Source organism: Dermacentor silvarum, chromosome 9, assembly GCF_013339745.2.
Source record: "Dermacentor silvarum isolate Dsil-2018 chromosome 9, BIME_Dsil_1.4, whole genome shotgun sequence".
Taxonomy (NCBI): Eukaryota; Metazoa; Arthropoda; class Arachnida; order Ixodida; family Ixodidae; genus Dermacentor; species Dermacentor silvarum.
In genome coordinates, this window is record NC_051162.1 from 103,329,509 (window position 1) to 103,401,597 (window position 72,089).

The 72,089-nt window shown below is 44.9% G+C and overlaps 2 protein-coding genes across 3 annotated transcripts; both read right to left on the reverse strand.

Annotated features, from left to right (window-relative positions):
• Positions 1–6,319: 6,319 nt before the first annotated feature.
• Positions 6,320–10,079, reverse strand: LOC119463785 (zinc finger protein 394). Its single transcript, XM_049655380.1, has 3 exons — positions 10,049–10,079; positions 9,625–9,790; positions 6,320–6,999 (listed from the first exon to the last, which is right to left on the reverse strand). Exons 1-3 carry the CDS (start codon positions 10,077–10,079, stop codon positions 6,594–6,596), a joined length of 603 nt encoding a protein of 200 aa, XP_049511337.1. The 3' UTR covers positions 6,320–6,593.
• A 6,523-nt stretch (positions 10,080–16,602) lies between these two features.
• On the reverse strand, positions 16,603–51,158 carry LOC125940149 (venom metalloproteinase antarease-like TpachMP_B). 2 transcript variants are annotated; one of them, XM_049655872.1, is made up of 14 exons: positions 51,057–51,158; positions 48,991–49,071; positions 43,361–43,456; positions 43,143–43,275; positions 38,524–38,556; positions 38,324–38,439; positions 31,484–31,555; positions 31,301–31,431; positions 30,958–31,007; positions 28,528–28,636; positions 23,135–23,275; positions 22,098–22,251; positions 19,970–20,098; positions 16,603–17,038 (listed from the first exon to the last, which is right to left on the reverse strand). In XM_049655872.1, the coding sequence occupies exons 1-14, from the start codon at positions 51,087–51,089 to the stop codon at positions 17,000–17,002; spliced, it is 1,317 nt and encodes a 438-aa protein (XP_049511829.1). In that variant the 5' UTR covers positions 51,090–51,158; the 3' UTR covers positions 16,603–16,999. The 2 variants fall into 2 exon arrangements, with proteins under 2 accessions (XP_049511829.1, XP_049511830.1); XM_049655873.1 differs by lacking the exon at positions 43,361–43,456.
• Positions 51,159–72,089: the final 20,931 nt, after the last annotated feature.

Genomic DNA, 72,089 nt, shown 5'->3' on the forward strand with positions numbered 1-72,089 from the left:
TGCATCTCCTGAATCTTGCTAGCTGCTGCCAAGTATGACCATACTGACCTTCGCGCAGCCGCGCTTACTCCAGCCGAAGACCGCACTTATGCGGAGGCTGGACGCTGACGCCAACGATTAGTCGAGCCCGCGATAGATGGTGTCACTGAGATACATATCTACTACACCGCGCCAACAACCGACGTCAAGTTGGAATAGGCGCAGTGTGGTCGGTGTCCGTGGTGACAGCGCCGACAAAAGAAATATGCCCCTAGAGGTAATATTGAGTCAGGAGAGGTGAGTCACTGAGCGAAAACATCGCAGAAAACACGAACCCTGCCCGCGGATGTCAGCACTGGTATCTGTTTTGTATGAGCTACATAAATCAAAAGAACATTATGATCCTCCCATCTACGCGCAAACAGTACTTTTCAGCCGCTTATAGACGCTGATTTCAGCCGATGTCGTGTACGTATATATATATATATATATATATATATAGATAGATAGATATATATATATTCATCACTCGTAGTTCATAGGGGTAAGTGCCACTGCACACGGACCCTTTCTGCACTATATCCAGGATCGGCCCCCATATAGCTGGGCGACGATCCGCCAGATCCTTGCTATGCACGCTGGTGGCTGTCGACGTCATGACTAGCGACGTGATGGATGGCGACGGGGTGGCTTTTACTGCGAAAAAAGCAGGACGTGTCGATTCAATTTCGCTGCTGTTTTGGAAAGAGCTTCACTTCAAGTGTCCGGTTAAAGCAATACCAGAGAAGGCAACTGTACTTTGAATTTAGCGTTGACCATGACAATTTGCAAGAAAATATTCTTGAATTGAACGAGGGTGGTTGCTTGGGCTAGTTGGTAATTCATGGTAAAATACGACGTACAGCGCAAAAGGAGAAGGACTGAGAGAGACGACAAACGCGGCGATGTCGCAAGAGGCACACGTAAACAGCAGGATCAGCCGCGTGATCAACTGCAGTGAACAGTGGTCGGTCACAGCTGGCTGCCTTCACCGGTGCTTCTCCAGGTGATATGACGTAACAATTGAATAGCTACGCAGGAATAGCTAAGCTTGAACGTTGTTTCAAGCGAAGCCCTGTTTTTATTTGTCATCAAGCGATCATACAACTGGTCACCATGTAGCTGTTGGTAAACAAGCGGCATGGCTGACGGCGCATTGTTAGGAAGGCTGACTTGGTGATGTAACGATCCCTTCTAGTTTATTTCTTTATTTCATTCCTCAATGGCCAAAATGTGACGATGTCCGTTTGTCATATGACTGCGTTAAGCGTCATGACGTCATGACACAATCAAATTCTGGGAAAAATGGGTAGTCGAACAGCTTGTATACTAATTTATTAAGCACCCTGAAAGCACTCTGAAGCTTGCCAATATTTTTTTTTCGTTTCAGGGTTGCGGACGATCATATAACGGAAAAACGATAGAAAATCTACAAAACTGTCATGTCAGTACTTCCAGAAGACATTCGCTGGCACATGTGCCATTATGGTTTTCGGGCTCTTTCCTATTTGTTGTAGGGAACGCCTATTGCGCTGATTCAACACGGCATCACAAGAGAGGTCAGTTTATTAGACAACATTGACAAAAGCGCTTGTCGCCATCTTTGTCACCCGAAGCGTGGGACCGCCTCCTGCAATCACCTGACAGCCGCATTCAGGCGGCAACTATCCTAAACGCCCAGGATGCCGCAGGCCAGTTCCGCCAGCCTGCCAATTAATGGATCACATGGCCAGTTCTACCTTTGGTGAATAAAGTTGTTCTCTTTCTCACTCTCCGTCCTGCCTTTCCTTTGTCTGTTGTCAACACATCTTTTGAATAGGAAGACATTAGGTTCCTGTTCGCAAAAAATAAGAGAATAAAGAAGGGCAGGCTATACAAGAGGATATGTCAGAGAGCTTGCCATAATTGCAACAACTGTAATAGAAAGAAGGTAAAGATTGGGGGCTACATACCCGAAGCTGGGTACCATGTCTTGTTGTTGCTTCTGCTGCTGCTGCCGCACAGCAATAATGCAGCTCATGTCATGGCTTGCTCAGTAACATTAGTGCGCGCTCACATTGAATAACAAATAATTGCTGTGAAAGGTGCGCCGCCCATGTTTCAATAAGAAACCACCCCCTTTTGAAGCTTAAGGAGTTCGAGAATAGATGGCGCTACAAGTCCACACAGTCTCACGGCTTGTTGTTGATACAGCCACCTCATCAGCGGCGACCCCGGGAGTTGACGAGGAAAAATTTCGGACTTACATTAAGAAACAGTGCAGGTTTGCTTTGCGAAGAGCATCTACGTATTCAGCTTGTTTAAAGTGCTATCGCCTCTGAAATTAGCAGCCCTGTAGTGATTACAAGAACCAAAAAAATGTGGTTGATCCCTCTTATATAGGAATCGGTATAGAACACGAAAGTGAAACGTGTCTTCACAGAAGTAGTGTAATGTTTATTGCACATTGATATATAATGTCTATTGGTGTTTTGTGGCTAAAGCGCCCTTAGGCGTTGATGCACCCACGCTGACGCCTGGTGGCACGTGTCCTCCATCACGACTACCAACGTCGATGACCATGAGCAACCGTCGTGCATATGGAAGCTGCACTACGCTGCACACGCTAGCACAACGCGAAAGACGAAGCACGTAACTGACACACTAATACAACGCGCAAGACAAAGCACGTAACTGAATCGTCACCGAGTCAAATCAGCGCGTACAGCGCGTCGTAATTGCAGCCTCCGCGATCAACTTCAGAAACATTTTCAGAGCTAATTGCGGAGGCCACGCTCCGCTGTGCTGAGTACGGTGAACGCCACCTAAGTGGCGTTGGTAGTGCTTCTTGATGCCAGCGTCCCTTCGAATGCTGGCATCGAGGCGTCGTAGTGCTGAGACCACCGAAGCGTTCACTGTCGGTGCGCGTTAGTGTCATAATGCAGTACTTCTCTTTTCTGCTCGTAGGCGGCGGCACCACCCCGAGCAAGAGCGCGGGTACACGGAGGAGTGTTAGATATATAAGGCGCGTCTGTGTAGCTCTCTGCAAATGCGTTTGTGGCGCAATGGGTTAAACGCTCGGCGATCTATCGTCGCGGACCGAGAGGTCGTGGGTTCGATTTCCAAATTTTGCATGTTTTTGGAACTTTTTCTTCTGGTTTCTTTCTTTGTATTATGTTCTGTGACGTATTTCCGTGACGGAAATACGTCAGTGAAGTCTTGGTGGACCCCGGCATAAAACACTTTCGTGTTAAAAAAGCCGGGTCGCGTAATCGGGATAAATATACGCCAACGCAGAGCTTACTAAATATGGCACAATCAATCGTACATACCAACTCTCCCGAAGTTTTCGTAAAGTTTAGGAATTTGGGATCGTTTTACGATTTCACGAATGTTGCGCCACGCTTTGCGAAAAATGTTGTTGGCGAAAGAGTATCGCTCCTGCTCTGCGAAGCTCCCGTTGGAAGCTTTCCGATAGCGAAAGTGGCACTTTTACCCACGCAGTAAGCTGCTGCTGTTCCGAGAATTATCCAATTTTACTCGCTCCCTATTGCTCCTGACAAGGCACTATGGGAACTGAACGGAAGTAAACATTTGGGAAACCATTCAAACCTGCCCCGCCTTCGCTATTGCGCTTAAACGGAGAAAATTGAAAGGGGTTGGCTCTTCCACCGCTGAAGTACAGAGCAAGTTTAAGGAAAGTTAAGTATGCTGTCTAAGTTAGCGAATTATTGACACTTGGTGAAGGAATATGCATGACCTTTCATTTTGGTGCACCGCCCACGACGTGTAGGAACATTCTTGTACAGCAGGAATACAAAAAAAAATGTCCGTTATTCAGATACTATAACCATGTAACATTGATACAGGAGGACAGCAATGTTTGCTGCCATTGTAGGGGCACTGTTTTCCCTGCGTAGCGGTAAATATGACGTAACAGCTACTACTGTACTTTGCATTGCACTTTGCTTAAAGGAAAAGGAGCACGTGGAAAATGTTCCGGGACGACTAATCTCGCTTAGCGATTCGCCGCAGCAGTAATGTTTCAATTGTACGTATTTCGTAGGGGTTGCTCATTTGTTGCGCATTTACAAGTTCATCAATGCGCACGAAGCTCTAATGATAAAAAGAATTAAAAAACAATAACAGCGTGCACTGGTGAACCAATAATAGGCGGGTCGACTTAAAATTTTTCAGGCGCCGAGGACCCCGTACCAAAGTTTGCAATCGAGCTTGATAGACGCTCCACTTAGAGACACGAAAATTGTATTATGTATGAGCCATGGTGTACAAGTGGTAGTCTCATTTAAAGAGGACAGAATTGAATTGGGTAGGTGATGTAATGAAATTGGATCGGAACCTATAACCGTAATGAGTGGCATAGGCAACCAAACGGAGTCCTGACACACATAATTAGGTTATGCGGCAATATTCAGTAACTTGCAACCACTGAACCAAATAGTGGTGAAGTGAAAAAGGGAAATTATACCTCGCTGAGAGGCGCCTGCTGTGAACTGAAGATAATAATATTTTTTTCCATTCATCGATGCAATGTCACAACATTGTTGACAACTTATAACAAAAAGGTAGCAGTTTCTCCCTACACGCCAATCATTCATTGCAATAGCAAATTATTAGACAGCTATACGAAGAAGCGATAGTGCTTTTATTGGTCAAATAAATTTGGAAACATTTGCTTACTAACTAAATTGCCAAGCATGGTGTCACGCGCACACCAGGAAACATGTACACATACATCTCACTCGTTGACCACCGACACTCCCTGTCAAAACGCTGGCGTGAGGAAGCGCCGCTGAAGCAGCGAGCGAATTTAACTTTGCGCTCTCGCTCGCTTCAACGCGAACAAAGCGGCGAGGACACAGCGCTCACGAAGCAGTCAGCCCTCGGCTCACCTAGACTCTGTCCCCGTAACAGATCGCTTTCAACATGCGCCAGCGCGGCCGCGCTCAGCCGTGCCATATGCAGCCATCGGCGAAGTAGAACGCCCACCTCCACCTATTCCTTCCTCCCCCCTTGTGCTATGATCACGATGGAAGACGGCCCGCTTCCTGCTCATGGTGGTGCGAGACCGAGCAGATCGCGCCACCATCCCCGGCTCACCCTCGCACGCTTTCACTCGCGCACACAGGAAATGGCGCATCGAATTGAATTCTGGAGTTTTACATGCCAAACCACAATTTGATCCTTCAGAAACCCTCAGCACCAGCACAAGCAGCAAAAGGACCACGGTATATGACCCGGACAGAGCTCTGAGAGTAGCAGCCAACCGACGCAAGAGGAAACTCCGTGCGAGTGTCGCGCCAGACCCAAACCCACTTCCCGCGGGTCTTCCTAGGTAGGGGAAGGTGCTACTGCACAGGCTCCGGTCCCGCTTCGTCCTCACACCGGACGTGCTGGAGCGGTGGCGGCAGTACCGGCCACGCCGGGAGAGACGCCCTCCTTTCCCTTCTACTGACTCCCTTCCGTCGCAGAAACCTAGCCCCTCGATAGCCTCTGAGGACTAAGAAGCACCGCAAGAGCCACACAAGTGCCCTGACTGCGACGAGGCCACGCGACCATCCGCAGCCCATCTGTTTGGGAGTGCGAGCGCTACGCTAAGGAGCGGGACCATCACCTGAGGGCGGTGCGAATGTCGTCCTACGAGGAGTGGATTAGGCCGGCAACTGGATCAGCGGAATCCGACAGGACCATTCTGGACTCGCTCTTGGGTTTCGCCAAGGGCTCGCAGCTTCTAGGGCGGCTCTGAATACTCCTCCCCCCTACCCTCTCCCCTTCGTATTCCACATAATAGGCCTTCGAGCCATCCCTCAATAAATACATTTTATCATCATCATCATAATGAGGCACGCCGCAGTGGGGGGCTCCGGATTAATTTGGACGACCAAGGTACCTTTAACATGACGCGGATGGCATGGCCGGAATTTGATTTCGCTACCTGTTACTCAGCAGCGCAACAGCCGCTAAGCCACCGCGGTGGGTTGTATACGGTGCAGCCACACAAGCCACATGACTTATGCAAACTGAATGTGTGTACGATGTACACTTTAATGTTGAACAAAATCTATTCCTATCACACTTGCACTTTATACGGAACATCACGGCGATGGCGCAAATGCGCATGGAGGGTCCATCGCTATCGCAATTATGCGTTGAACACGACTACGATCTTTTACAAACAGACAGACAGACAGAGAACTTCATTAAATAGGTCCTGAGAAGCCCTGCCCTTTTATTATTATCTGCAGAAATCAAGCTATTTGACGAGGCAAAAATAATACATAATGTGACGGGCGCTTTCAAGAAGCAGTCCAGGTTCAAACAAAGCAACGAATGTCTGTCCAAAGTCTTCCGGCGGACACCGAGGTCGTCATGTTTAAATTGGAGGATTCGCGATCATTAACGTACGGCCTTTACTGTGACATCCTCGAGGCCATGGTTACCGAATCGTCCACGTACTTCACACAGCTGAGCTATTAGAACGCCGCGTCCGGTGTGGCAGAACAATGTCGAGTAGCACCACCCAAGCACGTACGCAAACTGGCCCTATATGACGGCGCACGCTCGATGCCAGCTTCTTACTCTTTGGCAGGTACCGGCGCCTGCTTGCTGTGCGCCGAGCGCCTGTGCCTGTTCGCGCTGCCACTCTGAGTAAACCGTTGTCCGCACACGTCGCAGACGTGCGGCTTGAGTCCCGAGTGCGTCCCCAGGTGTCGCAGCAGAACGCACCGCTGATTGAATCCCTTGAGGCACTCGGGACACACGTAGGGCTTCGCGTCTCGAGTGTGCAGTCTCCGGTGGGCGGCCAGGGAGGAGGAGCTGCGGTAGCGCTTGTCGCAGAGTCCGCACGCGTGCGGCCTCTGGTCGTTGTGGGTGTCCATGTGGGCGGCCAGGGTGCACAGCTGCGCGAAGCCTTTCTTACAGATCTTGCACACGAACGGTCTCTCGCCCGTGTGCGTCCGCTCGTGAGAAGTTACTCGATGCCTGCGTGCGTGTGGACGCAGAGAAAATAATGGCAGAATTTTTGAAGTTTTTTTTCTTAAGTGCTGCTTGCCATTCGCCGGCTGTTTTTATTCATACCATGTCCAATTATACCAATGCCTTACCCCTAATGTTGCGAACACTTCTAGCGTAGGAACCTTTTCGTGAATACCGTGAAATGGTTTATTCGAAAGTGCCACTGAGGCAGAGATGATGAATGCTGCAGTGTGGCGAGTGGTTTTTGAATTGCAGCAAAGTACCTCGCTCTGATATCTTTAGCAGCAATGGCTTGAGCAATTTATTTTTGTACGAAAATTCCAAGTTTATCGAGCTCGTATGCCGCATTTGCCTACTGTGATTTAATTATAAATTATAAGCTAAAATATTCATACTACATGTCTGTCTGTCTGTGTGTTTGTCTGTATGTCTGTCTGTCTTTTTTCTTTTTTTCCTTTTAAGTGCGAATGCACTTCTTAAGCGACCCCGAAAACTCCGCCGGCATCCGCGCTCCTCCTCCTCTCCCCTAGCAACGGCGCGAGGAGCGGAGAGGAGCGTCTGTAGCAACGGCGCAGCGACGTCACGCCCCACGTGACTGCGCGCGCTCCGCCCTCCGCTCCGTGGCTGCGCGCGCCCCGCGCCGGCTCCGCACCGCTCTCCGCGCCGTGACGTCACGGCGCGTTGTGCAGCTGGCGCCTCCGCGCCGTTACCGCGCCGTGGCTGCGCGCGCCGCGCCGGCTCCTCGCACCCTCTCCGCGCCGTGACGTCACGGCGCCATGCAGCTGGTGTGCCTCTCCCCCCGTTAGGTTTGCACTCACCCTCGGCCGCCGCCTCTCCCCTCGCGCTCACAGCTCCCTCCTCGCCCGGTAACAGCCCCTCGTGTGCGTACTCTCCCCACCGCTCACCCCCTCTCCAACCACCTGGCGTGTTTCGCTCCGCCGTCAAGTGTTGTGTGTGTGGCGCCGGCGCGTCAGTCGTGCTCTCTCGCTGCCGTCTCCTTCGCTCGGCTCTGCAGTTTAGTCGCGCGCGCCCCCTCATAGCATCACCCCGTGCTTCGCACTTCCTCATACTCCCCTTCGGGGAAATGCGGGTTTTCTTTTCTTCCTAAGACTGCGTCCCTGAATGTGGCTGCGCCGGCACACGCATTTCGGAGGCCACAATTGGCAGTACTATAACGAAAGACGAACGCGTTGGCCTGCGTCGTAAAGATGTCTTATTGGGATAGCAATTATATGGACACTCCAAACAGATTTCTGCCATCGCCGTGAGGTTTCGTATAACGTCCACCGGCGATAAAATCGTTGCCGCGCGCCGTACGCTGTGTGTGCGAGCGAAATCGTAGGGTGAGCCGGCAATCGCGGCTCAGTGTACCGCACGGGAGGGAGGAAGGCCGGCCGGAAACACACGGTCTTCGTTCGCGTGCGACGCATGGGGGTGACGCGATGGCGAGGGAGAGAGAAGGGGGAGGGGGTGCGTTCTGCTCTGTTGGCTGCTGCTCACAGCGGGGCCGCGCGGGCGCCGTATCTTGAAAACAATCTGCGATGTGGGCAAAGGGCGCGACCGCGCGGGCCTTATCTTCAAAGCGATCTGCGATGGGGACAAAGTGCATGCGCCGAGTGCCGGTAGCTGCGGATGCGCTGTGCTTTCGACGTTCGCGCTGAAGCGAGACGAGAGACCGCGTGAAGGTCAGTTTGCCCGCTGCTGCTGGCGCGCTTTCTTACCCCGGAGTTTCTACAGCGAGTTTCCCCGGTCATCGAGCGACATGTGTATGTGTTCAGGTTTACCAGTGCGTGCGTGACATCGTGCTTGTCTATTTAGTTAGTAAGCGAATGTTTACAACTTTATACGGCCAATTAAACTACTATCCTTGCTTTGTATAGCTCTCTACTAATTTGCTAACGGGCGAAACTGGTACTTTTTTTTAAATAGCAGGTCCTCGTTACGGGAACCTTCTGCTGTCACAACGAATAAGTTGACAGCTGAAATAATCGCTCAAGGCTAGTGAAAGCACAAGTCAGAATCAGCGGATACTGGCTTATATTCGCCCACCACTATTTGTACAGTCTATGACTCACACTCATCGACAACTAACGTTGGTACACGCTCCCACTCATAATTACCTAAATTCACTCGTCACATATAGGTATTTTCACTCACGATTAAAGGGCCACCCAGGCTCATACACGCGTCAAATTTCTGCTCAGTGGCATTCTTCACTCCCATACGAGCTCATTTTCACTCGCACTCACCGACAGTCACCTACCATCCTTCTCACTTACTCACAAAATCTCCGTCACTGACTTTCGTTTCTACTCACGCTACGTGCACTCACACCCGTTCATCCTCACATCCATTCACACACTTCGTCACTTACTAAAGCTCCAACTCACTCCCTTGAAACGACTGAGAAGCGATTACGAGTCAGTGCACTCGTGAGTGAGCATGCAACTTATGGCTAAAGAGCATGACAGCACTATGAAGCTACCATGCTCGCAGCTTTGTTTTTCACACCCATTCATTCTGCAATTTCAGAGCACAAATAAACTGTTTGTCTATTTACAAGCTTGTTTGTACTTTTTCTTGAAGTGAGTTTATTTGCCCCTAAGAACATTTGGCAGCGAAGCCACTCACCTATCATTGCTGGAGTACGAGCAGTAGGCACACTGATGCTTGCCCGGAATTCTTTCCCTGTGCCTATTGCGTTGGTGCCTTCCGAGGTAATCGGGCGACGCGAAGCATTCCCCGCACTCATCGCAGCATAGAATAAGACGCGGCTCAATGGTAAAATCTTTGGTTTCTGCAATGAAAAAAACAAACAACGCACACATAAAAAAATCGTTGCCTGCTGAAGACAAGCACTTTCTAAAATAAAGTAAGCCAATGCGAAAAAAATGAGCTTGAAGTGTGAGAACGCACACAAACACAAGATCAAGCAGCGATCAACACATCTGCAATCACCGCACCAATCGTATTGACAAACTCTGTCTACACACTGCTGGTGAAATGAAAAAAATGCACAAGAAAGGAAAACAATTAAACGTTGTTTTGTACTTACGGGGGTCAGCTGATGATGAGTCATGCTCCATGCGTTCTCAACGAGCTCGTATAGAAAATATCCAAGAAAAAGGGAACACACTTCTCTAAAAAAAGCGCATTTCATATAAAACAGCCGACACTGGTAGAGGACAGCACCTGCACGGTAGTACGGTCAGAAGCATATATATTATTTAGAAATGTTGAAGCGCTATGGAGCTTACAAACGAAAAGTTTTTGCGAATTCACCCGTCCAGACATTGTTTCACACATACTTTTTCTTTTTCATTTTTTTTTGTTTTGCTTACGGACGTTCGAGTGTTTCTTCCCGGACGCTTAACCACATCATTGAACTACTCACTCATATCAAAGAGTCAACTTTCTGAATGTAACAAGCTTTACTGCCAGATGCGCTTCAGTGTGTGGTTCTCTTTTTCTATGCGTGTTTCATGAAACACGCTGTTTAGTGGCCATGAATTTGTCAAAACTCAAACGTTGAGTTTCTTTTATCTTCTAGCCGTTATCGGCATTTAGTGGCCATGAATTTGTCAAAAATCAAACCTGAAATTCTTCTTATATTCTAGTCACCCTCTATAGAACGCCCATCGCAAAGATGAAAACCTTACGAGTCTTATAGGGCTACACATCGACAAAGACGGGTCCAGGGCGGCTACCCTTCCGCGAATACAGCGATTTATATCACAGCTCACGCAATTCGTCAGGAGAGTTGCAAGCTATAGAATTTTATATTGGATTCATGGGCGCTAGCATCTTGGGCTGCTAGAAAAACAATTTCCTAGTTTTATGAGAAGTTAAGTCACGTAACATGGTCATGAAATGCTCAACGCATTTATACAACTGCTTTCATGCTTGCGAATCGACTGTAGTACCGTAAACTTCGTTGTTAAAGACCGAAAACAGAAGCGTTATTAGCCCAATATGGCGGCACCTAAACGTTTCCGTAAAATGGCCCATACAAGTAGCCTTAAAGAACAATACACGCTACGCGAGATGCAAGCACTCATCACCAGACTAATGACGTACGGCACGCCCTACCTTGCGTTGTGGAATACAGGGGTAGAAAAACTCAACATTTTAATACGCAAAGCCACCAAAATCACCCTGGAGCTCCCATCCACGTCTTCGACTACGAGACTTCTCAAGATGGGCGTATACACACAACACTTGGAAAGAACTGGCTGAAGCTCGCAAAGCCAGTCAATTAGAAGGATTGAAGCTCACGTCCACTGGAAGATCAGTGCTCGAACGGCTAAGCTACAGTGAAACCTTTATAGCCGCCTCGCACCGAAAAGAAGGAATTCCCACGAATATCCGTGAATCCTTGTGCGTAGGACCAATCCCACGCAACATGCACCCCACGTACCACAAGGAAAGAATACAAGCCCGAGTGGATACCCTACAGTGAAAACGCAGGCAAGATCCGGACGCCAGATACACCGACGCAGCCAAATACCCGCAAAGAAACACTTACTTCCGGAGCGTCGTAGATTCCCTGAGATCCAGCGTCTTCCACAGTCCGCGCACAAAACCCGAGAGTGCAGAAGAGGATGCGATCGACCTAGCAACTACCACGTGCATGGACGCAGCTGTCATCTTTTGGGAATCTCAAGCAGCTCGGTCAGAAACTACGCTAAGGGTCGCGTGTGCACAGAAGCACTCAAGATATTGAAGCGCCGAAGCACTCTGATCCCGTACACCTGCGTGACATGGGTTCCTGGGCAGAGCGGCTGGAGGGTAACGAAGCGGCACACGCCACGGCCCGCGATCACGCCTGCCGGGCCAACCTTTCCTACTCTCGAGATGTCCGGCCGGCGTCAGCGGGGGCCGGGACCGTACCCATCACCTATTCAGCGATCCTTCAACATCGCAGGCTGGAACGCAGGGTGAACTCACCACCTCGCCCAAAGCTCCACAAAGAAGAACGCACCACACTCAGAAGACTACAGAGTAATACTTAAACCCACGGAATACTCATGCATAGAGTCTACCCAACGCTACAAGGATATCTCTGCCCAATATGCGGCGTACCGGACACCTTGGCGCACCTGATCCTTGAGTGCCCATGGCACCTAGACACAGACGTTACCCTCACCGAAAGACTGTAACGGCAGAGAAGAAAACGAATACTTCATCAAGACGTGCGAGTCCAAGTTCGTCTCCGAAGACCTGAAGCAATAAGGACGCCTCGATCGAGGGCCAAGGAGACAGTGAATTAAGGCCAGAAGGTTCCTGGATTGAGGAGACCTCCCACCTAGAGTAGAACCGGGGCTTGCGCTGGAATACTGTTTTCAAAATATACGTTTATTCATCCTTCTCTGGGCCTATACAACCGTCGAATAAACAAATCCTGAACTAGGTACAGTAATATAATAAGTTTTGAAGTCATTCGTACGTTAAAACGCGTTTCTTGACCACGAACACACGGCTGAAAGTATCGTGTCTGATAGCTCTATCATGGAAAAAAATATCTTTATAAGTGACGCAATCAGTGAAAGGAGTACGGTCATAAGCTAGAATGCTGGTTACGAAGGGTTTGGTATAGGCGCTTGTCGTACTAATTTGTACTATGAGTGCTGTTCTTAAACACCTCCGATGTTGAACCTTGGAGCAATAAAAGTAATGAGGTACCCGACAAACACAGAAAAAATGGTTTCTATAATACATCACCCACTGCTCCCCCAGACCCAAAAATTGGTTATGGTGGACTTACGAAATTAGAGCACTGCACGGGCCGATTTTTTCAGCCCGGGCCCGGCCCGTACCCGTTTATACGTTGGGCTGCCCGCCCGAGCCCGACCAAAAGTTCTATGGCGAGACCCGTACCCGGCCCGGGCCCGGAAATCATTTACGTTACCCGCCCGGCCCGGCCCGCCACCCCTTTACCTTAGGCCCGAGCCCGGACCGAGCCCGGCTCAAATCCGGCCCGAACCCGGCCCGAGACCGAGAAAGATCACCGAGCGGCGTTAAACAATATAATAAAGAAGAGAATGAAAGGAATTTATTCTTCAGGCATAAATACATGTCACATGCAATTATGAACACCATTTCAGCGTTCTGAACGCAAATACCAGCGCGCGAAGTAGTACGAATGACCCTGCCGAGCAGTAGCGCCAGCAGTTTCCAACAGCGCGGTCTTGGTGCAGCCCAATCTACTTCTGTAGCAGTGCCGCCACAGTATTTTTCCACGTCGGGCCCCTCACTGCAAAGCATGCGTCGCCCCAACCGTTCGTCCCACTCAACCGTATTCTTTCTAGTACACTATAGCCGAAGCGGAGCCACGACCGGTCGTGAGCGCCGCACATGGATGGAGTTAAGCGGAGAAAGAAAGCTTCTCGTTCCTGCATGGTGTAGCGTGATGCGCTGGTGCTAGGCGGCCGGTTGAGAACACTGCGTCCATCCATATGGCACTGCGTCCATATGGATGGACGCAGTGCCATATTTCAGCCGCGTGACGAATTATCTTACCAGTCATCGTTTTACCAATTCGCCTTTGAAGAATTAGCAAGTCGCGAACGCGCTTACACCGCGCTGAAAACATTAATTACATTGATTTAGGTAAGAAATACAATGACATCCTTTGATTTGAGGTGACTTCGGCGTTTCTGGACATTCTATTCAAACAGCGCAAAATACGACGGAAGTACACAGGAGTAGCACTGGTAGCTTCCAGCTGCGCCGGGACAACAGGTTTTTCAGGGTTGAGACGCGCGAGGATAACTCGCTGCAGGTTACATGCACACCTCCAGAAAGCCTGAGCCCGGCCCGGACCCGCGTCAAAATACCCGAGCCCGGCCCGGGCCTGGGTCAAAAAGCACATGCCATGCCCAAGCCCGGCCTGAGCCCGTGAAAAATCTGCCCTACCCGGCCCGGCCTGGCCCGCGGGCCTGGCCGGGCCCGGGCTTTCAGGTAAGCCCGAGCCCGTGCAGTGCTCTACTTCCGATCACTGACCGCTAGTGGAATAAATCGCAGTAGTACAGGCAATATATTAGAAGCACAACTTTGTGATCATTGTTCATGTAGCCGCAAGTACACCCAATACAGCTGTCCGATGTTTCTTTTAACGTACGAGTGTCGGATGACATCAAAGCCTGTGTTAACGTACTCACGAAAACTTATACAGAAAAAAACAAACAAAAAGACCCGTTACCTTGAAATTCGTGCACGGGGGCGCTTTTGGTCAAAAATGATATCAGTACTACGCTGTGCTGAGATGGCCAGCTGTGAATATGGATACGAAATCACCATAACAGCCAATTCCTATTGCCTGTTCCGATAGGCGTGCACAAGAGAGTCCGAACAGAAATACGAAGTGCAAGCGCACATATCGCGTACATAGCATTTCTTTCTTTCTTTTTTTGCCTTAGTTCTTATGCACTGCTCGCAGCTACATTGCTTCAGCATAAAAGTACAGCCTCCGACACGGCTATAGCGTAACCAGGTAAAGAAAAGGCTTATTCTCACATTATTATACCTGGTATTCCAAATTAAACTTTACGGAATTTTTAAAAATCGCCTGTGGCAGGTAGCATAACTGTTATCGTTGAGCTGGGTTATTCTAAGAGGCGCACATTTGTAGCAAGAGAAATCAAAACACATATTCAACTAATGAACAAAAATTGACTAAAGAACTGCTTAGTTAATTACTTTACGACACATAATGTAATTTACGAATTGTAGCCGGTGAGTTCGAGAGGCGCATTCACTTGAAATTAACTTCCAGGATGACACCAGCTTCGAGATATTATTTTCCAAAGTGTCGGACGAACTACATGGGCGTTCGAATCAATTTTGATCCTTAATGTATAAAACAGCAATTTGGTAAAGAAGAAAGTGCAACAACAGTGCAATTTTACGGCGAGTTTGATGGCTCATATCTCCAAACTAGTGTTATTCTGGAAATTCATTCCAAGTGGATACGCCTGACAAGCTCATCGGCTACAATTCGTACATTGCAATTTGTGTCGTAAAGTAATTAACTAAGAAGTTAATTAGTGAAATTTTGTTCATAAGTTAAATATGTGTTTTCATTTCTCGTGCTACGTACTATTGTCGGCCTCATCGAATAGCCCAGCTCAATGATAAGAATTATGCTACCTGCCACAGGCGATTTCAAAAAATTTCCGGAAAACTTTAAAATGAACACCCTGTATATGTTCTTAATGCTGTAGTTCAGGATGTGGTTTGCAGGTTCGTGTGGCTTTCCTTGAATATTAGCACTATCTCTCAGTCCCTAAATCTGCCATCGAGAAGATGAGCATTCGTTCCGAAGCAGAGCGTTCCATCACTCTATAGGCAGAAGTGACGGTTGCATATTGCAGTTTTGCTTACGTTCGTCAGCTGAGCAGATGTCGCCACCTTCAGCACGAGGATTGTCCTCCTGCTTTCAGTGAGCGTCGATGCTGGCTTCTGCCGCGATGTTGTTGTTAAAATTGCGCTAAGCAGCAACTGGAGGCCGTTGGCGTTCTTCTTAGCCAAGAAACATGTGGGTCGTGCCCACTATGGGACAATGGCCAGTAATACTCAGGTAGACAATCCGAAAGGACAAGAGTGAAGAAAATGTTATCATTTATTATTATTTAGTGCTTTGAAAAAGGCGAACCTGCATAATAAGGTGGGAACAACGACCAAACTATGAATTAGAGATTAATATTTGAAAATTAATTAGGAGTTCATTTTCCTCTTCTCTCCCTCATGGTGACTACAGTGCTATTTTCCATGTGAGAGCAAGCTTCTTTTCTACTCACCCACTGCGATGAATTGACCAAGACGTAGGCATGCATTCGTTTTTAGCGGTTCAAAATCGTTTTGGATATCCTTTATAACTACTTTTGTGTCTGCAGATAACCCATCAGGAAAGTCAGGGCTTGATGTGAAATTCTGTCTGCCTTTCAAGCGCTGCTGTCCAACTACGCATCGTCACCTTTTATGCTTATGCTACAGATTTATGTGGAACACAATTACCTGGCGCTATTCCCTTACTGCTATGACGACGAAGCGAACCCCTGGAGATGAATATATATCGGCAATACCTCAAGGAATGTCATGGGTGAACGAAAAGGCTTTCTGGACAGAGGTATCAGACTCGACGAATTGACGAACTCACATCGGTGCGCTCACGACACGACGTGCTTCAAGTACAGACATGTAGACCTCGACGTAATGATGACACCTTATCACTCCGTGTGGGCCACGATGGAATATCGCCGGCAATCTAATCTAAACATGGTGACCGGATTTAGCTGCACACACCTGCGATAGTTGACGGCCGTAATATAAATGCCTTAGCGGACTTTTCGTACTTTTCTATTCTGAGCCAGAAACTGGATTATTTCGCTCTTTTCTTCGTACCAATATAGTCTCCCTCACCAGTAATATTGGTGCATATATTTGTTTTATTTTCCTTCACGTGTAATGGTGTTTGGGCTTTGTAGGGTTAAAACAATACTGAATTCAATGCGCCCATGCCGAGACTTGGAATGAAGACATCTTACAATTTCTTGACTCGGTAACGTTGGCCGTTGTCCCTTTCGGGACTTGCCGAAGAAGTCGCTTCGCCAAGTCTTCTTTGTTCTTAAGCAATCCCGGTTAGCTAGCAATTTTCGTTTTGGGCGATGGTGATGTTGTGTGTTTTCATCTTTTAACCATATAGACTTGTAATCAATTAGCATGAGGCGTTTCATGTTCGATACCCCATTATTATAATTTGTAGACGTTTTTTATCACGTTTAATAATCCATTGGGAACTGGCTAGGCAAAACTACTTTAACAGTGTAAAAACAATCCTCAATAAATCTTATGCGTTAATAAACTGGGTACAGTGCTATCTTCTTATGTAATCAGGCGATTTAATCAAACCACTAATAAACTACAGGAAGCAAGCCACCGTTGCATGATTTCTGCGAGAATAAATTGGTGTCACTTGTTCTCGAGTGAGTCGACTCAATGTTCAGGTTTAATTTTTTACGTGCTTGCATCGCCCCCTCTTGCAGACCTGGAAAATAAAGAAGGTGGTAAGCAGACATGAGTAGGCTAGTAGAAGAGTAGCATCACTCGAAAAAAAGAAAATTTCAGGCTCGTCATGTTACCCACAGTGAAGTGTAGGCGGCGCCATTCTACTGCAACTGTATGGCTATGTGTACTACGCAATGTCATGACCATGATAATTTCGGGACATTCCGATGGCTAATGCTCAGCAGTAGTTCGTAGTACACGAAGTTTAAAATGTAGATGTAAAGAGAATATGCGATTCGTCAGAGCAATCAGCAGCTTTAGGTGCTCACTCTCCAGTTCGTTTTCGTGTCCGCCGCTGGCGCCGGTGTGTCTTGCAGGAATCCCAAAGATCTCTGCGACACGTTAACAGCAAAATAAGCAGAAAATGTCCAGGGCCTTGAGTATAGCTGTCTACTAATTTTCTCTCGCAATGGATGCTTTGCCTATCGGACGAAACTGCGACTTCTTCACTTGTGTGAATATACTCGTCTGTGTTGAATTATTTGTTATTTGTGTGACCAATTTATTTTACCCTCATATTTATTTATTTTTTATTTATTACATACTGCAGAGCCTTGGGTCCAAGGAGGTGGGTAGTTTAAAAAAAACAGTCATATTACAAAAAGCGCCAAGACAATGCGAATTTCGGCAGCCATACCAAAATGTCCAAACCTAGGCCCAGAGCTCTCGAATCGACAACCAATACCGAAAGCAGCGGCGCTTTCTCATTCAACGTTTGTCTTCTGTGCGATGAAAGGAAGCGATAGCCTAAATTAGAATTTCTTAGTTTCAATTCGTGACAGTTATAAATAAGTTCAGGCTTGGTCCTAGGCGGATATGTTGCTTAGATAGATGTCATGTTTGCTTAAGGTATTGTTCAGGGGCCCAGTGGTGAATATTTATTTTTAGTACTTCGATCAACGCCATCAATAAACCGAAATGTTGGGTAGGGTTCTCGGCGTGCACAGAGTTGTCCCGCCATCTTATTTGGCCCTCAAGACGTTTTATCGCTCTTAGCTATCTAATACTTTTTTTATCGCTGATTAAACCGGCAGTGTTACGCTTGTCTCATTTCGTGCACGATTGAGACGTCGCGCCTGCAGCGGCGCTGATGGCGCTTATATATATATATATATATATATATATATATATATATATATATATATAACGCCACCATTGTACGACACTTGGTAGTTAATACTTCTTGATGCCTATTGAATGCTTTGGGAAATGTATCAAATGCTGCACTATCTTATGCGTAGTAGCACCAGCCTGCCACTGCTTTGGTGGATGCCTGGAGCCTTGTTAAGCCAACCCAAAACGCCTTTTTTTCTGGTCACCCTTTTTCATCATGAATCGACACCCGTGGATGTAAAAATAATTTGGATGATTCATTCATTCATATGGCTGCACCAAAGAAAGATCGGGTGCAACCAACATGCTCCTATAAGTTATGTTAAAAAACCAAATATGAGCCCGTTGCACATTTTCTGGTAATATATCAGTAACTACAGGTAGCTCCTCTCAAGAGTGCAATACTGTGAAAGTGGGAACCCACGTGCTACCTACCTGTCCGTATCACAACATCGCCTTCTAGGTTTTGAGTAGAAGGCGATGTTGTGATATGGAGAGATAGGTAGCGCGTGGGTTCCTGCTTTCGAAGTATTGCGACATCATAATCAGAACTGGTTTTGGCACGTAAAACCCCAGAAAGAAGAAGAAAGAAGTAGATTTTGAGTACAGGCTCTAGTGCAATCTTAGGAGAAGTTCCAGGACTTTCTTTCCTTATTTAGTTGTTTCTTTCTGCACAGGAACATAGACTGGAGTACCTGAAAAATGCTATTTAGCTTGTCAAATACCACCCTTCCCAATACAGAGCGGCACGTATCTCATACGTATCTCGGCACGTATCTCGGCACGTATACCAGTATCTCATCCACTAGCACATTTATACGAAAGAAAAATAGCCTGAGTATAACATCAAAAAAGAATACTAAATAGTTAAGTGCGTAAGTATTTACAAAACATTATGGTTATATATCTCGTCAGGGTTGAGAATCGTAATTACAAAAAAACAAATGTCTACAGCACTAATTTATACTACGGAATATTTAGTTGTACAGCTAAGTTAGTCATCACACATCGTTCTAAAGAAATACAAAATATATAACAGGCGTACAAAATAAAACTACTATATATATATATATATATATATATATATATATATGTTTCTCGTACTGATTTAGTGCCAATTATTGTAAGACAAGGTATAGGTGCGTTAAAGAATTTAACAAAATTTGCACTCCTGTATCAAATGCATATTCCTTTCTTTCACCTTTAAGGACTCAACTATGGGCATTATTAAGGGGGAGCAGTAACAGACATAGGAAGCGAATATTTTTTTATAATATTAGCTAAAGTTTGAAATCTGGCACAATAAGCAAACAAATACCAACACAGCAGTGTTTACACAGTCATTTTTATGTAGTCGAATGAATATTAGAGTAAGCAAAAAAGGTATCATACATAAAGAAATTTACACCAAAATTAGACATAGCTAGGTCACAGCAAGATGTGCACAAAACTTTTTTACCACCAGAAATCTTACTTTTATGCGTAATTAATATATTTGCTGACTAAGCCAAACTGTTTATTTCTTCAATAACTGAATATGTAACGTCTATATGCTTCATTAAACAGTAAGACATAGAACGAATAACCAGAGGACGGATGCTGGGAGCTCCTTTCTTAATATTTTCCGCTTGCAGTTCGTTTATTGTTTGAGTCAGCTGTCGTTAACAAGCGACTAAAAGTGTGATTGCTTTGTCTAGTGCTAATAGGCCTTGTTTCTTGAGAAGCTGTAAAAGCTCCTGCTCTCTCATTGAAACAACACATGACAAGAAATGAAGATGGCCCGAAGGGCTACTGTTACCTTGGAAAGGTCTGACTTGTTGCACGGTATCCCATCAGGTGCAACCACAGCAAAAACCCTCTCCCTAGATGATGATCTTGAGACAGCAGTGCAGATGACATTACATTTGGGGTAGTTCTTGTCCTTTTGCTGCGTTTTATACAGGAGAAGTGCTTGTTTCACATGGCAAAATCATCTGGTCAGATATTATCTGCGCATAATAGGTACTGTACTCCAATGTCAGCTTTCAGCAGAGCATTTATACACACGAAGAAACATTAGGCAGCACATAGAGAGAACGCTGGCACTCGTTCTATGTGGTACTCGTTCTTTTTTCATGGGTGTGTAGGCTACGCTGAAAGATAACCTTGAGTCGCAATACAAGCTCGCACAGATCAAAATATTTTTAAGGTACTGACGATACATTTTCATACTTTGGACAAGCTGCAACTGCATTATTCTAATTTCTAGCAGTGGTATCCCAAATTTGCTGCACGATGATTTTCTTTTGCCATAAACATTCGTAATCGTTGCACCCCATAACTAGTATTAAATTTGACCTGTAAATATTGCCACTTGGTCAAGGAAATTCCGATCAGTATAAAACACCCGAACAGTTTTTTTTTTCATAATATAATAATGTACACTGACTATTTTACAGCGTAAGCTCTTATGGGCCGTTTCGGTTCGCGATGGTGTCCGCCGTCGCGTAACCGCTATCTCCGGAAACGCGAAAAAAGTAAGCAGTTCCCGCCGGGATCAAACCCGCGCCGGCTTCGTGGGAGCCAGATACTCTACCACTGAGCCACGCAAACGCTTGCTATCGCGCAGCGGAAAAAATGCCCTATAAACGCTCCCTAGGCAGGCGCGCAGGCGCAGATGACCCGAGCCTCCGCCAGTATGACGGCGCCATCTAGGTAATGCGCCTGCAAACGCAGCTGTGCGCAGGCACAGACGACGAGATGCGATTCAGACGAGGCGCGCAATCGACGCGATCCCGAGCTGCCTGAGCGTCCGTCAGTATGGTGGCGCCATCTAGTTAAGATGCCTGCAAACGCAGCGTGCCCGACCTGCAAGTTGCAGTTGCAAGGCTTGATCGGGCTCAGCAAGACTGCTGTGCAGTGGGCATTACAAGCCGCAGCTCGCCGTCGACGCCGGGTGGACAGTTCAGATCGTTCTCGTCAAAACGAGGCGAACAGACTGCCGCGAAGACCCTGTGTTGCGTGGTGTCCAAATTTGAGCTGCTCTTGAGCCGCTCCACCAGCTTACGCTGTGACTGTGCTGAATGCGCCGCGCAGGCCTGTGACTTTCGATGACGGCGGGGTTTATGAGTACTCTTTCTTGGATCTGACATGTAACATTCCAATGGTTCTTTAGAAAGTTTAGGTTTTTCGTCAAGAATCATCAATTATACGGTTTTTCTATAAAATTCGCCAAGAACAGCATGCTCCGACCATTTGCTTCGTATATTCTGCACTCCTGCTACTAAAATGCACCAGGATGGTAATTCAGAGATGTCTGTTTTGGATCACGCTAGCGTGCAATTCTATTTGCGCATTGTTTTATGTATTTAGAGTATATTACGGTAAGTGCTATCTGTATGGTTCATTCAATTGCCTTATTGTTTTTGAACAGGAGGTCAGAAATTCGAGTGCAATGGCAGTAAGGAGAAGAATATTACGCAGAGAAAATTAGATTAAAGTCAAATACTTTAGTCCAAGTCATCTCAGTGAAAACATGGTTGTTCCATTCTTGTGGAGTTGACCTGCCTTACAAGTCTAAAGTACAGGAAATGTGTTGCATCATTTATTCTTCCCTGCGGAATCACTCGAAATCATCTCTGATATCACGCCAAACTTTGTTTGTTTGTGCTTGGTTCAGTGCCCGTAATTTGGTGCAAAACTAAATGTATTCATATATTGCTTACAACTCAAAATATACAAATTTCCAGAATAGAACACGTGCAGCGTGCGTGGTCGAGCGAGTACCAATCTATGTTGTTTAGCGTTCATTGGTGTATGCAAGGATAATCTAGAACATTATTGATCCACGGTCCCCGTGTTTCCATTCCTCTGCAGATTCAGTATCAGTGTTAGTGTTGGACTAAGATAAGCATCGTAGAAAATATAGATCAGCACAATTAACTTACCTCTGCACGCAAGAGATATTCGCCTTGCTGCAGGTACACACTGCACTTCCTTTTGCTTTCTTTTTGATGTTTTGTGTCCACCTTACTTATGGCAGCATCTGCATCAGTCGCGTTAGGCATATTATTTTGTACGAATAAGCACGTAGCATGGTTCCTGCGTGAGGGTGGAAAAAAATTACATTTTATGCTTATTGGTACGAAGGGTATACAAGTAACAAGCCGCAAGAATTTATGTTACAGCAACATTTCCACAAATTTTGTAATTTCGCTACAGTTCTGGAGGTCAGATTACGAAAATCGAAGCCTAGATAATTGTGCTCAGAAAAAACTCTGAGGCATTCCGCCTCAGAAAACCTTGAACATGGTCGGGCATTTGCTGCCACGTGATATTCTTCCCATATAAACGACCATTCAGGGACGTTGTGCTTGGAACGCAGTTAATACTGCTTTTATTTTATTTTTAAAATCCAGAAACGCGAAACTAACATATGTAGCAATTTCAGCATAAAATTGTTTGTTTCTTAAATTATTCTTTATTTTCTCTGTTATGGCTCGGTCCGTGTAGCCATAATGAATACTGCAGAGTATTTTAATGTGGCAGCGTTGCCCTCAGATGCCCAAAGAATTCTGTAGCTTTGAAAAGGCTAACTTCCAAGCTAACTAAAACAAGGAAATCTGTGTGATGTCTGGTGTAATGAAACTTGCTTATTGAACTAATTTTATTGTACTTTGCTACCTTGTTTATTGCAGAACACCGGGATTTCTTTTCAAATTTGCTATAAATGTTACCTTTGCAGTTCCATATGCTAGCGACACTGCACTAAGAGACAGACAGAAAGGAGGCATTGAAAGGCAGGGACGGTTGACCAAAGATTCTTTTGGTTGGTTAGTAAAGAAATATAAATTTCTCATTGTGGTTAAAGCGCGATCGCGGTGCGGGGACGTTTTCCTATCACTCCAAGTTCTTCGCTGTACGTGGAAATTAGGGGGCTACAACCCTCTGCTGAACTTACGATCATTGAAGAGGGATTGCTCACGTCACAAAGGATCTGATGGCTCTCTTGCTGCAGTCAGAGAATTCAAGCCGGATATCGCCTTCGGCTGATGGACTCATTATGTATCCGACACTAGGCGCACACTCTGAAGACCATGGGCCCCCGTCATGAGGAGAACCTAATCTGCGCAAGGGACACATGTTAATTCCGCGACAGTAACAGGCGACTGGCGCAGAGCAAGGTGTCGTCTAAAGAAGTAATAAAACGGCTGGACATCATCTTTAAAGCATGTTGTGGGCCTGGTGATTTCAGCAGACGAGATAAATCACAACATCAAAGCACGTACACAACAGCAAAATATGGCACACATGACACACATACGTACATGGCACAGAAAAGCATGGCGCACATGGTGCAATGTTGCCTGCTAGGGGGAATTAGTTGAAACTGAGCACATTACTTGAAAATGCTATGGAAACGTTAATGTCGTAATAAAATATTCGTTAATTACCTCTCTAATAGTATCTTATGATTCAATTTAGAAGACATTTCAAAATTATCAAATTTGTGTAGTGAAGTATCTCATTGTTTAGAAAAATCCTAGCTCCAACCACTTTTCAAATATCCGCTCTCAAAGTCGGCAAAAATGTGTTGGCATTCCAGTTAATCCAGTTGGTGATTTTCAAGCTCAGGTATGCGGACGAATGACTGGAGACGAGACCGCAAGTACAAGCGCTGATTTAAACAAACTTATTATGTGAGCTGAAATAAACTAAACGGCTTATCTTGCCCGTCACACAAGCTGAGTGCCGATGCCAGAACACAACATAACAAACAAAAAACCCGGAAAATTGATAGAAGGTCGTCGCCAATTGAAACAAGACAGGGCCGCAATAGTGTGAACATGTGAAGCATGGGCCAAATTAACAAAACAGACAAAAAAAACTGTTGCTTATGACATTTTATACTGCTTAAGTGTGTGCATCTAGCGATGTGTGTGCCCCTAGCGATGAGTGCTTAAGTGTGTGCACCAAGAGCTGGTTCACTCACATATATTCATACCGACGCAAACAGGTGTGCTGCGGTTGGGGAATGTGAAAGCGATGGTGACGATGCTCCAATATTTTAGGATAAACGAAAAATTTGGCGTAGCTCGAATAAATGTGGCAAGATCATCGCGCAGTCAAATGATTTTGAAGCTCCTATGTTAAGCTTTATGCTTATCGCGTTCGTTGAATGACGGTGAAATGAACACGTTTTTGTCCGTAGCGAAGAAGGTCACGTATATTCATTCAAAGTACCTAATTGGTAGCAGGAACAGCAGGCCTACAAGAAATCTTCAAGGCAAGCCTTGAACGCTTGCATGAGTAACTGAAACCTTTACAATATTTTATGCGTACAAACATTGGCAGAATGATTTTCAAGCCCTTATGCGGTGTTTTGTGAAAGCACCTTGATTGGATGATCGGCTAGGTGTTCGTATTTCTCGACAGAATAAGAGCCACAGTCTAAGACACATTTTTATGTGGCAGTCTCTACAGCGTTTTGAGATACTCTGAAATCATCGGGCGCTGTAAATTACCTTAAGACAATGATGGTCACCTTTGTTCAATGTGCACATTTCTGCAAATCTTTTGATTCATCAAGTTTCACTCATCGTGCTATGTGAATTGGGGGTTTAACAAAAGAATCAATTGCATTGTGTTTCAATGACTTGCGTTTATTATTATCATTGCTCTGCCTTCGAGCACTGCAGCCCAAATGTGCAAAAACTTGGCCACGATGCACGCATACTCCTCTTGTACCAAATTACACTAATATAGATGTTTGGCGCTTGACTCATGTGCTAGTTTCCATGTTGTGTCTTGGTGACAACTTGTACATTGAGATGCTGTGTTAGGTTGCACCCACAGTAACCTGGATCGGCCCACCTTCACCAGTACTTTTCTCGTAGCAACTAAGACTATATAGAAATTGTGAGAAGTTTTGCCACCTTCATGGTTGTGGCAGGTCGAACAGATGCTAACATTCCAGAACCGATGTGTAGATGCCATCATCGTTTTCACACAGAGAAAGAAAACAGCCATATGTACGTAATGTTCAAGTTTAAAAAGCACTTAAGTGAACCGTCTCAACGCCGTATTAGTCAATCATGGTCAAATTAAACACTTAAAATTTTGTACAATACCCGTTTATTATGGGGTTCATATTGCGTAATAAGAAAACAGTACATGATAGCTCTTTCAGATTTGTTACATTACCAAATTGGATTTCTCGATCATACAATTAACATTTGTCCACTCTTGTTTGCATTCACGTTCAACACGTTTGGCGCCAGCACTCATCGCTGACCCTTATTTATTTAAGTCTAGTATTCTGTTGGCAGCTTGTTGGAACGTGCAATGTAGTGAGGAATGCCGCACGTGTTAGCAGAGAGTTCAAAACAGACTAACACATTTGGAATACATTGACTGCAAACACATCACTTTAATAGGTCTATTGGGCATGCTTCTGCTTTGAAGTGTGAACGACGAGCTAAAATCACTTTTCCGTGATATCATTCTGGCTGCAGTGTTCCATTCTTGAGCGTGATGCCTGGAATTATTTTTTCGGTTGATCTGGCAATATTGAAATGTCAGTGATAGGGGAGTTTAGGTGTAAGAGATTTCGGTCCTGACTATATAACTCCATGCTGTTAACTTATACCAATTTTCAGCATAACGGCGTGTCTTGCGTAACTTGTGTTCATTGTGATGCGAAGACAGGTCGGTATTATACCAGTACGGCGCTCTTATGTAAAGTATTCTACTTCATTTCTTTTTAACATTTACGTGGCCTTGTGCAGCCGACAAACCAACCTCTATAAAAATTTTTCATGCCGCTATCTACCGTAGGTACTTCCGTAAATGACAAGAAGGGAATTGACAGCTACCATATAGATTAATAAACTTGTATAATTGCAAAAGAAAACTTGTAATGAACGGTAGAGACATTGGGCTTGTTGGTAGTTCATGTTTAAAATAATAACAGCGCGAGAGACGTGTGACTTTCTTCGTTTGTTCCTGTCTCTCGCGCCTGTTCGTATTTTAAACACAAACTTGTAAGAAGAAATCCGCGAAAAATAACAAGAACTTCCACAATTACGCTCTACGTATGTTCACAAGCTATTCTCTACATTCGTTCAAATCATAGAGCAGAATAGCAGGCTTTGCTGAAACGTGAAGAGCGTTTGGGTGATCCATTGGTACAGCATAAATGAAGTAAAGAGCAATAATTGTAACATTCAGTGTCGATTACTTGTCCAATAAGTTTCATAATTCTATTTGATTCCGAGCACGGCAGTAATTTATTCAATGCAGGAACCAATGTTCTTGAAATCTTGTTATACAGAGGCCATAAAAAATTGACTTGCCATCCCAGTTCTTCGACAGTGGATATTCAGCGAAGCTGTCGAAAACCACCACTACGACTGCTGAGGGGGGTATGCAATGCTTTCTTGCTCAATTCCTCCTATGGTGCATTATTCAGCCATGTGGAGCATGCGGACTGCCCATGTGCGGCGACGTGCTGCCCACTGGTCGTATTTCCGCTCCTTTTTTTCCTTTTCGTATTCACGGTGCTCCTCGGGAGTCCTAACTATGCGTCGCCTTCCCATAGCTGTGTTGCAACAACAGTAAAATCAGTTGCTAGGCTGTTTCCTTTATATATGAAAGGCTGGTGACGCCATTCCCTACCTCGCCAGCTGCCATCGCCGCGGCAGCTTGCGCTACAGTAATCTTTACCCGGAAACGTATGCGGGGAGAGCTACGTGGTTGGCTTTGTTAGGAGCAGCTTATCATCAATCATGTGGTTTGGATGCTTGTTTTGTGGTTGTTCTTTATTGAAACGAATGCTGCGCTGTACGTTGTATGTGTAATACCTAAGAATGTATGCACTTCTCTTCAATCGCTGAAGACTTCTTTTTCGTGAGGACGACGCCGCAAGAAATTCCGACCAACTAGATCCTAACAGCTTCGCTGTAAATAACAAACAGCGATTGCATTTGGCGCACTTCAGTGCATCGATGGATTCACTGTTCAATGCATTTTCCCTTCCTCTGCTTCCTTACTGACCCTGAACAAAGCCGGCGTTGTCAGCGCTGTGGCAGACGCCTGGAAGAGGAAGGCGCGAAGCTACAACGAAATTTGAGTCGCGGTGTCGCACATTCTATACAACAGGTGCGCAAAAGGGAGCGTAATGCCATGTGACCAAACCATTCTTTTTTTCATATCGCTCTTTCGTACGTGCCTTTACTCCCTCGATCATAAACGCTAATCAATTACCCACCATTGCTATCGCACTGTCTCCTTGGTTCCATACACTCGCAGCTAAAAGCTGCCTGCAAAAAAAAAAAGATACTTCGGCCTCTATTACGCAAAACTATTCCAATCTGCTAACGTCAAATTTACGTACCACCTGACGCAAGCATTAGGTGGTGACCAGCAGCGTTGTTTGTACAGATTAATCAAACGCTCTCCTCTTTTACAGGACGTCGCTTTTGGTTGCCTTAATGCGAATAGCGTTGCCTACCTTGATCAGTTATTTCTTATCTATTTGGTTGACAAGAGGCGAGGAGCACTCCATAGTGGAGAGGCTTTTCGCGACTGCCGAGCTGATCACCGAATGACAAGGGGGGTGCCAGCGCGTGCAATTGGTCCGCTTCCCCTTGCTTAGCTTCCGGCCGCCGATCGAAAATTGCAGTGGCATGCAACGGAAGCTTTACCTTATAGCGCCCTTTGTAAATACGGCCCCAGATTAATATGCACAAAGGGGTATCTAGCGCATTACTCGAGTAGATCACGCTATCGTTTAAATCACAATTAGTAAGTCAGGATGAATCGCTGTAACGACTCACTTCCAGTAGAAGGGTTCTTCGACTCACTTGTAGTACAGCTTTGTATTGTTTCATGGGGGACAACCTTAAGCACATTGTGAAAATAAATATTTGGGAATCGGTTGCAATTATCGGATTTCCAGTCAGCAGAAGTCACTATACCACTGCTCGAATTCAATAGCGTAGTGCGTCATGCGCACCAGGTTGTATATACACACACATATATATATATATGTGTGTGTGTGTGTGTGTGTGTGTACGTGTGTATGTATGTATGTATGTATGTATATTTGGTGATTTTTATTTCCAGACATGCATGAGCTAGTTTCCATCTCTGCCTCAAATGTGCGAAACATAAGTAGCAGTGATATATCTTCTGTAAAATTTCTTAGAACTACAACACATAATATACACATGGTATGTGGTGGCAGAAAAAAAATTAAGATGTAACACCCAGTTGCGCGAACAAGCGCATAAAATTAGTGCGAGAGCTGACCTGCATTTAAAATTAGGTGAACTAAGGAACATATAACTCATGACGTGCTTTTGGAAAGGTACCCACAAGTGGCCTATTTCGTGAACGGCACTCATAACCCCCGCAAACTTCTTGCCATTGTCTGCAACAACCATCACGTTTCGTGGAGTGCACACTGTTCCAGTAAACGCTGCACCTGTGTTTGACAACAGAAAATACACAATCACTCACGTTTGCTAGAAAAAGGCGATTCCGTGCACTTAAAATATAGGACAATTTTCAGCATTCGCAGGCACCGGCGCGCCACGCTTCTCGTGACGAATGTCACGCGCAGCCTTCTTGGCAGTTAGACTAGTTGGCGCGCGCATCGCGACAGGAGCGCGAGGGAGTTGCCGGGTTGCCGCACGACGCGTTTCTCAGAGTTCGCATGCATCGGCGTGCCGTGCGTTTCGGAGGCCACGCGCTTGCTTCGCGGTGAGTGCGCTAGATGGCGCCGAGTGCTCTCAGGGAAGCGCGAAAGAGGAATCCTGCTGCACTACATGCTTCATACATAACTCGTTTAACGGTTGCGATACGTTGTGTCGATATATTCATTCAATGCTAAACCCATTACCGTCGACAATCGTCGGGAGAACGGGTTCCGGAAAATTTTTTTTTACCAGGTAGAATTTGGTTCTACCCGCCTGAATGGCTTGTGGCTATGGACGTTGGACTGGCTTAGGAAGTGTTTGCAAGATCCACTCACGACAGCGGCAGACACAAGTGGAGAGGGGCAAAATGTAGGAACGCTTGTGTAGAGCGCATTCGTTTCACATTAAAGAAGTAGTGGTGTTAAGGATTATTGCGGAGTCCGCGATTATGGTCTGCCTCATAATCATACCGGTTGGTGTGGCACTTAAAACACCGAAATTACTTTTCTCTATACTTTGTTGTGTAAATAAAAAAGGAAATTGGTATTAGGCATTGCCACCGTTTTATAAAACCTTTTCAAAACTATTGGACTTGAAGACTACCGTAGCAATGTTTTATATATTGCCGCAGGTGAAGATATGTCAAGTAAATCTTTGTGCTGCATTTTCCGAGTTACCGTATTTAGATGATTGAGGGAGAAGCGTGCCTTTAGGGTATGCTATGCAACGATAACCTCCATAGTAGGGCACACATGCATGCATGAGATAATAAAAACTTTACTAGTTCATCCATTAAGCAAGCTGTTGTCTATCACAATCTTAGCGCTTGCGTGTTGTCGCATACCAACTATTTACTTATCAAAATAAGAGCGCGCAAGTTTCCCTATCTTTCCTTGAGATAGCTACGGTTGGACACGCTATGTGACGTCACATTGTCTTCCCCATTGGGCGATGTTGTCCAGTGAGCTACCTTCTGGATTTGCCCATGCTGGCGACGGAAGGATGCACCCGGATTGGCCGCTTGTATAACATAATACTCAAAGTGGCAAAAGCCAACCGCTTGTTCGCAACGAAGTTTGCTCAAAGCCACGCATCTCGCTATCACGCCTGAGCTTAAATGGGGCGTGAATTCACTCAAAGCCACGCGTATCGCTGCCATGCCTGTGCGAGAACGCGGTGTCCATCCAAACAAGAGTCACACAATACAACGAGGCTTAATCTAGTCATGAAAACGAAAGAACAAGGACACAAGCGGTGTATATTGCAAATCTGCATGATTTGCTTAATTTGACAACCATGTTCTATGGATTGTGCACTGCCGTTTTTTATATGCATACTGACCATCACTACTATTTATGTCTCAGTCTACACAAGCTTGGACAAAACACATGTCGCAATGAGGTTTCTTTTGCATCCACGAGACAGACAAATAATTAATGATTTACGTACTCGCAGCACTTTGATGATGGACACATTAGTAGATTTTAAGCAGAAACGTTTGGTAAGTGTAAGTGTGAAAGCTACTATGGGATCGCATAATAAAAAAGAAAGCTGTGCCCATCTCACGGCACTATCATGTAAAAATAATAGGTGGTTTCCTAAAACACCATACTCCTCGGGAAATGTTAACCGAGATGCCTAGAAATTGAGGCTTGTGCGGCGCCATTCACTCTCCCCTTTTTTTTCTATCCTATTTTTTTTTACTTTGCGTTTCTCACTAAAAGTTGGCAGTTCTGCCTGCTTCTGTAGTTTTATTGACATGGAAACATGAGCCCTAACGGTAAATCAAGAAAATGGGGCCACTAGCTAATACCTATCGTGTAATAGCATGTCTGAGAAGTCGTGTGAACGCTTAATTCCAAGTCCTTCAACATCTTTTATGATTATTTGGTTATACGCGTATGTTGAGTTGCAAGTTGATTTTCTCACTACTATCATGTACAACGGCTTGTTTTTATAAACAGTGAGCATTCTCACAAGCTTTAATGCATCGATATCATTTATCGTGACTAGTTTTTTTTTTATTTGCGAAGCGTTTGAGATATTTTCCTCTGTATGTAAATTAATATTATACCGCAAACACACCAGGTTTGAAAATGTACCATACCATAAGACACCAAGTTATGGCCATTGGGACCGACTTGTACCATCTCTCGCCTGAAATTTCAAAAACAAATCAATTAATCTGTGATCGTCGTTTGACACGAAATTTGTCCTGTAGCCGTGTGGCGAAGTTACAATATTCGATACACATACATGCTTTTACAAGAAACCCGCTTTTATTACATTGTCATGCAGCGTAGTAGACAAAATACAAGATTAAACTAAGTGAGTGCTAAGGCATTTCTGCGTCGTAATTAGCTGCCCAGCAGATGTGGAGGAATAAAGCTTACGCTGGCCGCGATTTGGACCCTTCGCCATGTAACAACAGAAAGGTATTTGTTTCTCACCCTATCAACATGATGATCATATCCACGTGCTGCCATTTGCTGTTTGATGTTGCTTGTATTACCAACTTCGCGAGCGTCTTCTGGCTGTCGACATAGTTTCCATTTGTAAAGACGAGATGTTCCTCCGCCCCCTGAAAATTTGCCTTTGTGAAAAGGATCAGAATCCTAGATGCTTCCACTTACAGCATTATTGATTTGAATAGTTGTCACAACAATGCTTCCAGGAGGTTCAAGCGTTTGCAGGACACGGCTCACCTGCGTAGCAAAATATATAAAAATGTATTATAGGTATTAAATGTATTACTGCCACCTGAATACAATTTCTTATATGGCCGACTTTGTAGACGCGATCTTTGGAGTCCCATTTTGGCATTTTGTGACATTAGGCACTGATTCAAACACGACCAACATGAACGACAGATACTATTATCGATGACCACAATCATCGCCACACTATATTATTGATACTGAAACGTATAATAAAGGAAAAAGTTAAATCTAGCTAGATGGAAACATTCGGCTTCCGTGAAAAAGTCGCAGTTTCGCCTGAAAGGGGAAGCATCGATTGCGATATCAAATTAGTAGACATCAATACGAAGTAAAGATGAGTTTTATCGGCCGTATAAACTTGTAAATATTCGCACACTAACTAAATTAACAAGCACGGTGTAACGTACGCACGGGTAAACATGAGCATATTTCGCTCGATGACCACGGAAGCTAGCTGTCAGAACATAGAATGGGAAGAACATGGAATGAGGAAGCGCGTCAGCAGCAGCGAGCGAATTCACCTACGTGCTGTCTCTCGCTTCAACGCGAACTAAGCGTCGAAAGCACAGCGTATACGAAGCTACCGGCCTTCGGCGTACTTTGTCTCCATAGCTGATCGCTTTGAATATGAAGCTCGCGCGTGTGCGCACTTTGCCCATGTCGGAGCTCGCTTTCAATGAAATTTGGAGGACGCTTAAGCTTTGGCTTTAAGCGTGGAACGCGCTAGCAGTCAAAGATCCCCGAATGCTTGTCAGGCTTCCTTGCAACTGCAGCTTTGTTTTTTCTCTAATTTCACTTCGCCTCCGCATGCGGCTGCCGTAGGGAGCCTACATGCAAACAGCGCTTGCATGTAGGCTCCCTAGGCTTCCTAGCAGGCGAGCGCCATCTGGATGGTATTTTTGCAAGGAGACAAACCGCTGCGCGCCGCTGTATGAGCGGTATAAATGCTGGGAAAGGGACTTGTGTTTGAGTTTCCGCGTAACAACATTATGTTTTCTCGTATATTCAACTTACAATCTAACGCTATCATGACTGTAGGTTGTTGTTAATTCGTACTTTACGATTTTGTAGCGTTACCTACACTGGCCTAGCCAAGCCCGCTTCACGCGGCACATCAAGAGCCGTGCTGCGCATGCGCAAGGATCAGTGATGTCACACGGCTCTATATATGTGATGTCTCTATAGTGATGTGATATATGTGATGTGATGTCCTAGTATATATATATATATATAATATATATCATATATATATATACATATATATATATCATTCCTTGATAGTTCAATCACTATTACCTTCCCTCTATATCAAATTGAAATACAGTATAATGCCTGCGATGTGAGAAGGTGGTAAAGACTTAAGTCTGATAGTCACAATAACCAACTCCGCGAAATCGACACCAGTTCTGCGCGTTGCTGGATGCTGCATGTCCATGCCCACCATATAGCTCTCTACTAATTTGCTTCGCTAGTCAGCGACATTTTTTTACAGCGAAGATCATCTCCGCGTCCGGCAACAGAAAAAAAAAAACTCCAACTGTTCGTATGCCCAGTGAAAGCGCGCGAGGGCGAGGGACGCGCGCTTTCACGGCGAACGCAGGAGGCCAGCAACGCGACTGAGTGAAACAGCGAGGGCGAGAGATGCGCGCTCACGGGGAGCGAACGCACGGCGAAGAGCAAACGCGACTTTTTCGTGAACTGCGCGTGTACTGCTAGCACCGCCTGTGCCGCTGAGGGCTCTAAGCGTCAACGTTTAGCCGCCGTCACGGCAGCATCAAGCAGCCGTGCTGCGCACGTGCATGCCAAGCCGATCAGGTGATAAGTCACTACGGACTTGCGCACCGGAGCCACCGGAGCCGGCACCTCTCGCGCACTCCGCCGCCGCCGCGCGCGACTCACCGCCGCCGGTCTGCGCATTCCAGAGTAGTGACGTTGTAGCCGTGGTAGACGCACTGGCGCCGGCGCGCGCTCGCTGTGCAGTCGCCGTCTGACACTGCGCTGGAGCCGCTGCGCTTCTGACTGGCGTTTGCCAGTGTGGTGTAGCCATGGAGAAGGAGAGCGCAAATGCTGCTCAACAGCGCAGAAGAACGGAGAAGCTTGACTCGTAAGAATAATCTTATCTTAAGAATAATTTTAAGAATAAGCTAAGAATAATCAGCTGAACCTTTGCTAACGCTACGTATATCCTGGCATAGCCGAGCTAAGCCACTGCAACTTTTTTTTTTCCTTTTGTATCTCTCTAATGACGAAGGCCTCGCGCATCCATCTCCCAATATCTGCGTCTTCCACCACTGAGCCTCAAAGCATGATTCCGCATCTTTTAGCTCCATCCCAACATCTATTTTTCAGCCGAACTACACTGTACTTCCCTTTCCCTTGGTACCCATTAAGTAAGCGTCTTAGACGAGCGCTTAATTGGCCTATACATTACTTGGCCAGACAAACATTTCTTAATCATACTTTCAACTAGAATACTGGCTGCCCCCCTTTTCTGCTTCATCTACACCACTCCCTTTTTATCACGTAATCTCATGCATATCATTTTCAATGTATTACCATTCTTAGGGTTATTCCTGTAATTATATATATGTATCTATGTTTCAATGTTTGTATCTATGTATATTTGTATCTAACCGTTTTCTCACCTACTCGGGTCACTGGTTACCTCGTGGTCGATTGGGTAGTGCATCGGGCTGCTGTGCTTAGGTACCGGTACCTAAAGTCAACATCGGACCAACTTGAGTCAATGAGTATGCTGCGATCTGTACATACCTGCCGCTCATCAACGAACCTCCTACACACCGACATGGGTTACTGTAGATGAGGAACTGGGTAGCTATACCACTGTTCAATGGAACTCTTCGACGTCGACTTGGAGCTCAGGGTGTCTGCCACTCGGTTTGTGCTGTATTTCAATGAACGTCTTTGACGCCAACTTTAGTAACTACGTATGTGCCACTGGCGATAGAGGAGTTCAGCGTCATCGGAATTCAAATTCGTTCTGTATAGGATGCCGTTGACACTTTTCAATGAAAGCCTTTCCCGTGAACGCTGTAGCGATCTTCGCCATGAATGCACTGGTTACGTGGCACTCTTAAACGAACACATCGCCAAATTGGGTCGATTAGTATGGGCCACTGTGTGCGCGGCGAGCGAGGGAACAATTTTCAGCATTCGCAGGCACCAACCACGCTTCTCGTCGCGGAAGCCACGCTCGGATTTCTCGGCAGTGCCACTAGATAGTGAAGCTTGCTGGTAGCCAAGCGTGAGAGAGGAGATCGAAGGCGATATAATATGGCGCCGAGTGTTCTTAGAGAAGCGCAAAAGGAATCCCGCTGTTGTACACACCTCATACATAAGTAGTTTCAACGGTGACAATACGTTGTGCTGCTGTATTGATTCAATGCTAAACGCATTAGAGTCAATAGTCGTAGCTAGATCGCATCCGCAGATTTTTTTCCTGCAATTAAACAGCCTTACATACCCGTAGCACATATCCAGCGACCCATCTTGGCGTCAAAGAGGTTCATCGAAGAGTAGCAAATACCCAACTGCACATACACAGTGACCGAAGTTCTCATCAAATAGGTTCACTGAAGGGCGCCGCATTCGTACACCCATAGTGACCCAATTTAATGTGACAGGCGTTCCTTGAAAAGTTGCGCATAGCCACTGTGACATAAACAGTGATCCAAGTTAGTCCGAGAGCTTCCTTAGTACCCTGTTCCTTCCGCACGCAGGCTGAGGCTCCACCCATAATTAGACAGATCATGAGCTGCCCACTGCCCCAAGTTGTCGTGGTTTGTGGAAAACAGTTAGGTACCAAGATAAATTAATACATTCATACCAGGAAGCACGTGAATTATCTTAAGATTGCTAATCGCTTTAAAAAATAAAAAAGGCTAGTAAAGAGTCGAGGAAAATTATAATGCGAAAGATTAGGCATGATGGTTACTTATAATTTGCCGGAATAATTTACGGTTAGTGTTATCTGTTATCTAATTTACGGTTATGTTATCTGAAGGGTTATTCGGGTAGGAAATGTGATGCAGGAAGAAAGAGGTTTAATACAAATATCTGTGTAATAATGATTGCTATGGAGACTGTGGTTTAGGGGGGAATATGTACATCAAGCTACGTTTACCAGGGAATGTCTGGAGTGTGGACCGAAATAGAAGGAGTGAAGCAAGCTTAGACGTGAGACGCGCGTGACCTTTTCGATGCTTATCTCGTGAGAAACAAGTGGCACTGGGGCATGCAGCACATGCAGCTAATATTGGAGTTTTCGACCGTCGCTCACGCAAACGATGTACACGAAGGCTCATAGAGGACAGACAAAGAGGTTAATATGTTTTACGTATATGTGGAGCGCGACACAGATGAGGAACAAGGAATGGACGACATGAGCACTACTGACAACTGAAAGTTTCATCATCAGCCTATTCATGCCCACTGCAGGACGAAGGCCTCTCCCTGTGTTCTCCACTTACCCCTTTGTTGCGCTTGATGATTCCAACTAGCGCCTGCAAATTTCATAACTTCATCACCCCACCTAGGTTTCTGCCGCCCTCGACTGCGCTTCCCTTCTCTTGGCATCCATTCTGTCACTCTAATGGTCCACTGGTTATCCATCCTACGCATTACATGGCCTGCCCAGCTCCATTTCTTTCTCCTAATGTCAATTAGAAAATCGGCTATCCCCGTTTGCTCTATAATCCACACCGCACTCTTCCTGTCTCTTAACGTTAGGCCTAACATTTTTTTTTTCGCTCCATCGCTCTTTCGGCGGTCCTTAAGTTGTTCTCGAGCTTCTTTGTTAACCTCGAAGTTTCTGCCCCATATGCTAGCCCCGGTAGAATGCAATGATTATAAACTTTTCTTTTCAACGACCATGGTAAGCTCCCAGTCAGGATTTGGCAATGCTTGCGCCGTAAGCACTCCAACTAAATTTTATTCTTCTGCAAATTTCCTTCTCATGATCAGGGTTCCCAGTGAGTAACTGAAAGTTTATTACTTGACAAACCATTACATACACTTAGGTCACGTGGTGCATACCAGATGTTCAAGGTTGCCGAGAAATCAATTGTATAAAATGACTTGTCAAGCAAAAACTTTCAGTTGCAAGTCAGCGCTCATGTCGATCATTCCTTGTCAAAAGTCTGCGTCGCGTTGCACATATACGTAAAATGTTGACATACAGGGCCCGCCACATTTAGGGTGAACACCTCTATAGAATTCAAGAGCCTATAGCAGTTGATCTTCAGCTCAAAATAAAGAAATATTATTTCTTTTATAGGTATCATTATCCGTCGTATTTGGCACATTTCTCAGTGAAGTAGAAGGCGTGGTGAAGTTATACCAGCCTGAATAGTAATGAGGCGTTTCCTTTTACACTGAACCACCCTGTACCTACTCACCTAACTTGATCTGCTGATTGAGACAAGGTAGGTGTAGGGTGTTCGCACAACGCAGATTAGCCGTGCGAGAAGGCGTGATCATACTAAGTTGCGGAATGCTTATCCTGCTTGTGGCATTTCTCTCTCTAGTTACTGCGTGGCGCTACTATAAGTAGGGGCTTTGCATTCAGTCTGTAGATATACGCACCGCTATCGTTTATAGTCTACGGAGCAGGGAATGTACAGGGAATGTGACCTGAGAATGGTGTTACAATGACGGAGAAGGCTATCGTCGCCGGTGTAGCCTGAAAGTGACTGATGAATGGGCGAGCCAGGCAAATCCTCTTCCGTGACTTTAATTTCAATAGCCGCAAAAGTATATTGCGTAACATAAATAGGCGGCGTAAGTGTTATCAGAGAGACGTGAAACGACTGTGTGTAGTGTTTTGGTTCGGATCTCGTGGTTTTTTCCGGCAGCGTGACGCCAGAAATTCAAGCAGCGTTAATAACCTATATTCGCTGAATTATTGGGAACGAAATTATTTTATTCAATTTCGCTTCGAATAATGCTGAAATCTCAGGTGTTCCGATAAAGTAGCCACTAATTTCACCTACGTTTCTATTGTGACATCGAGCTTCATTTGTGCACTATTGTTATGAGCTTTTAAGAACCTAATGCCATATATTGTGATGGGAGCGAGATGGAGGCGAAGGATTTATTTACAAAATATAGACAGAAGAGGCGAGGGCAAGAGATGTCCGATCCGGCCTAAGTGCTTGCGTCTTCATCGTTGTCTTTGTCGCTCTGCCAAGCATCACGTTGATCCATGTATGGATCGATCCGTAACAATATGTACACTGTATAATATACCACCGCATGTGCACTTCTAGAATAAAATATGCCTGAAGATAAAGTCATTTATTACTAATTTTGAGCTGTCGTACATCAAATATTGAATTATTTTATTACTTTCCTGTTTCTAACTGAAACAACAAAAACAAGTTTATGAAATATTTGCTGCTAAAACACCTAGAACCTTTCTCTAGAATTAAATGAATTGTGGGGTTTTACAGGCTAATACCAAGATCTCATTATGAGGCACGCCGTAGTGGGGGACTTCGGAATAATTTCGGCCTCCTGGGGTTCTTTAACGTGCACCTAAATCTAAGTACACGGGTGTTTTCGCATTTCGCCCCATCGAAATGCGGCCGCCATGGCCGGGATTCGATCCGGCGACCTCGTGTTCAGTAACCCAATACCATAGGCAATAAGCAACCACGGCGGGTCTTTCTCTAGAATATACAAACATTTAAGTGCAATATGTGCGACAGTACAAGTAAATTTGTTAATACTTACCGAAGCCATGAACTCAGTTACATATTGCTGCACAGTTTTGCCTTTTCTCTGCACTCTCTTCGTGAGCTCGCTGTCGACTATGACGTATGCTTCAGCGACGAAAGACAACGACGATTCTGTGAAGAAGGACGTGGCGCCTCGAAAATGTTCGGGTAAAGCGTTCGTGAATTACGAAGATGCAAAATGTTCACAGTACGTACGATTTCCTTCGGGTTGATCGGCTGATCGCGGTTCTGTGTAAAAACAAGAGCAGTGGTAAGTAGGTGCTTGAAATACGAACTTTTCATACAATAAAGATGTGATACTTTAATTGTGCCCTGCGAAAAGCGCCATCTCGTCTCTTACCCCCCGGAACAGAAATAGGATATCCGTGATGAAATGTAGGCAAATGAATATATAAATTGGTACCGTTCCGTATTTCCATACGCTTCTATGCGCTGTTGCTCTATCTACATTCAACATGTAGCAAGCTGCCCAAATTAGGATTATTTTACTCAGCCGAATATCTGCCTGCACGCGGAAAGCTGTCGGCACAGTTCGAATAAATTGGCTTGCGTATGAACGTATGCAAGTGCTGTTTGTATGCCATTTGCTGCCAAAGCGGCCTTAGATACCTATGGGTGCTATTGGACAAGCGGACGGATATTCTAGAGAGCGGCAGCAAGTAATCCGCTTCATAAAAATTAGAACTGACGTCAGGAAATGACATGTCCCGTCTGCCTCAGTTTGTCCCACCCAAACCTAAGAGCAGGCGCCGCGTCAAAAAGGTCTGTTTCTCCTTCAATACCAAGCTCATTTGCCCATACTTACGTTGTAGATCCCAGTAAGAATATAGACCGTGTGTATGAGTGTTGCGCTGTTTCACAACAATTCGGAATGCAATTTAATCTATAATCTGAGGTTTAGGTGCTGAAGTTTATTACTTTGACAGTGTTGAAAGCAGAACAATGGCTGCACCATAACGCTCCATAACGCTCCAATGTAAGAGATCAATGTTCTTGAGTTCAATGCATTATGACTTTTATAAAGTAAACTAAAATGCACTTTTTTTCTGCTTAAGGCAACCGGTACTATGGTCATATGCACAATTTTTTACGATCTTAATCTTTAACGTATGGTACTGACAGAACAGTTTTCTTGGTGGTTTTTATGTTTGACCAATGCAGATGATCGTTGTGAACTCTGTGTCATTTTTAAAATTATTAGGTTTTTCTGCAAAGCGTATCTCGCAATGTACGCAAAGCGAGTGACAAATGTGAGAGATTAATATAGTAATATTATATATACAATGTATATAGCAAGAACATTCCTCAAAAAGCAAGACAACAATACTAGCAGCTGAAAAAGTCTTCACTGGTAAATACGAACAATTACATATTCGGAGCACACGAGGCAAAGAATGTTTAGGACAAAAGAAACGACGTATTTATATAGTGACACCTCTTGCGCGGCGACGTCAAAAAGTACTATTCAGTAAAATGTCAATGCAAATAAAAAATACACACATCACGCAATGGCCACCAGTATGCAACACGAATGTTTACGTTTCAGCTGTGGTGCGGGCTAGGCGCTGAAGCTGCCGATCTCGTGCTCGCCTAATAGCTGGAGAATCTCAAAGCTGAGCTTCCTCCATGACGTTTCACTGTGAATGATTTTTATAGCAATCTGGTTCATACCACTACGCTCCTTTACAATGCTCGAGAGTCAGCGGCTTAAAAAGCAAACACTGGCGCAGCCTGGCGCACCTACAAACCAACACCACCGACGATCCAGTAAAAAGATAAATGCACCGTAATGTTAAACGTAACGTGGTTAAAGCGACGCGGTGCGGTGATAAATAAAGGCGAAGCGCGACCGTGCCGCGGCAACACTTCAGCAATACTGGGGGCGTAGTTGATGCGTTCCGTTTCCGTTATAATAATAATTTAATAATAATAATATAATAATTTCGTTATATTGCCGGGAACAAAGATTTATGTCTTGTTATATAATTTTCCACTCCCAGTAATGGGAGTGGAAAATTATATCACATGACATAAATTTGCAGAAGCGCAGGTAGCATCGCGGGCGCTTCTACATAATAGAAGCACTTTCTAATCGCGCAGATATCCGATGATTTTGGTGCGCTGCAGACAAGCTCTGCGTTGTAGACAGCGGCGGCCAACGATAAGAGGAGTGCGGAACCATGGAGCAAGCAAAGAAAAAGTAACACCTTCAAACGAAGAAGATTACGAAATATTGACAACTAAACAAAGAGGCTAGTATTACTAATATATACCACATACATCCACGCGGGAGACTGAGCCGCCGTCATCGGTTCACCCTCGTACGCTATCGCTCGCACATACAGCATACGGTGCGCGGCGATGATGTTATAGCCCTTGGACTTTATACGGAACATCATGGGGATGACGACGACAGTGATGACGACCGCAAAATGCGTCTGGAGTGTTCATATAATTGGTATCGTAATGCTAGGTATAACCCGCTATAACACTTGACAAACTTCTGATAAAGAAAAGCACGTCTTGTGATAAGCTATACCATTCTAACAGAGATTGGCCACTGAATGAATTCACAGAAGATATAAACAATTTATACGCGTGCCCATTGTTTTCTGCGTATCAATCACACATATCCGGTAAAATTAAAGAATCCTACATCAGTCTTGTCGAAATCAATCGAAAGATTTCCTGTGAATTTCTAGAACCTCGACGTGCTGTAAGCATTATCCATTTCTTGATCTTTCTTAATTACGATCCATAAGAGTGTAAAATGTTGAGACCAATGATTCTAAAACCAATTTCTGCCGCCAAGACAGGCTACATACATTAGGTAGTAGGGTCTAAACATAGAGTGCAGAGGCCTTAACTTCATATGATGCAACACATGAATATTTAACTGTGGCACAAAATCGACAAAATAACTAATTGGTACTGCTACTTAAAGTTGTTTTTGTTTTTTTATTACTCAAGGTTGTTCTGCTTCCGTTTTTTTTTATACTTGCTGTAACAGAAAAAATTTCTCCGGAAAGACGAAGAATCGATTGCGATCGCAAATCAGTAGACATATATACGAAGTGAGCATAGTATTTTCATTGGGCGTAAACTTGTGAACAATTTCTTACTAACTAAATTAACAAGCACGGTGTAAAGCGTGCACACCTAAATCTCAGCGCATCTCGTTCGATGACCGCGGAAATGTGCTGTGGAGACGCTGGAGGCGCGGCCGCAACCGCGAGCGAATCCACTTTCGTGTCGTCTCTCGCTTCAACGCTAACTAAACGTCTAAAACACAGCGCGTTCGAAGCTACCGGCGCTCGACGAACTCCGTCGATATCGCAGATCGCTGTGAAGAAGAGGCCCGCGTGGGTGCACACTTTTCCACGTTGCAGATCGCTTTAGGGTAGGGCGCCCGCGCGGCCACAGGTGAAGTAAAACGCCCCCCTTCCTCGCCTCCACCACCACACCTCCCCGTGCCTCGCGCGTGACAGAAGAAGCGCGCCTCCGCCCGGCCTTTCTCCCTCGCGCGCGTGAGAGTGAGCCCTGATCGTCGGCTGACCCTCGCAAGCTTTCACTCGCACATGCGTACGGCGCGCGTTGAAGATGTTACCATCTTTAGACTTTATACGGAACCTCACAGCGACGTCCACGACCACGGCAGAAATGCGCTCGGAGTGTCCATGTAATTGCTATATCGGAATAAATATTAAGTCGCCAACCTTGCAAGGACGAGGCATATAATATTCAAATGAATTGTTTATCTTTCATCAAAATTTGCGAAGTATGCCTAGAATAAGCATATGATAAATGTTTTAATAAAACTTCTTGCTGGGCGAGTTGGTTGATATTTCGAGGAAAATAAATATACTGCGCAAGCGCTTGGCCGTGTAGTGCTTGTCCGTGTCCCTCACTTTGTCCTTGTTTGAATCGTGCACAGTATATTTGGTGTCTTAGAAAGATTAATGTTTTGCGGAAGATTTTTTACCAAGAAGAAGTAGTTTATTGATTGAAAAATGTAGAGAGGTCTCCCGGAGAATGGAGTATCTGGCCTGCTACTCTACGTAGGGCAGGGGATGAAAAGAGGGTCACAACGGGGGGGGGGGGGGGGGGGGTGATAATGGGAGAAATGCGGTGAAAGGACACACCAAGTAACTGTTATCACAAGCTTGAGTCTGGGCCCGTGTTGCCTAAGAAACGTGAAAGAACACGCATTGTCTCTATCGTCTGCCAACTCTGTAGCCACGCGCCTATAGCAAGAGGTCCTCCGACAGCAGTCTATTGTCCTAACACAATTTAGTGTTCAGCTTGTTTCTGCACCTCACCAAAAGAGGTGCAGAACGAAGCTGACACTAAATAGGTGCTTGACCTCAACCTACCAATGGCTTCGTTTGGAATTTTTAGAGACAGTACCGGTCAGATGTGTAATACAGGAGTGCAGTGCATTTGCTTACGTTACCTGTGTGATACCACTCCGTCAGTGCCTTGCGCGCGATGGAAGACGGCGCGCTTTCTCTTCATCTTGCTCACTTGCGCGCGCGAGATCGAGCCACCATCCTCGTCTCACTCTCGCACGCTTTCCCTCGCAACCACAGCACATGGCGCGCGGACACGATGTTATCGCACTCGGACTTTACACAGAACATCCCGACGATGTCGACGACGACGGCGGAAATGCGCCTAGAGTGCCGATATAATTGCTATCGCAATTCAAGCGTTAAAGTCATTATTTGTGGCTTGGATATTAGCGTTCATTGATTATGATGGTAAGGAGGCAATGAAGCCATCGATAGAGGAGATAAATAGTAGGCAAGACTTACCAGCAAAACCAGGGATTCTTGGAGGTCTGTTAACAGTTTTGCTCTTTATTATTCTGTGTGATGCAGATTCCAGAGTCATCTCTTCTTTGTTTCCAACCGGCTCGATTTCGTGAGTGATATTCAAGACGCCATACTATGTAGCATGGCGAAAACAAATAATGATTATTAGTTGCCTTTCTCTGTGCCACAGTAACTTAAGCGATATATATTTGACCTACCAAATTATAGTATTCAGCTTGCTTGGGCTCGTGGAGCACTGTGACTTGCTTCTTTGCATCTTGGCACAGATATCTGTCGTAATAGTTGCCATTCACCTAAAAACAATACATACATATTTCTGATCGCTAGGTATTTCCTTCACTATGTCGCTTTATGGCTACTCTCCTTAGTGGTGCATGGCCCGCTTTGAAGTAGGAAAGATTTGATTTTACAGCGAAGCTTTTATGGGCTAGTTCCCCCAGGATCGTGTCCCCGTGTAGAATAAAAAAAATATCATCAGATTTAGGCTCCATGTGCGTGGCGGTTTTCAGCCAGTTGTGCCTTAGCAAAGGTGTCAAAACGGATGACTAACATGACTGATAGGCTATGACATCAATACCATCGCATGCTCGTCAGTTACGTCATGATGAACGATAATAAAATCACGTGTGATGCATACCCGCATTGGATATGCCGATATGAGCCACGGGCATGAAAGAAAGAATGAAGGAAAGAAATAAAGAGCGACAGAAAGAGAGCAATCAATAAGGTAAGAAAGAAATCACGTGTGGCTCATACCCGCGTTGGATATGTGGGTATGAGCCGCCGGGAGCAGGAGCGGGAGAGACCACACCGGTCACAATTCAGGTAACCCGCATTCTCCTCTCAATTACAGACCCATTTCACTTACCAGCGTGCCTTGCAAAATCCTTGAACGCGTCATAATTTTCCAATCTTGTTTGATTTCTGGAAGACAACTCTTTCCTCACTTCATTTCAGCCTAGTTTACGCAAAAACTACTCATGCGAAACGCAACTAATATCGTTTATACACAACATTTCTTCCTCTTTAGACAAAGGCCACATCATCGACTGTATCTTTCTAGATTTTGCGAAAGGTGGTTAACCGACAAGGTGTCTCATCGCCTACTGCTTCTTAAACTTAGTACTCTTAATATTGACGCCAATATTCTGAAATGGATAGAATGTTTTGTAAACAACCGTACCGAGTTTGTAACAGCTAACGATTATGCATCCCCGCACTGCGCCGTGAAGTCAGGTGTTCCTCAAGGCTCCGTCTTGGGACCGTTACAATTCCTAATTTATATAAACGACTTATCTGTCGTAAATAATAGTTCTATTAAACTATTTGCCGATGATTGCGTTATATACCGTGAAATAACTAATCAGCATGATAATGTTATGCTTCAGTTAGATCTAGATAGCATTTCAAGGTGGTACTCACAATGGCTAATGTTCTTAAATACGACTAAATGCAAAATTATGTCTGTCTCGCGTCGCTCCAACTCACCCACTTCTTTCGGCTAATTATCCATGAAACCAACCTTGAGCACGCGACTTGCTATATATATCTTGGAATCCAGCTAAATAGTAACCTTTCGCGGCACGCGCACATCGAACACATCACTAACAATGCAAACAGATCGCTTGGTTACATTCGCCGGAATTTTGCTAAAGCCCCACCCCATTTGAAGTTACTGCTCTACAAAACACTAATTAGACCGAAGCTAGAGTATGCATAATCGGTCTGGGACCCTGGTCAAAAAACATTAGCAGACACCATGGCGGCTGTTCAGAACAGGTCAGCACGTTTCATCCTGTCAAATTATCCCCGCACAGCAAGCGTTTCTATAATGAAGTCAAACCTTGGCCTTATTAATTTTCAGCTTCGGATTGTAGCTTCGGATTTGCAGGCTTGTCTGCTTGGCACGGAGGTCTTGCGGCACAGCGCACAACCGGGTGCGATGCATTATGAAAAAAAAAAAAAAAAGAAGTCGCAGTTTCGCCCGAAAGGCGAAGCATCGATTGCGGTAGCAAATTAGTAGATAGCTATAAGAAGCAAGGATGGTAGTTCAATGGGCCGTATAAAGTTGTAAACATTTGCTTACTAACTAAATAGACAAGCACAGTGTGACGCGCGCACAACTAAACATGAGCACATCTCGCTCGATGACCGCGGAAGCTCTCCGTGAAAACACCAGAGTGAGGAAAGCGCGCCAGCAGCAGCGAGCAAATTAACCTTCGCGCTGTCTCTCGTTTCGCTTCAACGCGAACTAAACGTCCAAAGCACAGCGCATACGAAGCTACCGGCACTCAGCGTATCCACTTTGTCCTCAATGCAGATCGCTTTGAAGATGAGGCCCACGCAGGCGCGCACTTCGCCCGCATAGCAGATCACTTTGAAGATACGGCGCCCGCGCCACCACGCTGTGAGCAGCGGCCGACAGAGCAGAACACCCCCCCCCTCCCTCTCCCTCTCCGTCGCCTAACTCCCGTGCCTCGCGTGCGAAAGAAGACTGCGCGCTTCCGGCCTGCCTTCCTCCTTCATGTGCGCTACATTGAGCCGCGATCGCCAGCTCACCCTCGTACGATTTCACTCGCACACACAAATTACAGCGCGCGGCGACGATTTTATCCCCGTCGGGCTTTATACGGAACCTCACGGCGACCGCAATGGCGACGGCAGAAATGCGCTTGAAGTGTTATTAAAGGCGCTATCACAATAAAGAAATACGAAACGAAAACAAGAATATCAATATAAAACGCATGTAGACAAATAGTGGCCACTTTTCCGCCGATCCAAAGGTGCAGTTAGTAGGCCATCTTCGTCGGGTCGGATTCCAAGCAAGGAGTGGCACAGAGGTTAACTCCGCGGCGTTTGCACCAGTACTGCGTCTCGTTCATGTTTTTGTAAGGATCATCTTTGTTGCCAGGCTGGTAGCACACTATGTATCTCATCTTGGTTGGTGCTTCTATGTTGGAGGAATTCATCGAAATGTCTACGTTGGACTCTGACTAACGGTACGCGTTGACATCATCCCAAGAAAGAGGCTAACACATCGTTGTTTCTTTTTGCTCCGCAACTCTGGAAAGCCATTTACAGGTGAGGAATCCTTCAAATACTTCCTATTGCACGCGCTTTTATTTACATGTGGCAGCAAGGCAGCCATGTTTCTCGTGCAGGCATCAGAGGAAGCGGCAATAAAGAGTAAGGCAAAAAACGGTGGCACAGAATGGACAAGTGCCGCCCTCTAGTGTTGAAAACTGCAAGTGAAACGCAATTTGGCAACTCTAGTCATCATTGGTTGGCTGTGCGAGGCATTTTTGTTCATGACGAGTATATTAGTCAACGGCAGAGAAACGGCTGGGGTGCCACGGATCTCAAGCGTTGGCTTGCATGAGATTAGTTCGTATGGTGTTTTATTCGGTTTTCATGGATGCGTGCGAAATACATCCAAATGCTAGGCCATTTTAATTGTCTGTAGTGAAGGTCCGAAGAATGTGCAGAATACTGCGCATGAATGAGCAAAGTGCGCAGCTTTGTAATATAGATTGATCAGTGAAATGATTTTGCTGATATCGATGGCTTGATACTGCGAGCCCGAATCAATCTTACGCACTTTCGAAGTGACAGCCACGCTAGGTTCAATCGGGCGTACGTATCATTGCGTCTGATTGCTTTGCGGAAAAATAACAATGGGATACCTATATTAGTCTCACAGCATACTCTAAACACATTTCCTTTAGGATCAAGACTACCACGATAAATATTTAACAGTGAAATGTAGAAATTTAACTGTAAACTCTTACATTAGAAGTCATTTGTGAGCGACTATAAAAACATGATAAAATTTTTCTTTACACCAGGACAGGAAGCCTAATGCCAACTGATGTGAAAAGCCTAAAACAATTTTTAAATAAAAGCTCTTGAAAGAGCAAGAATTCTTTGGCATTAGAAAGAAGTGAACGAGAAAGAATTCTGCTGCCAGTGGGAACTGCTTATGAATCAGAAAAGTACTCCGCCTGTTTTTCTTCCTTTTCTTTTTTCGGAATCATATTTGGGAAGTGAAAAGCAAGCTTGACATAATGAGTGACGATGAGTACGAAGGGTCTGTCATTAGAGCCCGGGCTGTGCGATTGTGGTTGGAAGAAACACGCACCAAGCGGCCATTGAGTGATGAAACATGTTGCGGTACGAAAAAATGAAGTTCGTAATAAGGTACACAGACATAAAAAGAAACGACTCAATTTGATTTCACAGATCATGCTTTTGTCGAACGGCATCAAGAGCTAGTGGGATAGGAGTTGAAGAAGAGGAAGGTTATCAAGGAACTTCTTTTTTCCGCAACTGCGGCCACAGATAGAAAATAGTAGTTAACCCAGCATTGAAGCGCCGATCTGCTTGATTGAAATAGAAAGTGGGACTCAAGGCCTACGCTGAGGAAGAACACCACACTCTGATAGTCTACGTACTGCCTTGTTGAGTGATTTTATATGTAAATTAAGCCAGCCCTTGCACTGCGTCATAAAGAAAGCGTATCAAGCAGCACATGTGCCAATTTCTTTAACGTCTACCCATGGTGTGGTCATGCCGAAGACCGAGGAAATAGCTAATTAGTTGTTCGTAGGATCTTATAGACCGATTAGTCTTACCAATGTTGGTGCTAAAATGTTTATGAAGATTTGACCTAGCAGGCTACAAAAAGTCGCCGTATCGCCCAAAAGGCGAAGCACTGATTTCGATGTCTTCGTCGGATGTCTTCGTCACAAAATATCTCAATGGAAATAATTTTATTGCGATAGCAATTATATGGACACTCCAGGCGCATTTCTGCCATCGCCGTCGTCGTCACTGTGAGGTTCCGTATAAAATCCAAAAGCGATAATATCGTCGCTGCGCGCCCTATGTTGTATGTGCGAGTGAAAGCGTCTCAGGGTGAGGAGGCGATCGCGGCTCAATCTCGCGCACGCAAGGTGGGGAGGTGAGATTGAAGCGCTTCGTCTTCCAGTGCCGCGCAGTGCCCCGGATGGATGGTAGGGAGAGGGTGCGGCACGAGCGGCTCTGCTCTGGGCGGCCCGAGCGGCTGCGCGCGCCCGCCAGGGCCGCAAGGCATCGGGGAGAGGGTAAGGAGGAGGGAGGGTCGTTGTACGCCACGCGCACCTGCCCAGGCCGCTGTATCTTCAAAGCCATTTGTGGCGAGGACGGATTGCAGCCTGCGCTGTGTTTTCGCTGCTTAGTTCGTGTTTATGCGATGGGCAGCACGAAGGTCAATTCGCTCGCTGCTGCCGCCGCGCTTACTCACTCCAGCATTCTGACGGCAATCTTCCGCGGTCATCGAGCGAGATGTATTCATGTTTACCTGTGCGCGCGTGATGCCGTGCTTGTTAATTTAGTTACTATGCCCATGTTTACAAGTTTATACGGCCGATAAAACTACGGTTACTATCGTTACTAAGTATAGCTCTCCACTGATTTGCTATCGCAATCGATGCTTCACCTATCTGGCGAAACTGTGACTTTTTTAAAGAAAAACGGGGCTTATGCTTCTTATTTAGGCATTCATACGAGTGCTCACAAATGCTCACAAATTGTGCTCCGAAATTGGCCAAGAAATTGAAAAATCAAGCGCGTTTTTTTTTCAGATTAGCTGGAGCATTGCATAGCCTTCTTAAAAGCCATTCCAAACGAAAAGTGACATATATGTACCGTGACAGCCTCCTAAGCATTATAGGTATTTTGCACCGGATAGATCACTCTATAAACAAATGGCGCTTGTGCCGCGCCAAGCCACTGATTATTTCTACAAGAATATTGACTCACAGTGAAGTAAAAGTACTAGGAAGCTTACCAGCAAGTATGCGACCGGCATAGTAAGCAACATGGCAGCAAAGAACATCGAACGCAAAGTCCGAGAGGGTGACACAATCTCCTGGGTGGCGGCAATGGAAAGGAAACCTGCTATGAGTAACTACCTAATAGTTAAAAACGAAATCAGGAAAGAAACAATTTGTGATAACTCAAAAAGAACTCTTTACATTTCGAAGCGAGATCAGGATGCCTTAAAACGCGTAGTTATATATGGCTAGGTACACCAAGGAAGTAAAAGTTTCTGCTTGCTGCGGTAAAGCTGGGGAAACGATGGAACACGTTGTATTGGAATGGAAAGATGTCTAGCAAGCTGTCGGTTTGGGCTCAGCTGCCCTCCTTGAAGCCCTTGCGTTCCGGGCTAGCAGGAGGAACGCAAATATGTCCACGATAAAGATAAGTAAAAGGCGATTGGTGGTTCGGTGGAGGAAAAGTAGGAAGACCGCAAACATAAACAGTTATTCTGCTCTACATTTCCATTTCAACCTCAGATAATTTTCCCGTTGCTTTCCTTGGCTTCATTGTCTGTTGGCTGTATGGTCAAGATTAACAAGAATCGAGACCCCCGGTTTCCCTCGCTCCTCAAACAGGCAGGACGTGTGTGAAGTCAGCTCCTGAACAGCAGTTTTCAATGTGGGGAACACGGTAGATGTCACAGATGCGGGACCTGAACGCGATGCAACGTAATGCTAAAGCATTTCTCTCGCATTTGCCGCTATATCGCCATTTTCTTGCCCTTTCCTTCCTTTCATCAGATCTTCAGTTACAGTGTTTAAATCGCTGCTTTCCCAAACAAGAGGCAGGCGTAGTGCCCCTTTCTGTAACAATTGCCAATCGGCTGCTTGCGTTCTTTTTTATCGGTCAGTTCGCATGCTTTGCAAGGAAATAATCATTTTGTTGCGTGTAACTCTAGTGGAAAGCTATTCACGAGTTGCATTTACAATACTAGCCTAAGCACAACTAAGATGGTAACAAAACAGTATTTGGCAGTACTATGTTATTTTGATTGTCATCACTTCAGTGACGCTGAGGTAGCCTTCATTTCCCGCTGTACTGTATAAATATATTTCAGAGAACGTTTATGAAAGGGTTTGGCTTCACTAAAAACCCCTCAGAGTGACAGACAAAGTTTGAAATGATGAAATGGACGACTTAACAAAGGCTACTTCCGTGTTTTCAAGATCTCACAGGTTGCTCGCGAGTAATCTATGGTCATAAGTCATCGTCCAACGGCTTGCGTGTATCTGCCGACAAACTGATTATAAGGTCTACGCTGACGTTTCACAGGGCGTAAAATACCAGAGGAGTAAAGAATGTCAAAGAAAGCATGCATTTTCTTATACGAGATTCCAGATACCATAGTGTATGCAGCGATAAAATATTTAGCTAGCATGATCATGACAGCGTAGTGTGCACATTGGAAAAGTCTTTTTAGTAGGATCAAGAAACATATAAGTGCCCCTTTATCTTAATTGCGTATTTGCACTGTTGTAATGGTTATGAAAGAATAAATGGTAATTGCAGGGGAATCACGTATATATGCTGGTTTAGTACTACAAAGTCAGGCAGTACAGTGCAACAATGTCGTGCCCACCACTGCTATTGCACTGTACTAGCTGGCTCATTTTGAAACCAGTCAATATTCACTGATTTTGTGTTGCGTGGTTCCTTTATGCTGCAAGTATGTATGTACCTCCCTAATATGGGACAGGTAGTACGCGCTAGCTAAGCCCTACACGGACGGGCACCTGTAGCGCTCACAACAAGAAAGGGTAGAAGGAACGGCTCCATGAGATCATTCTAGAAGAAGTATTCTGTAAATGTGGGATATGCAAACGCAAGACCATTAAAATCGCTTTTACTGAGCATTAAATTCATGGTTAATACGGCAAAAGTGGCTTTACGACGGTTTTCCTACTACTTTTAAACGACAATATCCTCACCCGGTGTAAAAAATGCGCAAATAATTGGGGAGGCAAGCAGTGTAATGTAGGCTTAGATACCAACGATGAAATAGCATATGGAAAGAACATTCACATGTAGGCTGACCTTTCTGCATCCCAGTCCCCATGGAGAGCACATTTCTTGCCTGTTGCGCTACTATGACATGCGAAAGAGGGGCTAGAAAGTGACTCTCAGGCACCACTCAGCCACATGTGCTTTCTTCAAATGTTGGGCACAGTTTTTATTTGAAGCACATAATTGAGGGCTGTTTGCATGAGCCATATCTGCATACAATTCAATTCAGCAAACGTGTAGCGTTGAAGCGAGAACTTCGATATTTATTATTGCATCCGCCGTCAGCAGAGATAAGGTCACAGCCTCTGCTCAAATGCCAAGACAAAGCTACCGCGGCACCATGTCGTCTAACAATGAATACGCGAAATTTACCAAAGTTTCACATTGCTCTCCGGGTTTAAAGGGCCCTGAAATATTTTTAGAATATAGTAAAAAAAAAACGACGCCGATTTGTCGTAGAGGCTGCTGCAAACATGTGAGCCATATTAAATTACTGCACTGCATGCAGCAGGGAATCTATACAGTACTTTCAAGCACAACGAGAATTCGCTGGCTCTCTCTTTCGCAATGTCGTCATACAGCGTCATCAAAAGCTGCTGCCCTTCAACGCTATTGACTGATTTCCTGATTGCAAGAGATTCGTAGTACATTGTTGCTAAGTTTCAGGCAAATGAATGACAAATACATATGTCTGCGATCTCAAAAAGACAGGGACATCAGTTCGTCCTTGCAATGCGTGCAGCTGCGTCTGCTGCGCGTGCCCTCCGAGATGGCAGCAGCGTGCTGCGTAGCGTAGTCTACCACCACTGCCGTGGGGCGCCGCGAGGAGTCCTTTCGCCGTGGCTTTGCCCTCTTGGCTTATCGGCAGTATAGTTTCCAGCGCGCAAGCTGAGACAAAAGGAGAGAGAGAACCGGGCATTGGTGCCATAACTCTACCTATAGTTTAAGGTTACGAAAAATATTTTCAGAATGACACTCGTAAGACGGCGTCCTTTAATAGCAATGTCATTCCATGATTAGATAGAAAAATGTTCAAGACACCTTTAAATGCGCCGTAAGTGCTGTCGGAGCAATCTAGGCAAAGCTTCAGTACTGGTAATTGGCTAATTTGGTAATAGCACCCTTCAAATAGTACCAAAGCAGTTGACGGGTGCAAACTGTGCCTAGCGGGTATGAAGTCTGCGACTACCCGTCGACTCCGAGAACTCTCTGGGCATCCGCGGGCTACTGTTAGCGATGTGTAAAACGAAGGTCATGCCAGGAGCAACACTTATACTGTGTCGCGCTTCACCTCCATAAGCGGTGATGGCGGTGTTTTCTTTACTGTTTTTTTTTTGTTTTTATTTTCGGAGCAAGAACCTGTAATCTTGCGAGCTTCTCGCGACACATACACGCGAATTTCTTTTGAAATATAAAATATTGCGCGGTGGCATTGTCAGCATTGTATGCCTTCATAGTCAGTCAGTAGTCAGTAGTCAGCATTGTATGCAGACTAACTGAAGTTAAGCTCTTTATAAGCTTCCAACTTTCTTTGCAGTTTGGCTTTAATAGCCTTGATTTATTTGGCTGACTCTGAACGTACAATACTTTTGTAGCTGTCTCCTCACCCGCCCTGTTGGCTTAGCGGCTATGGTGTTGCGTTGCTAAGCACGACGTCGCAGGATCAAATCCCGGCCGTGGTGGCTGCATTTCGATGGGGGCGAAATGCAAAAACGCCTGTGTCTCGTGCAAGGATCCCCTGGCGGTCAAAATTAATCCAGAGTCCCCAGTACGGCGTGCCTAATAATGAAATCGTGCTTTTTTCACGTAAAACCCCCGAATCCAATCACCCGTAGCTGTCTCCTCCAATTTTAAGCACGTTTTCAGTACGAACACTAAACATTTCAGATTATTGTTTGAGCCGTACACTTCCGAAACCACTGTTCGTGTCAGTTGGCGTTGTTGGCGTATTGAAAGCAACGCGATTAGTTGTCACTTTTGAAGGTGAACTCGTCCGTCACGTTTTCTTTTTACAGAGAGCTGTTAAGCTGTTCGTAAGTCCGCTTCGTGCCGACAGAACACTCGGCCCAGCTGTGCGTCGCCGAGCCACGGAACCTCTTCGCATCACACACGTGCGTAGGGCGAAGTCTCGCCGCGGAATGCGTGCGCTTCGCCTTCCCTTTCCCCAACCGAGAAGAAGCGAAGCAAGTGTGCGCTTAGCCGTGACGTCACTGCTATGCTAGAAAGCTCTGAGCAGTCGGCGCGCCGACAGACATGACGCCCCTGTCGTCTATTGAACACGCGAGCACGCGTTCACAGCTACCATGGGGCGAGCGAAGAAAGGTAAGACTCCCGTGGAAGAAGCCGCCTACAAGGAGGCTCGGCGCGCGGCTCAGAGGGACTACGAACGGCAGAGGAGAGCTGATCCTGCCCATCGCGCCGAGGCCACCGACGACAAACGCCGTCGCCGTGCTGAGGATCCCGATTTTCGGTCCAGAGACAACGAACGCTGCCGACTGAATGCTCGGCCCCGCCGGGAATCAGTTGCCTTCGGCGAAGCTTCGCAAGAAGCCATGCATCACATTGCTAAAGCTAGCAACACTTAGTATGAACCTAGCCGAGCCATGTATAACCTCGCAACACTTATCTACTACTACTACTACTACTGCTGCCGCCGCCGCTGCTGCTGCTGCTGCTACTACTACTTCTACTAATACTACTGCTGCTGCTGCTACTGCTGCTACTGATGCTACTACTACTACTACTACTCCTGCTGCTGCTGCTGCTGCTGCTGCTACTATTACTACTACTACTACTACTACTACTACTACTACTACTACTAGTACTACTACTACTACTACTACTACTACTACTACTACTACTACTACTACTACTACTACAGCCGGAACTAGCTCCGCTGGGACCCAGCCTTGCGCCACTAGTGCAAACTGCCCACATTTTTTTAGTGAATATAGCTTTCGCTCCTCTCTGGCAGTTTCTAGTCATTGTCGTTTTTTGGGGGTTGTCCTTGATTCCAACTTAAAGTACATTACCCATATTTCTCATCTAATGCAAAAAGATTGATATAGTATCTGGATTTTTATAAAAGCACGTCCATACTTTAGTCTACCAACCTTGCTTTCTCTTTATCATGCATTCATTCTCAGTCAATTCACCTACTGCATTGCGACTTGGGGCAACACATATAGCTCTCATCTTGCTCGTTTACAATAGGTTCATAACTAGGCCATCTGCATTATTACATTCCAGTCACCCCGATGCAGTGTATCTGCTCTTTTGCAAGAGCATCGCATTCTCACAATTCATAAACTATTTCATTTAAACATGGCAATTCATGTCTACAATTCCTTTCACTAAAACATTTCCCAAATAATTTTAAACACTGACTAACTCGCTAATCATAATAAAACTCGATTTGGATTAGCTTACAACTTCTTATTACCTAAAATCAGAACTAATTATGGTAAATTCACTTCTGCGCTCAGAGCGATGTCTTTCTGGAGCTGCATTCCAACGGACATAGAGCTGTCTCCTAGTATAGGCAGCTTTAAAAAGCATTTATTCTCATATTTACTTAACTTTGAATGCTGTGGTGTAATTTAACAAGTGCTGTTTACTTCGTTTACGTGTAAACCATTATATCTGTTTAACATTGCACTATATCTCAGTCCACTTGTTTCCTTGTGTCCGTACTTGTTAAAACTCTGCCTCTTGGCTACATTTCACTTCCCCTGATTTGTTTTGTTTTTAATTCAGTACAAGATGTAATTCTGTACAGCGTTATGCCATGTTTTCAGTTTAGTTGTTTTCTTGCATTAATACATGTTAACAATTATACCCCTTTGTTGCATTTGCATTAGCCTGAATTGTTTTGTTACTTTTTATTTGTTCAAAACGTAATTCTGTATACCAATATATAATGTTTTAGTTCTTTTGCTGTCGCGTGTAATTATTTGTAGACAACTTTACAACATTGCTCCATTTTCGCTAACCTAATTTGTTTTGTTCTTAATAATAGCTTTGAGACCTCCTCCTGTATGTCTTGTTACTTTGCGTTTATTTACGTGAGTGAATAAATAAACTGTATCATAAAAAATGCCTTGCCTGATAAGGTTTTTCACGATGGCCAAGAGCTTGCTGGCAGATCACTAACGGATACTTCAATAAGCATTTTGTTAAATCGGCGATATCAAACCCAGTTTGTCCTGCAACAATACTTTTGACCTCTATCTTTACTGACAGTCTGTTCCTGGTACCAACTGACAGTTTTGAAGGTTATAGCACATTCATGCACTTAAATAACATCAGAGCCTCAGATTCGGACAATCTTCAAACATAATCCTGTTAAATACGTTCTCGAAATTATCGTACCTGTGTTAGTGCATATATTCAATTTGCTTTTTTCGTCGGGTGTTTTCCCTCAGGCTATGAAGAAAGCAGAGTCTCAGTTCCTTTGCAAGGGTGGTGAGAAAAATCAGGTTACAAAGTACATACCGATAAGTATTATTCCTCCTTTTTCTAAGGGCCTTGAAAAAATTATTTGTGTTTGAGTAACGAAATGTTTTCGATCAAAAATATGTTCTCTGACGCTATGTTTGGATTTAGGAAAGATAGATCAACAGAAAATGCCCTATTGGTAATTAAAGAACATATATTAAAAACATTCAAAATAACTTGTACACATTAGGCCTTTTTGTAGATTTTAATAAAGCGTTTGACTGCATCACTCATGAAATTTTAATGAATAAATTATCTTTCTACGGAATTCGCGGTAACGCTCTTGAGCTATTTAAACCTTACCTGAATAAAAGAAGCCTGTCCGTATGCATTGGCGGAGCGCAAGCTTCTTTCCTTCCAGTGTTAAGTGGGATCCCGCAGGACAGCGTATTGGGACCTTTGTTACTTAACGCCTTTATTAATGATATTGTCAATACCGATACAACAACACATTTCGTTATATACGTGAATGACGTTACTGTGCTACTTTCTGGACCGAGCGCAGATGACTTGACAGTAAAATGTAATAACTTACTTAAGGAGTTACTCTCTTGGTCTCTATCTAATGGCATACAAATTATTTCGCAAAAAAAAAAAAGCTTCATTGTTTTGCGCAAAAAACAAACTTCTTCATTCAAACAACGCTATCCTACATGGTGAGCAAGAAATAGAATTAGTTGAAAAACACAAGATACTTGGTGTCACATTTTGTTCTAACCTTAGCGGGGACACACAAATTATTAAGATTTGCAAAAAGCTTTCATCGGCAGCAGGACTGATGTCACGCTATCGCGTGTCTCTTCCTGTTCGCATTAAACTTCATATATACCATGCACTGTTCGAATCACATCTTACTTACTGCAATTTAGTAGAGGCAACGACTACTACTACCAACGTCACCAAGATTCTAACACTTCAAAAGAGGGTAGTTAGTTAGAGGGTAGCATATTCCCTAGCTTTCGCATAAGGAATATGCTTTCCGCACATACAGTATTGTTCCTGTCACATGAATGTAGGAATTGCGCATTTTACATTCCTTCCGCTTCTCAGCTACTGCATTTCGGGAATTTCTAACAAGACTCGCAGCGTTACAATTTCACAATAAACGTCATAGCACTAGGAGTGATCCTACATGTTTCCTCCCAAGCTTCCGCACAAATTATAAGTGGCAGATGTTAGAACAGAACTAAGCCTTTATATTCAATAAGTATACCGACATTCATCATTACACTTTAAGCAAACTAAGACAACATTTTATTGATGCGCATTTCTTCTGACAATTGCTTTTCCCTGTTTTTCAACTACTAGTATTGGTATATACTGAATTTTATTTGTTATCCTTGTTTGCTTTACTTATAATATTGTGTAACTTCACTAGTATGTAATGACTAGAGACCGGATTTTAGGCAAATGCTTTTTTGTTCCTTGCGCTCCTATCGCCCCACTTTGATATATAAGCATGAATTAGAGGTTCAGAAGGGCTTTTATAGTGTTTTGATAGTTCCTATAAATGCCTATTTTGGCGTTTGTGCCTAAATGCCTATAAATGCCTATAACTGCCTATTTTCAATATCGGTGCCTATATGAACACTATTTAGCATCAAGTTTCGCTTTCGAGTGCAGTTAGAAACCGTTATTCATATGTTACCGGGCAACATTGGCTGTTCGGAACTGTATGGGTTCAGCCTAGACCTTTAGTTAAACCAACTCCCGGAAAACAACTGCTAGGAGCACTGAAATGGAACGCGCCGGCCAGCATACACCGCCGCGCTGACATTGCGCGAGCGGCTGGCGAATGCGAAACCGCGGAGAGCCGTCAGGGGAAAGGAGAGTGAAGAGCAAAATAAGAAAGAAAAATGTGATGTGCACGCGGCTTTTGTTTTGTTTGTAATTTACTTTGTAAGGTGTTCACCGCCGTCCGGCGTTCCTTCTCAGCGTACGAGATGATTCTCAGTGACAAGAGGCACAATTTTGAATAAAAAAATCTGGAGATGGTGGCAGTTTGCTATTGTTTCCGCAATCTTCACAGTGATTCTAACACTACGTTCCGCGTGCTCTCCAAACAGATTTATTCAAACATGTGCACTTCAACTGGGTGGAAGTGTATTTGGCAGTGCTGGGACGTCTGTCATGTACAATTCGGATTATATCGTTGTATATGAGAAAATTGCAGAGTTGTACCTAACAGTCCTCATGTAAGAACATGCTAATTAATAAATCGCAGTCTCTCTTGCATTTGTTATTTGTCTGTTTTTGTTGTTTCTTCATTTAATTGCGTCAGGCAGACATAAAGTATCGGTTTTTTTATTCAGTATTCCCAGCTTTCAAGTATTCTTTTTCATGCCTGTTTCACTATATGCGATGCTCGAGTACAGTGGCCAATGAACATGAATATGAGCAGTGTGCTTATTGAATGAAGCCAATTGATCGTCATTAGTCCAGCAGTTTTATGGGACAATTGCACGGCTATGCATGTTCAACTGTTGGCGCCTTTGTGCCATCATAGACAATAGCATTTCTTGTTTTACTGTCGTAGATATAGGCCGCGCACGTTTTCGTTTGAAATTATTTGCATTTGTGTGAAAATTTATTGTGCCTACATTTACGGCGTTGGAGCCTAAAACGTTGTTTTGCCTGCCTATTTTTGGCGCCTAAAAGGCGCTTTTTTTAATGTCTAAAGATGCAGCCTCTAGTAATGAAAGTACCTTGTAATAACATATCCTATCTTATCGTTTTGTTCTGCATTCTTTTGTATTTCATCGATAGCCTCATCGTCAATGTCTGTTTTACCGATATATGATCACTATTGTGTAGTTACTAAAATACAGTGTAAAATATTCAAGTTTCTTGTTATCCTTTATAATATGCTTTTACGTTCCTTTGTTAACGACGAAATGTGACATGTTGAAACTACTGCCACATCATATTGCTAGGGCATAGTCAAGCTGTTTAAACCAGTTTTTTGCCCTAGCATCCATTTCCAATGTGTATTTTGAATAAAATAAAATGATTTGATCTGATAATTTCTTGTATAATTATTGCATGAAACTCTGTTCACGAGGTTACATTTAGTTCTTTATTCTATGGCTACTCCGCGTTGGAGCCTACGCTGCGCTGTGGCTAACAAAACGTTCCCCTTCGGCGCTCGGTAATGTTACGATTCAATACTTCGCGTCACCACTCCTAGATGGTTGCGCCAGAGCCGACGTTCACATCCATTACATCCGCTGTCGGAAATAAGTCGTAAAACCCAGCATAAAACACTTTGTGTGATAACAAACTAAATACGACGGGTGATATGCTGGCAAATCTAGAATTATGTGAGGTATTTAGAAACTAAGTGAAGATTGCTGATCATTGTCATTTTCAATTACTGCACCGCACCTGCGACATTCCAACGAGTAACCACATAACAGCTTTTTTTATCAGGTTTGTAAGCGCATTTCGAAGCTTGCTAAGAATTAAAACAACAACGCAAAAATTTGATAACATTTGTGTGGGGTATATTACAGAAAGCTTGACACCACTACGTGCTCTACAGGAAAGAATTTGTCAAGTTCTCCACTGATTTTTTTCCTGAACACCGATCTCCTTTATATGCATCGCCCTTTCTTGCAGAACTGAAAAAAAGAAGGCGAGAGGTAAGCATCAACAGGCTAAAAATAAAACACGGTCGAGTAAACCGAAAATAGATACACATATCCAAAGCACACATTGGAAACTTTGTGAAAGGAAGTTTCCATGAAGCGGGTCATTAAATACTATAAAATTAAATGCGATTCGCCTGAGTGTACTTATTTTTATCCTAGACAAATTGCAATCTAATGTAATGTTAAATTTTGCACCGCATATCTGACAACTTTACTACCTTGAAATATTTGTGTTTCTGCACTACACCGTTAAAAACATATTCCAAAATGCAAGTAGCAGTTCATGCGAATGCAAATGGTCAGGCAGGCATCAACGCAGTGACGTAACAAAGACTAACACGATGTTTGAATGTTTTCAAGCAGGTAATGGTAAAGACATGTGTACCTAGTGAGTACGACGCAAACGATAGCGTACGGGTCGACTCTTATTTTCACCTGTTTTCGCATCTTTGGCCTAATTATGACTAGTGAACATGCACTCCCGTACTTGAAACGCTATATCAGGACCGCGAAAATTGTTTGAAGATATAGCTTGCATTGGCCCGATAGAAGTAGTCATGCGATTGTAGCCTAATCAAAAAATTAAAAAAATATTCTGGCTGAATGATAACAGCATCGCGCTACTATGCTGGGAGACGGAGCATTCCACTATATGGCACGCAATTTTATTTTCTTCGCGTAAGTTATTAAACGAGGTTGCAAGAATAGCAGCAGCTTCGGTCAGCAAAGTTTGGGATAGCTCGCAAAGAAAAAAAAACGGGCAAGTTTGCACTCGGTCGTGCAAAGCTTAGGCACAGCGAAACTGTCGATCCTCAAGTCTTACTGGCTGTTACTGCTAGGTATTAACTTGGTTGCTACCATGTCTTGGTTTAACGTAACTAAGCATGTAGGAAGGTATGCTCGAGCGATCATTTTCGGAGGTACTTTCCCTTTCGCGACATTTCGCGTGACTAGCGCTGGACCCGTCGGCGGCTTCGAGCGACAGCGTTCATAGCATGCCACAAACGCAGGCAGGCTAACCAAGTTTGGCACAGTGCCAAGAACACTGTTGCTTGCCGACCCCCAATGCGTTGGAGGCTAGCCACTCGATATCAATCGGTCAGCTTCGCTTTGTCTTGAGCTTTGCGTGGCTTAGTATAAGCTTTCGCCTTTTTTTTCTCCTGGCAGAGCACGCCGCCGAGAGAAGAGAGGCGGCGGTCGGGAAGGGAGGGAGCTGGCGAGGGGAAGACCGCGTGCGCATGCGCCGCCCTCCTCCGGCCTCCTGGTTGCCATGGCTACGGCGCGGCAGTTTCTTGATACGAACCACGAATTACGGCTGGCTTAAACAGCTTCGCTGTTAAAAGTTGCCTTTACAAAATGGCGCGGCCCTTCCCGCTAAGGCGTCAATACCATCGGCTAGCGAGAGCAGGGATGCATTTGCGAGGCAGGCTTTACGGAAGGGGGCGTTCACACACATACCCCTAAGGCCTTTACAGACGAAAAGTAGAAACTCTGTGCGGTCATCGCAAAGAACGTGGTTTGGTTGAGCACGAGTGCGCAACCAAGGTAGTAGCGATTGGTTCTTTTAGAAGTTCTCAATGTAATTTATTAATGTACCTGAAAACTGCGGTGTTTCGCCTCTAAGAGCCAAGTATAGGACTACCGAGATTAACCTCTACATTATGTTCCATTATGAACCACCGCAGAAATAGTTCATTGGGTGTTCCCACAATTCACCGATCAGTGGATTCATCGTCATTGAAACGGAAGGAGGTGCGGGCTAATGTGGTATCAAATATACAGAAAATGATGAGTCATATACAGGGTATTCCATCTATCACGCACCCAGATTTAAACATACGCAAATGCCACGTAGATGGAGAGAACCAAGGTAGCATTGTGTGCTGTCGCTTGGAGATATTCAGATTATTTTTTGCATTCCACCTCATTCTATAATTAGCCCTAAATAATTATTTTAATTCTCAAGTATATTTAGATGAAAAATATTAATGAGAAAATTGTTGAGCAACATGTAAATCAAAGCCCCTTTCTTTTCAAAAACCAAAGCCCCTTCGCGTTCTACCAAGAAAGATGGTTGAACGCGAAGCTTTCTCCCATTGCAAACCGAGTCAAAGTCCAAAGCCAACAACCACGCAACAAACCCAAGAAATGCTGAGTGACCCAATGCGATGCATATGTGATTTGCTTGCTTGTTTAGGATCGCATTTTTTGAACGTTGAAGTTGAATGAAGACACATTTCGTTAAGTTGCATAGCCTTTATTTTAAGTCATGGTGCCGTTGATTACACGCGCTCACTCACACTTTCAGTAACGACTCTACACTTGCACAGTATTGCCTTGTGATCGCTGTGGTAGACGGTCAGAGGCTCTACCGTTGCCGATACACAGGATCGGCCTAACAGGCACCATCGCACGGCAGCCTCTTCTGCCGTCCGCTACACCCGCGGACCACCTATGGTGACGGCCGGGAATTCATTGTGTTGGGACTCGAGTAGCGTTTAGGCCGGTGATCCTTCAGCCAAAGGAATGAGTACAACCGGGAGTAAGAGTGAGAGAAAAAAAAAAAACCACAGCATATCCACGGGGTGAATGATGATGAGTGGGCGAAGCTCCGGAGGGAATCATCGGTAAACCGTGAATGTTCCGTGTAATTCGCCCAGTCGATCATCATGTAAAGACGTGAGAAACACTGTGTGTATATATACAAAATTAACTTTAATTTGTTCTTAGACGATGGATGGCTTGCGTTGTCCCTTCATTATGACGGCTTTATGGTGCGTGAAATGAAGGGAGAGCGGTTCCTGTATGGGTTGCAGTGGACAATTTGCAAATACTAGGTCTATGCATGTTCCTCGGATCGTGGTAGGTTTCATATGGTGAAACGATATACATCTGAGTGCATATCTAGAAGCCATATGTTGGATAAGCCAATTGTTGTCAATGATGTTCACGTTAAAGTCCCCAACTACTACAAATGGTCCATTCTTGTACTTGTCATAATTTCGTAACGCAGTGTCTATGAACGCAGTGTCTACGTCTATAACGCAGTGTCTATATGAGAGGCCACAGCGTCTTACACCAGCTTCTCACACGGGCCGTAACGCGCTACCACAAACGCGTTAGAAACGCGCAGTCTTTCGTTAATGTTGGGTATTTATTGTCATCGTGGTGCGTGTGTCCATGTGCGCTTCGTGGCGTAGTGGCTAGCGCCGCGCGTTCGGAAGCGAGGGGTCCCTGGTTCGATTCCGCGCTATGGACACAACTTTCGAAATTTCTTTTTTCATAAAACTAGACGTGGCTACCTACCACGACGACGACGACGACTACTACTACTACTACTACATACTACAGAGGAGGGACAGACCCACACCCTAAAGAGCTTCGCCCCTAAAAATGGTTTATTCTACATATTTACAGTGGCTCCAGATATGGAAGCACACTCCATGGCGGAGCACTTTGGAAGTCTCAGCTCACTACACGTCTGAGCACATATCAGAACACGTCAGGACGCACCACTGCACTCAAGGTGTCTTCTTATAAAACATTCGTCTTCCCTAGTTGACCCGACTAGGGAATCAGATGACCTTGATGCGGCCAACCAGAGGGGTCGTATTGTTCACTGAACTCCGCCTCTAATGTTGCACGTTCGAAGCAAGGATGAGGCAATCCGGAAACGGGGGGTTTCACGCTCCTTCCACGAAAGTCGGTGACTTAGTTTCTTGCCCTCCGACGGTCATCTTGCCAGGATCGGGAGAAAGGCCTTCACGCTAATCCCCGCTTCTAACGAACGGTGGCGGTTGTGGTCGGTCGCTTCTAAGTGAGCTTCTCTGTCATCGTGTCACTGCCGGTGTCGGGCCGCGTCGCCAGGTAGGCGGCCGCTGATGAAGGGGGTGGCATCGGGGGAAGCATCCAAAGAATGCGCACTGCTGAGTTGGGGCGCTTGTTTGCCGGTCTCATCGGTGTCGGGCACTGTCGCCGTCTGGGCTAAGCTGATGAAAGGGCCTGCCTCGATGGGAAACAATCAAAGAATGCGCCTGGCCGATTCGAGACGCAACAATTGCGTGACGCGCGTAATGCAATGCAGATATATACAATTCGTTTGGTTATCGTGGCGTTGCAGTTCCCATGCTCTTATCCGTAAAACTGCCAATGTAAACTGCACTGTTCTACGATACGTATGTGATGCGCCATTGTTCTATTGTGTGCGCAGATGCGCAGATAGTTCTATTGTGTAAGTTGGCCTTCCTGCAGTGCGTTTTTGGCGCTCACAGACGAATCAGTGAGACATGGAAAGCTTCGCTTTAAAAACTGCAGATGGAGTTTTATGTTGTCCAGTACGTGCCATATAAAAGTGTTTTTCCGAGCAGGAAAGGAGTTTGCGAATGCATGCAGAACTGCCACGCGGCTTGCCGCTCGAGGCACTTTGCGCGTTTTAGTATCTCGAAGTGACGACAAACAACATTACCTTGGTTCTATCCAGCTACGGTTCATTTTCATGTTTTTAAATCTTGGTCAATAATGGTTGGGACAACCTTTATAGTATGCAGCGTCAGATGCATCAGCACATCAGGCAGGCGAAGCCTCATCATCGCGAGATGAGTTCAGCCGTAATTTTTTAAGTGTTGCTTCTTTACGTATCAACTTAAAATATTATCCGTTCAGGACGGATCAGTTTTTTCGTATTGCAATTCTTACTCTTAGCAAGATATTTCTCGATACAACTAAGTTTTCTTGGTTCTTGTAGCTGTGTTCAGCTGTAAAAAGGCTACATCTATCTACCTCTCATTTTCTTAAAAAAATTAATAAATATTAAGCTTGCCCTTGCGATTGCAGCAACCTAACGAAGCTTCCCGCTGCAAAAGGGAGAAAACAACAACAACAGAAGAATTTCACCACGCCACTCTTACAACATATCCCGCTGTTTGCGCATTTACATTCCGCTAACATGTGCCCGACTTTACTCTTTGCTTCCTGTTTATCTGACTCGTCTTTGGGGAGCCGCGAGAAAATGAGTTGTTGCCTTAAGACGAATCGTGGAATTGCTCGCTCCAGACAGAGGCTGCCCTTCTTTGGTCACTACTATACAGTGTTTTTTTTTAGAACGAACAGTTAGGAAAAATCCCGCGAAATAATTCAATAACGTCACTATACATTAGTTTTGTGTCTCGGCAAACGTTATTTGCAAGAAAAAACAAAAATTCCTTCACCAAGTAAACTAATTACATTGATTACACTCGTAGGAGAAAAAACTACAAAACACGTTTACACTAGAAATTTGAAGTGAATCGTCAGCATGGAAGGGGATTCCATGCTTAAACATTTCAAAACGCTCTTGCGAACCGAAATAATTAGAATAAAGTATTTGTTGAATTTTTAAAGACAGGGGTAATTGGACATCACAGGGAGAGCACTTCATCCTGCAGCGGGACATAAAAATAGGCTGATAATGGTGATTTGTTGAATCTACCGGAAAAAGCGTGGCTCGCGGTGCAACGCTTCTGTGACGCAGCAGGGAGGCGTAACATAAAGCTGTCGTTGCGCTTGGCTCTTCCCGTAGTCTCAATTCCTATTGGTACTGTGCCAACTCCCGATTGGATGCATGGTCCCTTCAGCAGCAGAATCGACATGGACCGACTTATCGCTCCGTATAGCCCCGCATAATTTTTCACCAACCTGGGGCGCTATAACGTAAAATGATTCAAAACTATTTCGATTCCAAACTCCTGACGTCAAATTTACGTAACCACCGACGCAAGCATCGGGCGGTGACCCGCAGCGTTGTCTGAACAACCCAATCAAACACTCTCCTCGTTTATAGGAGGTCACCTTTGTTCGCTTTCAAAACCAATAACATTGTCTGCAGTCACCGTCTTTTCTTATCTAATTGGCTGACAAGAGGCGAAGAGCACGCTCTAGTTTAGAGGGTTTCGATGGGGCCGAGCCATCGCAGTGAAAATAGATATCCGCATGAAGAGGGTGGTGCTGGCTTCTCCGATTGGCCCGCTTCGCCTTACTTAGCTTGCGGTGGGTGATCGAAAATCAAGGCGGCATGCAACGGAAGGATATGAATGCCGCTAAACGGATCCTCAGCAAGGAAGAGTTGGCAGAGCGATGTCGTATGCATTGCCGAAAGGGCTCGATAACGTTTTACTGCCCCGTAAAAAGGTTTATCACGCGCAAATAAATACATCCAACCGGCAGGTGCGAGCAGCGAGGGCCTGAGCAATCGGCGGGCAGCCATCTTCTATTCCTTTCGGAACGGGACAATCTGTGGCTATTCAGAAAATTTTTCAGTTTTGTTCGGCATATTAATGCGTTTTTTTTCGCGTACACTGTCACTTGGACGTGGTGAGTTTTCGGCGGCTTTGTGAGGTCGCGTGACAGACAAGCGAAGTGGGCGTAGCCAGAAAACATTGGACCAATAGCTGAGGGCTAATGGTTAAAAGGCGTCGAATCAGGAATGATTATTTTTCTTTTGTGCAGGTTGAATCATGCATAATTAGTTTGTACACGTTATATCAGATCGGGAGCTATCGAGGTTATCGTGACGTCGCGTGACAGACAGGTGAAGTTGGAAGTGGACTAAGAATGTTTTGACCAATCGTGGAGGCTGATTGCAGAAATTGGAATCAAAACAGTTTGGAATCATTTTACGTTATAGCGCCCCTGCTAGTCCCAGGACGGTGCACTGAGAGACACGCTTCGAAGTGTTGCTTGTGTGATCAAGTAAATTAAACACATAATTTGAGGACAATAATTTCGATTAACCCATGGTCTCAAAATGTTGAAACATAAAACTTGAAATATATGATAATTTCCTTTAACTTTCTCCAGTGTAAACAAATGCTGTAAAGTTTTAACAAGAAGTTTTTAATTTAACGTGTTTACTGATTGAATCAATTGCTTTATGTTCTTGCAAATGACGTTCACTTATGGAAATAATTGACGTTATTTGAGTAGTTTATGTGGGCTTGAAAAAAAAGTGACCGAATTTAATAAAAAAGTATGGTTGATCCCTCTTTCACAGGAACCGGTAGGACACGAAAGTGAAACGTGTCTTCACAGAAGCTGTTGCCTGTTTGCTTGTGAGCTGACAGTCCGCTACAGCGAAAGATGCACGATTTGCGGGCCGGCGGCCATGTTGTAGGTTTGTTGGCGCGGGGCGTCCTGTTGGCGAGCGCCGTTCTGCTTGCGAGTGGCTTCTGCGAAGGAGCGAGCATTCTGTCCCCTATCCGTTGTGGCCATGGCAGCCAGTCGAGCTGCGACGCGCGCAGTTGCCGGAGTGCCAAGTGGCAGAGTTCGCAAGATAAAAATACCTGGTAGCGAAGCTTCCATAGAAGTAGAGCTCCAAGACGGGCTAGTTGGTTGACATGCATGGTATACTTTAACTGCGCTAACCCACACGGACAAGGACGAGGCAGACAAGACGTGCTGCAGACTCGCAACTGAATGTTTAATGGGTGAAACTGTCATATACACAGAGAAAAATGAACGCATCTGATTGACGATCCAACTATGGATATGTTGACGTCACACAGTAGCATCTAAAAACGCCATCTCGCAATCAGCTAGTGAAACCGAAGGTTCGCTTACAGACCCACGTGTAGTTTTTATCTTAATGCCTCAAACAGCTCCCTAGTTCTACGGTCCCTATGACGGTACAAAATTCTAGTTTGTTTAAGAAGTGGGAGGCAAGTTTCCTTGTTTAGTTTTTTACAGTCATTACAATGCTTAGCCACGTGGGAATAACCATCTGAAGTGCTATTTCTTATGTTCTTTCAGCTGAACATTAATACACCTAGCCGTCTGACCGATGTATACACACCCACAAGAAAAAGGAAATTCATACACTATACTGCACAGGCGCTGGAGACAATGGTTGACCCTTGCTTATGCTCAATCTTGCAGACAAAAGGGCTGTGGTTAGATGCCCTGTCAATCACATTCATTACTCTAGCACATAAACGCGACATTTTCTGAGGGGCTGAGAATACGACGCTGACCCCATACCGCTGCGCTACATTCTTCAAATTGTGTGCAACTTTGTGCTGGTACGGAATCACAGCAAACTCTTTTTTTTTTCTTTATTAGTGCGGGGTGTGTGCACACCAGTACTTTTAACTTTCCTTACTAGTTTACCACATGTTGCTCCAATTGCAGATTTATGGTATCCAGCATTCGTCAGCCTAGTCACTTGGAACCTAACACTTTCCGTTACTGCGTGGCGGCATGACTTCTGTAGTGCTGCATCTATGCCCGACAAGGCAATTCCACTCTTTAAATCTTCGAATGTGTGGAGGAAAAATTGAGGGGGGACTTATGGGACCTTGGTCGATAAAACCAACATGTATGGAATAACTCAACATGTATGGAATAACTTAAACGTATGGGCTTCCATAGAAGCCCATACGTTCAAGACATGGCGGTTCATCGGCGGTTCATTGGGATTAACGCCATCTGTGAGACGAGGGAACAGTTCTGGGGGAAGAAAAAATAATGACGCCATATCCGTTAAAAACAGAAGTGACGTTATTTTGTTGTCAAAATCGTGAATTAGGTTTGTTGGCCTGCCATTACAGCTGTATACTGAAGTACCCCGCCATTCGACTTGGTGGGTGTTTCGAGCTTTCAACGCAGAAAGGGTACAGGAAAAGGTCAACCGTACGGGTGCCCAACTCGCACTGCTGCACAGACCATACTTTGGAGGCCGAAGAAAGCTTTGGGTGTAGAGGGCTTGTCCCGTTGACGGACGCTAAGGCCGTAGGCCAGCGCAGTCGCACAAATTCACCTAAAGTTCACTACTCTTGACTGAACGGGTTAAGAAACGATGAAACGATACCCGCACCACAAAGTTCAGATGAACGTCGACATGAAAAAGAACACAACGTGTGAGGAGGCCGTATTGTAACAGGTGAACTTTACGAGCGCACCTTTCTGCACGCTTGAAGATCTGCATAGCATTGCAAGTGATAGCGGTGTCAATGGCCCTTCCTATGGTTGGCGCTGAAAAACGGCATTGATTGATAATGAAAGAGTGAAATAGAGTTGTCTCTTATGTTATCGCCACGCGTAAATAAAAATGATTAGGAATTTTATTTACAACGAAGGAATCAAACTATGTCTCGTTTTATTTTTTAAAAATATTTCTTTCTTTCCCAACGTTTGTTCCTTTCTCACATAGTCGGGCTTCAATCGCTGTTCCCATAAAAACCCTTGCTGATGTCAGTGACAATTTGTTCTGAACCGCTTTGCGCCCGAAACTTCGCGACCTATTTGGATTGACCTTGGGGTGACCTTCTACGCGCGAAGGCATTCTGCTTTACGCTCGCGTGTCTCTCGCCGGAGCAAAGCGAGATTCGCCCGGCGATGTCGTTGCGTTTCTGCGCCTTTTAGCGCAGCTGTTGTCTTAGGTGGTGCCATCGAAAGCGAAGAAGACTAGGCGATGCGCTGGTGCACGTTGAAGCCGCAATCCGTAGGCGACGAGGCGCCATAGGCTGCCGTTGCAATCGTTCAGGTACCATGGGAATGATGCGAAGTACACGAATTTGTCTGATCTTCGTGCTTGTGGATTTAGACGTTCTTGTGACTTTGTTTATTGCGCTTCGTATGCCTTCTTTGTCGCAAATTTTCGAGCCACTGTATACTTTTCGAAGTGCTGAAGACGCTGCGAACACGCACAATCGCTACTAATTACAACGGTTTACCTTGGTGAGGTGGCCAAATCGAAACGCGTCAAGCGTATCAGTACACTGGCTTGCCTTTGATAAATTGATGAAGCCGTTTTATGTCTCGTGTCGAAGCGTTCGTCCGTAGTGTAATGGTTCCAACATCGGGCTCCTCTTCCGGAGTTCCTGTGTTCGAATGCTGCCGTCGAACAATATGAATGGTTTATTGCGATAGCAATTATAAGGAAACTCCAAGCCGATTTCTGCCGTCGGCATCGCCATCGCCGTCGCCGAGAGGTTCCGTATAAAGTCCAAGGGCGATAAAATCGTCGCCGCGCGCCGTATGTGCGAGTGAAAGCGCGCGGGGGATGCGCGCTATCACGGAGAGCGAACGGGCAGCGGAGAGCAAACGCGACTTCCGTCGCGCGAAAGGCCGTGGGGTATGGAAGAGAGGGAGGGGGGGGCGCTGTGCTGCGGTACCAAATGCGTATCTTGCAACCGGGCGCAAGGGGAACTGGCGACGCAATCTCCTATGCGAAAGGAGGAAAACGGGAAGGCAGCGCGGGAGGGAAGAGGGGAGGGGGCTTCTACTCTGCCTACAAATAAGTTCTTGTACTTTGCGCTGGTAAGGGGGGGCGGTGTTGTCGCGACATCGTATCTTGCATGCGATCTCCACACGGCTCTGACCTTTGTATGCACCGTGCATTCGGCCGCTCAGATTCCCTTGAAGCGATAGACCGCACGAAGCTTCGCTCGCTGCGGCAGCTGTGCTTGCTGCCACGTTTTGACAGTGGTTGTCTGCGGTCATCGAGTGTGATCTATATGATGTTTGCTTGTGCGCGCTGACACCACGATTGTTAATTCAGTTAGCAAGCGAATGTGTCCAAGTTTATTCAGCCGTTAAAACTACTATCCCTACTCCTAATAGCTCTCTACTAATTTGCTATCGCAATTGATGCTTCGCCTTTCGGGATAAGCTGCGACATATTTTTAATGTATGATTATTTATTCTATAATTATTGCATGAAACTATGCACAAGGCTATACTTGGTTGTTTATGCTATGGCTACACCCGTTGGACCCTCCGCTGCCTTTTGACTACCGAAGCACTCGCTGTCGACCATCGTTAGTGTGACAATGCATTGCTTCGCTTCACCGCTCCTAAATAGCGACTATCACATCTGTTACATGCGTTGCCGTAAATCAATCGTGAAACCCGCGATAAAAGCACGTTCGTGTTAAAAGAAAGTTGCACACGGTTGAGCGTGCTATTGCCAACAGAAAGCATGCCGGTAGTTTGTTTAGGCTTATATACGGAACTTTCAATGAAGCATATCGTTCTGTGTTCTCGACGCGTACACACAAAGCACAGTGCATGGTTGTGGTTTCCGTCACTTTAGCAGACTTGTGCAGGTGTCCACCACGAACTAGATAATTACAGTGCCCGTAACGAGGCGATTTGTCCTCACAAGACCTTGACAGTTAGTGTTTAAACTTATTAACGGCCATTGTCTTCAGCTTCGAAGTCCAGACGCGGCCTTCATGTAGGTCCACATATCGCTAGCAGCGTTCTTTATTTTTTTTTATCTCCAGTAAATGTTGACCTAACACTAATATTACATCAGACGGAATCTTCGCAATGATTAAGAGTGACTTCAGCCATTCAGCAGCGATATTATTCAGCCGCAAGCAACAAGGTTCTCCCTGTCATTACATCGAGAACACATGCTGAATTTAGTCTTGAAAGCTCCAGTGCATTCATGGGAGTGGAAGACGCGAATCTTCCCCTCCTCTGAATGAATATTATGACATACTGGACATAATTATAATTGCTCAAGACCCCAAACTAGCTGATGATCTAAATTATGAATCTTGCACTGCGATCTTCGTCAAGAAGCATGACAATAGGAGGGCCGACTTGCTTAATTGTGAACCTAATTAATATATGTGAACTAACTCCGTTCGTTTGGAAGGCGGAACTGATTAGGCAAAAATGAGAATAGCTCTGCCTGGAAATGGGGACAGCCGAAAGCAACAAGCGTTACCTTAGAAGGGTCCGACTCGTCGCACGGTGTTCCAGTTGGTGCAACCACGGCAAAAAGGACCTCCGTTTCTGATCTTATTGAGCGAGCGGTGCAGAGAATATTACATCTTGTGTTTCCATCCATTCGCTGCGATAAAATATCAAACAGTTCCTCGTAAAAAATTCACTTTACCAAAAGTAATAATTATGTTTCCACCACATGTCCCACTTCTTAATATCTTTAAATAAAATTATCTCTGTTATCCTTATGTTACCTGTCCGCAAAAATATCGAGGAAGGGTAATGAAACTTGGATGTGTAAGAGTTTTATTGCTGTGAGCGTTCGCAATTATTCCACTCGAAAAAAATGTGTAAGCTCCACCACAAATTCCCGAAAATTGATGCACAGGAAGATGGGTAGCTTATTATTCTAAGTGTGTTGCTTGAACTCACTGCTATTTTATGTCAGCGCCGTCTTCAAAAGCCTGTGCTTACTACAGTATTTTGTTTCAGTCATTCTGCTTAAAGTGTGCTTCTGTTTTAAAAAGAAAACTGCAGGTCATCATTGCCACAATATTTCTCTTTCTGGAAAACATGCTTTCCTCCTTGCTATAGAATATTTATTTGTGCGCGCTTATTGTAGTGACCATGTAGCCATAGAAGATATTTCATAGCCACATATCGCAATATCAAGCGAAAGAAGCAAAAATCATTTCACATGATTATATGCTGGTGGTAAATGTTCTGGTCAAAGAACGATTCAAGTCCGCTTAAACGTGGTGCTTCATTATATCGCTCATGGAAGCGACGTCAATCGTTGTACTGGTAAGAACCTCCATTGCAAGTTATTGTTTCTTAAATAATTCTAAAACACATCATGACTGGAAGACACTGTGTTTTTCTGTTCTGGGTTATTACCCGTAAGGTACCTGCATATAAAGTCAGCGAATGGTTTCTTGACTCTGAGGGAGCCCAATTTTTCCGAAATTAACCGGGAAGCTTTAACCGGGAGATCCTTAGTAAATGCACCTGAAGGGCACAACATCTTTCTGGGCATCTTCTTCAGAAATTTCGATTAGGTTTTGGTATTTGAAAGAAGAAATTATTTACTCATTGTGGCAAGCATATTTTTGAGTCTGCCTGTTTTTATTAAAGATTGTTGCACAGCGGAAAGAAAAGAAATACCTAGGTCTGCACCTGAGTAATAAATAAATGTATCGCAACCTTG

What these genes read in the sequence shown, in the direction of transcription:
- LOC119463785 (XM_049655380.1), bottom strand. Translation starts at nt 10,079, where the DNA reads ATGGAGCATGACTCATCATCAGCTGACCCCC. An exon ending in CTCATCATCAGCTGACCCCC is followed by an intron (nt 9,791 to 10,048) that starts GTAAGTACAAAA and finishes TTTTCATTGCAG; the next exon opens with AAACCAAAGATTTTACCATT. An exon ending in TCGTACTCCAGCAATGATAG is followed by an intron (nt 7,000 to 9,624) that starts GTGAGTGGCTTC and finishes ACACGCACGCAG; the next exon opens with GCATCGAGTAACTTCTCACG.
- LOC125940149 (XM_049655872.1), bottom strand. Translation starts at nt 51,089, where the DNA reads ATGTGCTCTCCATGGGGACTGGGATGCAGAAAG. An exon ending in AAGCTGAATACTATAATTTG is followed by an intron (nt 43,276 to 43,360) that starts GTAGGTCAAATA and finishes CATGCTACATAG; the next exon opens with TATGGCGTCTTGAATATCAC. An exon ending in CTATTCAAATCAATAATGCT is followed by an intron (nt 31,432 to 31,483) that starts GTAAGTGGAAGC and finishes GCAAATTTTCAG; the next exon opens with GGGGCGGAGGAACATCTCGT.